This window comes from Carya illinoinensis, chromosome 7 (assembly GCF_018687715.1).
Source record: "Carya illinoinensis cultivar Pawnee chromosome 7, C.illinoinensisPawnee_v1, whole genome shotgun sequence".
Taxonomy (NCBI): domain Eukaryota; kingdom Viridiplantae; phylum Streptophyta; class Magnoliopsida; order Fagales; family Juglandaceae; genus Carya; species Carya illinoinensis.
In genome coordinates this window covers 3,238,528-3,299,475 of record NC_056758.1, presented here as the reverse complement: position 1 = coordinate 3,299,475, position 60,948 = coordinate 3,238,528, and the positions used below count along the sequence as shown (strand labels likewise).

The following is a 60,948-nucleotide window of genomic DNA, read 5'->3' as shown; positions in this document are numbered from 1 at the left end:
GATAGACCGAAACACAAGAAAATTTTAAGAAAGCTCTGATACCATGACAATTTCTTGGTCCGAATACTCTGGCCTTGAGATTTCTCTTTATTATATAAACTATGCCACTTAATACTATACATGGAAAGTCAATTATATACAACAAACGGTGCCTAACATTCCTCCATAATTCTCTTAATACGGTGCCTAATATTCTTCCTCGTTGATAGTATGGTCATAATGGCATTCGTAATAAGTGGGTATTCAATATCAAAGGCAAAGCTGCCAGTACTATTGAAAGATATTAAGCCCGTCTAGTTTCGAAGGGCTTTGAACAACAGTCTGGAGTTGATTGCATCGATACCTTCAGTCCTGTTATATAACTCTCTACTAAATGAATTATTCCTTTCCTGGCAGTTCAGTTTAATTGGAATATAAGGCAATTGGATGTCTACAATGCTTTCTTACATGGATTCTTGACCGAGGAGGTGTTCATGGAACAACATCAGGGATTTTGTGATACATGTTGCGCCTCCGGCCTGTCCAAAAATCATATAAGACGATATTTAAGTGGTTCAGTAAATTGCCTACATCCACTAGAGCCTTTTTTATAGAATTTATACGAGATTTATAAAAACTCTATAAATTCTCTTTCTCTCACTCATGTACTCACTTCCTCTGTAAATTCCCTCCACTGCCGCTTCCTGCACATTTAAGCTCTCCTATTTATAGGAGAGCATACCACTTACAGTGCAACAATCTGCTGCAGAAATTAAGGGGTTTGTGCCTAATAAAACAAAGCATCGAACAGTGCATGTGCAGCAGCTATACATCATTTGCATTCACACTTGGGTTGATTCAACAATCACCCCCTCCACCTAAGTGTGCCATATCAGACAGCTTGCAAACTGATTCATTCTTCAAATGAATGCACCTCTTCCTTTGACATGAGAGATTTCTGCTATCAAATGCATCTGCAGGTACGTCTTCAAATGGATGTCCAAATGCCTCTCCAAATGCATCTTCAAATGCATCAGCATCATCTACATCCATGGAGCTTGTAAGGGATTTTCTTCAGAGGAGATTTACAAGTGCCTTACTGCACAATCTCAACTCTCTAGGATTCTTCTTTCGCTCGAGTCCATGAGTTCGCACTCATGTATACCTTGAGCAAACTGAGTTTCGCTCGAGCCACACTGAGTGAACAATCTACCTGGTGCCTTTATAGCTTTCAAACCAAGCTCCATAATCTTACAATCACACCAATCTCCAACTTGGAGACTGGTTCTCAACATGTTAACCTCTATCTCCAGCATGATCCCTTATCATTTTTACAATTTTACAGTTCATGTCTTCAAGTTAGAAGACTAACTAAAGTGATGCATAACTTTAGTTAATCATGTACAGTGCCCTTAATCAACACATCTATATAGGGCAACACATCTCCCACTGCACTGGGAATCAATGGTCTCGTACGGACCTTGACACATATTAGAGAACCTGTTGCTGAGGTCTCCATCTCTGATCTGGGTGACTGACTCCTCATCCTGCTGCTAACATATCCTGTCTTCAGTCGATGTGCCCATCTTGTGTGTAGTTTCTGCTTACTTCAACTTGCATAATCTCCATTCTTGCAAGATTTTTCTTCTTATCGTAGTTCACTACCTTCATTCAGCAGGATATAGTTTAAAGTAGTAACCACCATGGAGGTCTGATCGTCTTGGCAGTCATGCAATCATCAACTTTAGGTGTAGATTTCCCTGGAACATCTGACGTTTTGTTCCCATCTCTCACACCTTTGCTTCATGTCATGGTCTAGAGAGATTTCTTCAGGTTTAGATGAGGAAAAGTAAAACTGAGTTCCTTTTACTTCCTCATCTAATTCACACGACCATTACCACGAGCCAAGACCAATTAATCATTCGTGACCTTCCACGCCTTTTTGAGAAAACACTACTGAATGACTGCTATCTTCAAGCTATCTTTAACAGCCTTGTGCACTGCAAGAAATGCAACGCTATGTATTTCTTCAGTCACCATATTCACAGCATCATTCTCAATTTTCTCCTGATTTTAGTAGTCTCTTGTGGCCTGTCTTGCCACAATTTTTAGTGAGTCATTTGTTGTCCAGATCTTGACTTGCCTCTATCCTTACTATCAACATTCAGGACCAACAACTCGAGATCTTGTCAGAGTCTCTTCTGCGCACATCCTCATCTAGGATAAGATCTCTTACATTAAGAAACTTCAATTTCGATTTCTTTTCAGAATTACTCATAATCATTCTCATGACCTGCCAACTTTTTGACCACAACGTCAAATAATATTGGGCAACAATAGTACCTTCTGCCTTTTCTAAAATTGAACTGTTTCTTCATCTGCATTTTGTTATTTGCAACTGGCTTTTTAAAGAAAGCCACAATGAGATCCGTTGCATTTCTCCTCTTAATAACATTATGCTCCATGAGTTGTATAACTGCAAAAAGTTTACTGATATAACAAGTTAATTAACATCGTCCAATGATTTGAAGTTTTCTCCTCAAATTTCACGATCCCAACTGGCTTAAATCAAGCCCAAACGAACTGAGTCCGGCAACATTAGACTCCAACTCGCTGACATCAAGCCCCAAAACTAATGAGTCTGGCACGACTCCAATTGGCTGAGATCAAGACCAAAACAAATGAGTCTGGCACGACTCCAACTAGTTGCGATCAAGCCCAAAAAAAATGATTCCGTCACGACTCCAACTGGCTGCGATCAAGCCCAAAACAAATGAGTCTGTCACGACTCCGACTGGCTGCGATCAAACCCACAACTGATCTGTAACTATGGACGGTTCAGATCGAAAGTACCAATGGCGAATCTCAACATTCCCACCATACCGATGAGTCTGGAATGATCCAAATAGTTTGTCAGCACTATTTGATCATCGCAATTGAACTCCAACTAGCGTAGATCTAGCCCAAAATGATCTGCAACTCGTGGACGGTTTAGATCGAATATACCGATGGCGAATCTCAACATTCCCACCGTACAGATAAGTCCAGAATGATCTAAATAGTTTGTTACCACTATTTGATCATAGCAATTGAACTCTAACTGGCGTAGATCTAGCCCAAAATGATCTGCAACACGTGGACGGTTCAGATCTAATGTACCGATGGCGAATCTCAACATTCCCATCGTACGGATGAGTCCGGAATGATCCAAATAGTTTGTCAGCACTATTTGATCATCGCAATTGAACTCCAACTAGCATAGATCTAGCCCAAAATGATCTACAACTCGTGGACGGTTCAGATCAAATGTACCGATGGCGAATCTCAACATTCCCACCGTACGGATGAGTCCAGAATGATCAAAATAGTTTGTCAACACTATTTGATCATCACAATGGAGCTCTAATTGGCGTAGATCTAGCCCAAAATGATCTGCAACACGTGGACGATTCAGATCGAATGTATCGATAGCGAATCTCAAAACATTCCCACTATACGGATGAGTCTGGAATGATCCAAATAGTTGGAAATTACTATTTGATCGTTGAAATCGGACTCTCAATGGCTTAGATCTAGCCCAACAAAGATCTAAAAAAATGGACGGTCCAGATCATCTGGCGCGTGAGACGCACGCGCGGCAGTGGCGTCTGTGGCGTGTGTGTTACATGCGCTGTTGTTGTTCGACGCGTGGGTGTGTGTCTGGCGCGTGAGGACACGCGCGGAACACCTCTAGGGCGCGTGAGGTGCGTGAGTGGCACGATTCTTCAACCTCTGGGGCGCGTGGAGGTGCGTGTTGGCTAGTGGGGGCACGTGGAGCGTGAGTGGCACTCGTCTTCAACCTCCAGATGCGCGTGGAGCGAGTGGATGTGCCAATCTTCTAGGGGCGCTTGTGGACTCCTCTGACCTCCGTTTTTTATTTCGTTTGCGGCAACGGATTCATCTCGATGTGAGGAACACCCTGGAGTTGTCAAAAATTGATTTTGACCAACTTGAATTTTCGGACAGCTTGAATCAGAGCTTTGATACCAATTGTTGCGCTTCCAACCTGTCCAAAAATTACACAAGATGATATTTAAGTGGTTCAGTAAATTGCCTACGTCCACTGGAACCCCTTTTATAGAATTTATACGAGATTTACAAAAACTCTATAAATTCTCTTTCTCTTACTCACGTACTCACTTCCTCTATAAGTTCCCCCCCACTGCCGCTTCCTGCACATTTAAGCTCTCCTATTTATAGGAGAGCAGGCCACTTATGGTGCATCAATCTGCTGCAGAAATTAAGGGGTGGATGCCTAATAAAACAAAGCACCGAACGGTGTATGTGCAGCAGCTATACATCATTTGCATTCACACTTGGGTTGATTCAACAATACAAACCATCCAGATTCCAGACATTGTGTGTAAGCGTTAAAAGGCTATCTATGGTTTTTAACAAGTGCCAAGGGCTTGGTTTCACTATCTCTCTGCAGCAGTGCTTGATCTCGGCTGTAAGAGCTCTCTTGTTGATAGTTCCTTCTTTACACCGGGTTCCTTACCTACAAATGAGATGACCCCTAGGCATTGAGCCCTATTCTTAAATCATAATGTACCTCCTACTTTACTCCGATCAATTTTGCATCCAGGAAACACATACAAATATTGCATCATGTCTCCTAGACGGAAATTATCCATTGGTTGGTTAGCAGGTGAGTTGAGTTGTCAAACTCGACACGTGTAGGGGGCCTAATAGAGGTAATCTTGTTTCCATGCTAAATAATTTAGATAATAGTTCTACAGTGGGAAAACTTACCTCAAGAAACAGTCTCCTTGCTACATTAACTCCATATAATTGAGACTTTCACAAAGAAAGCACCATATGGACTCCTCCATATCGTTTGGATTCCATGCAATATCTAACCTGAAGTGCTATGCCCCTTCTTCAAACCCTATGGAGGAGACACCCACTTCGATCTCCACACAACATTTTGAGCAATGTGTTTTATTTTACTTCTTGTCATGGGAAAAGAAGAAATGAGTGAATTAGAAAAAAAATTGAGTAGAGTTTTCTGCTTTGTTCTAAATATGAGGGCTTTTTATGTTCAAAATTCTGCTCGTCTTTCCTTTATCAAAATTTTCTCACCGAGCAAACAAAAGCACAAAGAAAATGGAACCAGCGAAGACTTAATTCCTATCAAGGGAGTATAATGACGCCCCCTTTGCCAAATTTCTGACATCAAACATGAACAATTTAATATTCCTTGGGTCATATCCAAATAACAACGACGTATTACCAAGAATCCAATGTAAGTTATAACCTACCTGTGTTTCGACGAGGATCTAACTCAATTGCCAAGTCAAATACCATTAAAGAACCCAAAGCATCACCCCTGACAACAACAAACAGCCCAAACTATAGAGAAACTACTCACGAAAATGTGTATAATAAGAAGGAAGTGAGAACTAATATACCTGCCGAAAGAGTGGCATTTCACATCGACAGCGACTATGGCTTCACGAGCATTGCTGCTAAGGAAGGAAATATGGCTTCAAAATCGTTGTTTCTGAAGGAAGAAACAATTTTCCGGACAGTGATGGCGGTGGGGTATGGTGGCAGTGAATTCTTGAAGGGATACATAGAGGTGGAGTTAGGTGGCTTTTGAATGGAAACGGAAGTGAGGTTAGAAAGGGAGAGAAGTGCGAAGCATGGAAATACTGAAATGACGGGTTTTAAGGATGTGGGTAACGGCCATGAATGGAAAAGAGGTAACCTTGACATGGGAAACCAGGGAGTATGGGTAATAACTGAGACCAGCTGCGAGAGTGAGAGAGAATTGACCAGAAGGCACCAAAGAGAAACTAATTTATTGTCAAGATTCTAGTTAAAGAATATTGAACAGTTTCTTTCATTTTTTCTTTAGTGAATGTGAATACATGTTAGAGACAATAGGAATATAATTTCTTTGAGAAAAACTTCACACAGGTTACTCCGTTTTTTTCCAAATAATAGAGTCCAAGTAAAACATGCCACGCAGACTACACACCCACACTGTTGTGTGATGCGATTAAGAGGAAAAAACAATTTCCAGCCTCTTCATCCCCCTCTCTGAAAACATTTCTTCTTCCCCTGATTAACTCCTGCGCCTTCCCCCCCCCCCCCCCCAGGGGAAACATTTTCTTCCCCACGATTCTCTACGTCTCTCTCTCTCTCTCTCTCTCTGAAACCAAAACGGGTCCATATGAAAGCTGACAAGGCCTCGACATGCATTGGGCATCTTGGATATTCACTATTTTTAGTGTATATGGCTCTAACTACCGCTATTGCGGGCGCATCGAACACAAACCTCTAAGTTGGTTAGACCGTTATGCGCTTTTAAATTAGGGAAGAAGAGAACCAAAGGCATAAAAAGTGGGGTGCTATTTGATCGAGAAAGAAGAGCTGGTAATGGTGGAGGTGGGGTGGAGTTGGAGAAGAGGGCTTGATGCTCTCCTTGGAGATAACTTGGATTAGTAAAGCTTTCATTTTCTCGAGTGTTGGCATTTGCATAGTAATCTTAAGAATAGGCTATTTGACTAAGCAGTATTTGGTAGAGTAGAATTGTCTTGCATTGCATCCTCCAAAAACCCATAACAAAAAACAGAGCATATAATCTCAACTCAGAGGATGTGAAGAACTGAAATGTGATTTGAGTTTTGAAAACAGAGCATATAATCTACCATTCTCTACCCAGAAAGAGGTTGATAAAGAAGAAGGAATGGGCAGTCAGATTGATAGCGTGGTAGGTCTGGAAGGCATCTACCGTGATGGTCTATGTGACTACGTTGGGGTACGCCAGAAGAGGTGCACTGGTCTAGTTTGGATCTCCTTCACTGGCGTGCGGCGTGGTGGGTGCATTTTCTTTCGAATGGATTTTTGATAAAAACAAGCAAAGGGTTTCTGTTCTAAGTGGGATTTCTGTAATCTGTCCCAAATGCCCTTGCTATGGTGCGACCAGATTTAGGCTTAGATGATGTGCATGCTGAGGTGTCATTTTATCATTGGTCACCGATAAACCCCTTCTATAGGATGGACTTGTCCAAAGAGGAACTCAAATTCTTTACTACCGTCTAACTCAAATGAAATTCGTATGGAGCATGATTCAATGGTGCTTCTTTAATATATATATATATATATATATATTTTATGTATATGTAGTTGGCATAGAGTGGAAGCACCAACTAAAATCATATTGATATAATCGAAATGAGTTTTATATAAACAAAATTGCGTGCTAATTTACGTATCAAAACTTATTTATTTATATTCAAAATTTAAATTAGTACTGTTTTCAATAAAATTTATTTTTTGACTAATCATATTATATTGATATATATATTAGTAAATAGTTATACTTATAATTAGAATTTTTAAATCTAAAGGATAATGATTTGTACATATTCTAAAGGTAAACCCTATCATAAAAAGTGTTAAAAAAAGCTATTCTTATTTACTTTTTTAACAAAAAAACTTGTATAAAATGTCAAGATTCTAATAATTTGATATGAGCTAGTTTTTAAGATCATTAACCAAGGTCAGATTGATCTCATTGGAGTTGGTGCAAAACGTGGTACGAAAAATTGTGATTTGAACAATATTTATATTTTATATTTTCTTCATAAGTGATGTCTTTTTTTAATAAAATTATAGATATTTATTTATTTGCTTATTTAATAAATCTAGTACAAGGATAGTTTGGATGTCTTTGCACCGAAAATGGTTTCAATGTTTTACAAAATCAATATATGTGGAAATGTCTTCTTTAATATTGATTGATGCAGCCCAAAGAACAAGTTCGTGGGCCCATATATTTGGGATTAGGTGATATTTTAATGGGCCTCCAATTAAAGTTTGCCAGCATATGCCGTGATGTATTGTGCTCTATTCAAATGGGTGGAGGCTCCCATCTCCTCATAAATGACTGACCAAAGCTAATTAATTTGACATTTCATGACGTTCTATAGTGCTAAAGAAAACGAATGGAATCAACTTCTCTTCAATTTTCCATCTGAATTACATGGTATGGAGAGAAGACCCTACAACATTTAATTCTAATTCTTATTTTTAAAATTTAACGACTTTCTTTCTCCTTAACCCAACAAAAGTAACGACAAAAGATAGCAATTTTTAATTACTTGTTTGCTTTCCTTCAACCAGCAATTTGATTGCTAACCTATCGGAGAGAGTTGAAAATACACCTCAAGTTGATATATCATCAACTACTCTTTCAAATCCAGGTGGTTTGATTGGATTCGGAAAGCGTTTAATCTCATTTCATTATTACAATTTTATAAAATTATTTTACAAAATATAATAAATAATTTAACTTTTTCAAATTTCAAAATAATAATAATAAAAAAAATATTATAATAATATTTTATTCAACTTTCATCTTTTATCTAAAACTTTCTCATCTCATCTCATCTTTAAATCTAAATCAATCTGCCATTCAAAATTTGAAGTATTCATTTATGTACAAGATTGGAATATGGGCGAGCGGGTTGCTCTTATTATTGGAAACTCTCGAAATATGAATAGAAAAAATCTACTTGCAAGTATAATTGTGTACTAATATATATATCAATCTAATTTGATTGGTCAAAAGTAGATTTGATTAAAAACAATGTTAATTTAAATTTTGAATATGAATGAATCAGTATTAATATACAGATTAATATGCAATTATGCTTGTACGTAGCAAAACTCATATGAATAATATGGTATTCTTACCCTAACATCCTGACATGGTATACCAATATCATCTTATTACATGTTTGTACTGGGTGAAGCCTAATATTGGATCATGCCAGAGGGCATAAATCAGTTAGATAAAATGATTTTTTCTTTGATAAATTAACAAAAATTGAAAAAAAAAAAAGAAAAAAAAAAAAAAGCTTTGCAATTTGCTCAAATGGTTTACATTGTCATGCAAACAAAACATTTTCCAATAATTATTCTTGGTTGGAACCTCCTCCACTTGCCAAATGGATGATAGAACAGCTGGATCCTTCGGGGAACAACTTGTGTATGTAGCTGAGCCTGGGCCCTGAGCTAAAGCTGTCCTGTTCAAGTCGAGACGCCGAATGACTTCATACCACCACGCACGGTCTAAGCCATTTTCTACGAAACTTGCTGCCACCATTTGGGAATAAATTAACTCATACTCCGTGTAGTCCAACTTCAACTATGGATAGTAATGGTCAAATCCAATACAAACACGATCACTTTTTCCCGAATTCGATGTCTGACATCTGGTTCATGCTAACACTTTTGCTAATTCTATTCAGCGCGTCTAAATCTTGACCAAGACTTACAATAGTTTAAAAGCTTTCGTGTATATATACAATCAATGTATACAAATATCACAAGCAGATCAGAATTAGGACCCAGAAACCCAAAACTCAAAGACCCTACTGGTTTTGGTTCTCAGTTCTCAGGATTTTTGTGTCAAATTCAATGGGCAGAGGGATGGACATAGAGATGTTGCCAATAGACTGTGTGTCCACAATTCTGTCGAACACCTCTCCATCAGACGCATGCAGATCTTCAATAGTGTCATCCACCTTTCGTTCTGCGGCAGAGTCCGATGTTGTGTGGAAGAGGTTTTTGCCGGCTGAGTATAGGGATGTTGTCTCGAGGTTGGTCACTCCTTTGACGTTTTCTGCAATGAAGGAGCTTTTTCTTCTTCTCTGCAATCCGGTTCTCATAGACGGTGGCAAAAAGGTACGATTTGGAATGATTTCCGTCTAAAAATCTTCTCCCTTCTCATGGATTAAAGATCTCCCTCTCTACCTGTTGTATATACATCTCTTATATACACATCTGACATCCCTGTTTGTTCTATGTTCCACATAATGCAGAGCTTTAAGCTAGACAAATCATCTGGCAAAATATCCTATATGCTGTCTGCAAGAGAAATTTCCATAACAGGGAGCGATGAACCCATGTGTTGGAGCTGGAGATCTGTCCCAGAATCAAGGTTTCTCTTCTCTTAAAATCACCTTTAGGATTTGATAATATTAGCATCATGAGGACAAAAACTAAGCATCCAGAAGTACTCATGTTTTTTTTTTTCATCAGGTTCTCGGAAGTGGCTGAGCTCAGAACAACAAGCTGGTTAGAAATTCATGGAAAAATCAGAACTCAAAGTCTGTCACCAAACACAACATATGGTGCTTATCTTGTATTGCAAACCTGTGATCGTGCATATGGGCTGGATTCAATACCATCTGAAATATCAGTCTCAGTTGGGAACAGGCTATTCAATGGCACAGCATATCTAACTCGTGGGGATCAGAAGAAACAGCAAATGGAGTGCCTATTTTATAAGAACCGCATCGAAATTTTGGGAAAGAGAGTAGGAGAAGGAGACGGACGAGTCCCATGTAAAAGAGAGGATGGATGGATGGAGATAGAGCTGGGCGAGTTCTTTAGTAGTGATGCTTCAGAGGAGGTGAATATGAGTTTGATGGAGCTTAAGGGACATCAATTGAAAGGAGGACTTGTCATTGAAGGAATTGAATTAAGGCCTAAAGAGTATTGAAAGATTGTTAATTTGCTTTGAAGTGAGGGAGATAAAATAGAAAAGTACAAAGGGTATAGGTACAAATTAGGTGTTTCAATTGATTTTTTTATTTATTTTTATTTTTTGTCCCCTTTATTGATAGAGAGTGGGAATTATGTAGAAAAAGGAAATTCTGTTCAGTGTGCACATTTTATACAAGAAGACAAAGGACTATTCCTTTTGGAATACAAGACAGGAGGAAGGAAACTCATGTGCTAATAATTTATTCTGCTTACACAAAGCCACTTGAATTGAGTTCAAGTAAGTTATCCTAAAGTTTTGAATAGAGTTCCAACTTATGTTTGTGGTCCTCAATCCTCATCTTTCCATCCTCTCTTTCTCAAATTATAGCTCTCATTTTTCATTGCTTTTTAAAAGAGAACGAAAACAATTAGTAACATTAAATTGAAGAAATTTATGAGCCTAACTCATTTCATAAAATCAATTTAATAAGAGAGTAAGAGAGGATTACTCATTTCTTATAAACATGTTAAAGACCTTGTCCACAAACAAAATGTAGAATTATTCATTAATATTGTTCCTCACGTACAGGTCAGTATTTTTCTTAGTCTTTGTTATAGGGTAATTAGTGTGAATTCCTATTCATCCTATGGCAGGTTCTGATACCATGAAGAAATTTATGAGTTTAACTCATCTCATAAAACCGATTCAACAAAAGAGAGTGGCTCATTCTTTATAAATATGTCTAAGATATTGTCCACAGACAATATTAAATTATTACTCAACACAAATGACATAAGTATATAGCGTGCTTGATTTTGACGACTCCTTGAAATTTAATTCCGGATAAATTCTCTCTAAATTGGATTGAAACTTCTTCCAACTCGTCTATAGATATGACGTTGACGAGTCGTCTTAGAAATAATCAATCGTCTTAGATTTCTGCGATGTCCTCATCATGTGTTCCCTTCATGTTGTCATTTTAAACAGTGCCAAGAAATTATGTCGTCATATTAACGATACTGTTGGACCATCTGGGACATACTGGATGTGTATATAAAGAAGGTCGAGTTTGTGACTTTGAACGCATCAGATACAAATACGCTTTGTATTAAAAAGAGAGAGTCAAGTAAAAATATGAGTGAAAGCACTTTGGATCTGTTGCCTGAAGATTGTTTTACACAGATTATGTCTTTGACATCTCCTCAAGATGTGTGCCGATCAGTACTGCTCTCTTCACTGATCCGTTTCGTGGCCGATTCAGACACTGTTTGGGAGAAATTTCTGCCACCAAACTATGAAGAAATTCTCTCCAGATTAGTCTCTCCTTTTGTTTATTCGTCCAAGAAAGAGTTATTCGCCAGGTTAAGTAATCCACAGCTAATTGATGGAGATAGAAAGGTAAATTCTATTATTATGGGGATGATTTATTTTAAAATATTTAACAAAAATAACAGTATAATATTAATTATCATTCCAAATTTTATGTCGAGACTCCTAATACATATATATTTACCAATCAATAATATTTTTTTTATTTTGATGTGGGGAAACCTTTTCAAGTTAAGATTCTATGGACCTACTTCTTCAAATTAAACTCCGGTCTCGATAGGTTAACTACTCACTAAACACTCATCTAGCAGTAAAACTCATTTCATATGTTTATTTACTTCTTACTCTAAGATATTTGAATACGTCTTTTCGATCTTTACACTGTTTATTAAGTAAATTTATATATCTTCAATGCATGATATATAGTTGGCAAAGTCCTATTGAGAGCAAGAAATTAGACCCGTTCTATTCTTCTTAATTACTTTATTCCGCTTATTGGTAATTAATTACAACATTTGACTAGGAAAAGCAAAATTGAGTAACTTGTGGGCCGGTTTAACCAACAGCCGACAGGGAGCTTAATTATAATGACCAGTCAAGGACGTTTATGTGTAGAAAAAGCAGCTTCTCGTTCTAAGAATGAATGAAAGCTGACACGTATGAACACTGAATTATCCACCCGAAAGTTCTACAATATTATGATTCTTTTAGAATGCGTGTGAATGGGATAATTGGAAATGTGAACGGAATGATCAATTTTCTCACCGTGTCTAGCCTTGTATGTAATTATATATGGAGTTTGGTGCTTGTAAAAAGAACAAAAAATAATAGTTTTTGAACATGCAAACATCAATTACATTTGATCCAAACAGAAGTATAGATCACGTTATACCAAAGACCAGTAGAATATTGAGTCAAGAGCTTGAAGCTGCTTGATGGTCTGATGTTATATGATCCGATTTTTCAAATGAAAAATTTGAGTTTGAAACCCACCACCACTTTTATCAAAATAAGAAAAAAGTAGAATATTAAAGTTTCTCATTCTAGTCATATATATTTATATATAAAGTTTTTGTTCAAACTCTAACCTCGTTTGTTTTCAGAGATGAGAGATGAGATGAGTTGAGATTAAAGTTAAAAATTGAATAAAATATTATTAGAATATATTATTTTAATATTATTTTTATATTGAAATTTATAAAAGTTGAATTGTTTATTTTATTTTGTATATAAATTTGAAAAAGTTGTAATGATTAGATGAGATAAGATAAGATGAGATGATATGAAAAGTTTTGAAAAAGTGAATAAATTTTAGAGTGAGAGAAATATATACATTTTAATTAAATATACTCTACAATATTTATAGCCGTCTTACTGAAATTTTCAAGCGGCTATAATTGCTATATAAAATTATAAATATTGCGGAGCTCACTTTATGTGTTACTCTCTTATATACTAGATCCTAGAGTTCAAACAATATCTTTAAGGGATATGATTCCGAAGAAAAATTGCATGCATGTCAAATTATATATATACATTTTAGGAGTTCATAACTGATGAATTTTGTGTCAAAGAATCCCTCATTAATGGCTTTTATAGACTAATTAGAGCTACAAGAAAAATAACAAGAAGATCGAAGTTAGAAAGGAAATTAATGTATAATTAGCTAGCATGCAGCTTGTTTTCAAGGCATGCATTATATGTATTCTGAGCATTGGATCAATTACTACGTGCGTGCGTACGGAGCAGATAATATGGTCCATTTGAAAACGAATGCACATGCAGCCTGAGAATAAGATCATCAAAACTAGGGAAACTCACACTATATATGGATATAGTTTCAATATCAAGGTTACTTTGTGCATTTACAGGTGGTGGAACAAATATGAACTTCGAGAATTAGGAAAAAACAGAAAACGAAGTTCATATTTCTTCCACCACCTGTTGATTCACATCTGGCCTTAACTTGGGGTACCACATGAACATGAAGAAGGAAATCGAAGCAAATATCCAAGAAGTGAAAAATAAATGTTACTGTTTTTTCTTTTAAATGATGCAGATCTTCTCAATAGAGAAATCAACAGGCAAAAAATGTTACATGTTGAGTGCAAGGGACCTTTCAATCAAGTGGGCCAGCCATCCTCTATATTGGTCCTGGAAACCGCTTCCACAATCAAGGTCTGTATTTCATTCTAATGATTTCAAAAGCCTATCTTTTCAATCTTTGATGACACTTTATTCAATAACCCAGATGTTTTAAATCAATCAGAAGGACATTAACTCCATTGTAAAGGAAAAATATTTAGAAGGAAGAAACTCCGATTCTCATTGATTGAATAGTAGAGCAATACATGCTGGTATATATATACACCATCTGACAGAGTCGTATAGACAATAAGACAAGCAGTTGTTATGCGCTGCTGTGAAGAGTAAATTGGCAGAGTTTGTTACAAACGGAATCTTGCCAAGCACTACATTTTTACAGAGGCAGTACATGCCAGAGCACTACATTAACAGAGGTAGTGTATTTACACAGAAAGGACAGCACACAGCCTAATCTAAGTAACGCCCGATTCTTCTGAATTATTTGCATTTGAGGTCGATGCCTTTTGCTGTGTAGCTTCTGATATGGAGGAAAGGGAATGATCTTCAATACGCCCCCTCGAGCCGATCGGTGTATCAGCAACTGTGAGGCTCGATCTGAGCAGATGAAAACGAGAGGATGCTATAGGTTTGGTGAGAACATCTGCCACTTGGTCTTTGGATGGAAGAAAAGCAACCTGAAGTGTCTTTGCAGCAACACGATCTCGAACAAAATGAAAGTCAATTTCCATATGTTTGGTGCGGGAATGAAGTATAGGATTGACAGAAAGGTAGGTTGCACCGAGATTATCACACCAAAGCAATGGAGTTTTTGGGAGAAAAACAAGAAGTTCTTTAAGGAGTGACTGTATCCATAGGAGTTCAGCAGTGGTATTTGCAAGGGATTTGTATTCAGCTTCAGTACTTGAGCGAGCAACGGTGCGTTGCTTGCGAGAGCTCCAAGAGACAAGATTTTGACCAAGAAAGATGCAAAATCCACCGGTGGAGCGGCGGTCATCAGGGCAACCTGCCCAATCCGCATCAGAGAAGGCTTGAAGTTGGAGACTAGAGGATTTTCTGATGAGAAGACCGAAATTGATTGTGTGCTTCAAATACCTTAACAAGCGTTTGACAGCTTGCCAATGAGAGTGTTTGGGGTTGTGCATAAATTGGCAAATTTTATTTACTGCAAAGGCAATGTCAGGACGGGTTAAGGAGAGGTATTGAAGGCTTCCAACAACACTCCTATAGAGAGTTTGGTCAGAAAAGGAGGGAGTGTCCGAAATGGAGAGTTTAGTGGAGGCAGCCATTGGAGAAGTTACTCCTTTGGCCGAAAGCATGTTAGTTTTAGATAGGAGATCATGAATGTATTTCCTTTGTGAAAGGTGGAGACCATCGGACAGATATGAAATTTCTAGACCAAGAAAAAAAGACAACCTGCCCAAATCTTTGACAGGAAAAACAGAACTAAGAAAAGCAACAAGATGATCAATATGCGACGGATGGGAACTGGTGACCACAATATCATCGACATATACTAAAATAAAAATTGTAATGGATTTTGAAGAATAAACAAATAATGATGGATCAGATTTTGAGGGAAGAAAGCCATATTCTCATAGACAGGAGCTGAGTTGTGCGAACCAAGCTCGTGGAGCTTGCTTTAGGCCATAGATGGCTTTCTTTAGACAACAAACATATTCAGGGTGGTCTGGATGGGTGAAGCCAACGGGTTGGGTCATGTAAACAGACTCAGTAAGATCGCCATGGAGAAAGGCGTTCTGAATATCTAATTGCCGAAGAGGCCAACCATTTGAGACAGCTAAAGATAACACAATCCGAATGGTAGTAGGTTTCACAACAGGGCTAAAAGTTTCAGTATAATCTATACCTTCCTGTTGATGAAATCCTTTGGCAACGAGACGTGCTTTACGACGTTCGATTGTCCCATCTGCGTTATGCTTCGTGCGAAAAACCCACTTGCAACCAACAATGTTAGAGGAGGGGGGAGGGGGAACTAGAGTCCAGGTGTGATTATGAAGGAGGGCCTGAAACTCAGATGTCATGGCGTCACGCCATTCTTGAAATCGGGAAGCAACAGAGTATGAGGATGGCTCCTCTGGAACGGCAAGCGAAGTGGTGAGACATTGCCGAGACGAGGGGTAAGGGATGGAGCCATCGGTGAAGGTTTTGGGACGGGAGGAGTCTGTTTTTGATCGGGTGATAATGGGAGACCGAGGAGGTGGGAGAGGTGGGGGAGGGTTTGGAGAGGAGGGTAAAGCTGCCGAAGAAGGAACTGGAGTCGTATTGGGTGAAGGGGATGAGGAAATGAGAGATGGGCTTGTAGAGAAGAATGGGCTTGGAGAAGAGGATGGGCCCGAAGTGGAAAGTGGGGTCTGAGAAAAGAGAGGAGGTCTGGGCCCGAGAATTGAAGGAGGATAAATGGGGAGAGTGGTATGCATATGCTGAGAAGAATTGGAGCCCGACGAGGAAAAAGTGTGATATGGAAAAGAATTTTCATTGAAGAACACATCTCGGGATATGTACATGCGACTGGTCGGTACATGAAAGCATTTGTATCCTTTGTGCAAGGGGCTATATCCAAGAAAAATGCAAGAGAGAGAGCGAAAATGCATTTTGTGATTGTTGTAAGGGCGCAAATTTGGCCAGCATTCGGAACCAAAGATTTTAAGAAAAGAGTAATCTGGTTCCTTTTTGAAAAGAAGAAGATGAGGTGATTTATTTTTAAGGGAGGGAGATGGAAGAAAATTAATGAGATGAGCAGCGGTATGAAAAGCATCTGACCAAAATTTGTAAGGTAGAGAAGCTGTTGCTAAAAGTGCCAATCCTGTTTCGACTATATGACGGTGTTTTCTCTCTACTACACCATTTTGTTGGTGAGTATGAGGACAAGAGAGACGGTGCACTATTCCTTGGGATTGAAGGACTCGGGTAAGGGGGCGAAATTCGCCACCCCAATCACTTTGAATAATTTTTATTTTAGCATTTAGGAGTCTCTCAACATATTTTTGAAAGAGAAGAAAGGTAGAGGTAGCATCGCCTTTAGAAGCGAGTGGGTAAAACCATGTATAACGGCTATAGTCGTCGACAAAAGAAATATAGTACCGAAAACCATCTCTTGATAAATGAGGGGATGGACCCCAAACATCAACATAAATCAAATATAAAGGTGCAAGAGAGCGATTAACAGAATTCTTGAAAGATAATTGCCGACATTTGGCAAGAGGACAACTAGTACAAAAAAAGTTGAGTTGAGAAGGAACAAAAGGTAGGCATTTGCTGTGTAAGATATGGGAAACAAGCCGAAGAGATGGATGGCCAAGGCGATGATGCCCTTGAGCAACAGTGGTCCGTTCTCCAACTAAAGCAACCCGGTCTGTCTTGGGAGTGTTGGAGGAGGGAAAAACATAGAGTCCATTATGTGTTGGACCTTTGAGCAAAGGGATTCCCGTCCGCTTGTCCTTCACAAGGAAACAAGAGTCATGAAATTCAAAAAAGACTGAATTATCACAACAAAACTGGTTGACTGAGACAAGATTCTTTGTAATTTGAGGAACATAAAGCAAGTTACGCAGCAAAAATTTAGAGTTGGAAGTAGAAAAAGAGGAATCACCAAAGTGAGTGACGGGAAGACCAGTACCATCACCAACTTTAATTTGCTCAGGTCCGGAATATGGCTCAACAGAGAGATTGAGGTTGTTCATATCTGAAGTGAGGTGGTTCGTAGCAGCTGAGTCAGGGTACCACTGTTTTTCAGACAGAGATTGAGTACTAGTGTAGTGGGTGGACAAAGCTCGAGGAGGATCATATTGGTAGGCTTGATCGAATCTATGGTAGCATTGCAAGGCCACACGACCAATTTTTTGACAAACCTGACAAGTTGGTTTGTTAGCAGTTTGTGAAGATGGCTGAGAAAAGGAGGGGAAGCGTCCACCTCGAGTGCGACCACCTCGATAGCCATTCCGATTGTTTCGAAAAACACCTCGACCACCACGAGGAGAAAATGAAGTGGTAACATTGACTGAAGGGTTAGGAAGAAGACCAGGTTGGGGGGAGATGAGGGAGAGACGACTTTCAAAAGTAAGAAGAAAATTAAAAAGTTCTGCAGAAGTGATAAGTGTGGAACGTGTGTTGATCGAAGTAACAAAGGTCTCAAATTCTGAGTTGAGGCCATTTAAAATGTAGGAAACCACCTCTGAGTCCCTCAATGGTTCACCCGCAGCAGTCATTGTATCAGAAAGAAAACGAACTTTGCAATAATACTCTGTTACGGAAAGGGAACCTTTTTTTAAGTTGGTGAGTTGATGACGGATATGAAAAATTTTGGCCTGAGATTGAGAGGTGAACAATGTGTCAAGTGAGACCCAAAGTTCACGTGATGTGCGGGAGGAAATGGCTTGAGCAAGGATAGGTTCAGTAAGTGAGGAGAGAAGAGTACTGAGAAGGAGTTGATCTGTACGACGCCATTGGAGATAAGCTGGATTGGGTGGGGGAGAGAGAGATGGAGAAGGAGATGAGACAGGCAGATGCGGAGGGGGAGGAGGAGAAGAACCATCAATAAAATGGTAGAGTTCCTGGCCATGGAGATATGGAATAATCTGCGCACGCCAAAGAAGATAGTTATCGGAACCTAGTTTGACTGAGACAATGTGAGAAAAATTACTGGGAAGCTGGAGGGTGGGGGAAGAATTATCTTTCTCTGAGGAGTGGTTACCAGCCATGGAGGACGTTAGTCGTATTCCAGCTCTGATACCATGTAAAGGAAAAATATTTAGAAGGAAGAAACTCCGATTCTCATTGATTGAATAGTAGAGCAATACATGCTGGTATATATATACACCATCTGACAGAGTCGTATAGACAATAAGACAAGCAGCTGTTATGCGCTGCTGTGAAGAGTAAATTGGCAGAGTTTGTTACAAACGGAATCTTGCCAAGCACTACATTTTTACAGAGGCAGTACATGCCAGAGCACTACATTAACAGAGGTAGTGTATTTACACAGAAAGGACAGCACACAGCCTAATCTAAGTAACGCCCGATTCTTCTGAATTATTTGCATTTGAGGTCGATGCCTTTTGCTGTGTAGCTTCTGATATGGAGGAAAGGGAATGATCTTCAATATTCATAAATTTCTTCATTTTTTCCAACATCTCAGATTTGCAGAAGTTGCTGAGCTCAGGACCATTTCCTGGCTGGAAATCCTGGGATTGTTGAACACCAATCTGCTATCACCAAGAACACTCTACGGCACCTATCTCATTGTCCACTTTGCCAATCGTGCTTACGGTTTAGACACTTTGCCATCGGAGGTCTCTCTCGAAGTTGGCAACGTCGTCAAATCACAAGGGACAGTGTATCTAAGTCGCTCATGTGACAGTAAGAAACAATTTTCGGAGCGTTTATGTTGTGTGAGGAGTTGGCAGAGATCAAAGTTCTGTTCTACAGAGAAACAAGTTCCTGTTGAGCGCAAAGATGGATGGATGGAGATTGAGTTGGGACAGTTCTATAACGATCATCAACAAGGTGACGAGGAGGTGAGGATGTGCTTAAAGGAAGTGAAGGGTGAGCATCTCAAAGGTGGTCTGATTGTCGAGGGAATTGAACTCAGACCTATACAACTTCATTGAAGATCTTTGTTCTAAAACTTAATGATCTTTTGGGACCCTTAGTGATGTAAAACAAATGAACTCTTAACATTTTATTCTTCGTCTCAAAATAAATATTATTTCATCTGCACCTGAAGGCTGGACTAATGATCTTGTACTTCGTTACATGGCAAAATTTGAGGTTAACAGAAGTCTAGAAGGACGACGTATAATGAATTTTATTTTACATAAATATTATCACCATCTTTTTAATTATTATTTTCACGTCATTTTGTTATGTGATATTAAATAATTGAGCAATGTTACATACAGTCGTGGAATTGTAAACACCGTGTAATCGCTTTGAAAAAGAGTGAGATCTACGATTAAAAAGTTAATTTTTTTTCATGTAAGTCCCATATTAATTCATTTTTTTTAAAGCGACTGCATGCCGTTTGCATAACCACGACTGCAAATATCATTTTTCTAAATAATTACAAAGTTATTTATCATTATTGATTTATTTTTCGATCATCAGATTTTATGTAAAAGATGATGGGAAGAAGGATAATAAAAGAGGACGGTATATAACAATTCTGACTTTTATATTTTTAACAAAAGTTTACATAGGATTCCAATTTTGAGAACATGCTCTTACAGCATTGCCGACTAATTTTTTTACAATTTTTCCTGAATTTTAATTAGAAATCACTTTATTTTATTTTATAATTTTCTTCTAAATTTTATTCATCTTTTTAAAAAACTTCATATATTTCATTTCCTATCATTTTTCTATTCTATCAAAATAATATTTGTTTATTATTTGTTTATTATTATTTCTATTAATTTATTTCTACATCTTTAACTACTCCCTATAAAATATATATAAAAAGTGATTTATAGGATAAACAGTAGCTTCCCAAATATAGGAGTCACCGTTCACTGTTCACATCCTTATAAACATTTTCTTTAAAATAGGGAGAACCGAACGGAGAGATAGTTTTGTTAAAAGGTTAAGTTAATCTCCTAAAATTGAGATGTTTTGGAAGTTTAGGAAATCGGATGGGAGTGCTTTTAAATTACACTATGATCATTCGATGCAGAGCTTTTCGTAGCGGTCAAAATAATAATAAAAAAATAATAAAAAGATATTAAATAATAAAAAATAATAATAAAAAAAATAATAAAATAATAAATAATAGTGAATAATACTTCATTACCTAAATGGAGCGTATCCATTAGCCGGCAATGAAGATATAAAGTATTGGGCTGGGCCATGTTGTGATGCCACTGAAGCCTATCTACATTAGAACTGGGCCATATTGATTTTGTAATTTCATCCAAAGTCGAGGGCGTTAATAAGAAACTGAAAAATAAGAGGTCATCGCCGCATTGAGACTGTAAACCCTAGCCGCCATCACACCCTCTATTCTCTTCTTTAAAACCCTAACCCTCCTTTCGTTTTCTCGCTCTACCTGTCTCTGAAATTCGAGATGTAAGTTCTTCTATCAATAGCTCTTAGTCTTATTTTCTTCTGTAAAAATCTTCTTTTGTTTTCCAGAATTCTGTGAAGATGTTGGTATTTGCCACGAAATTGTGGTGAATTCTGGAGATTCGTCTGTGCTCTCTCTCTCTCTCTCGCAATGATGATATATGGTTAATCCCAGCTCATTATGAGGCCCATTTAAGGGTCTGGGAATAGACTCAATCCATGCTTATCTGAGCCTATACATATTTCCCCCCTTGTTTTTTTCGAAATATAGGTTGGTTTGATTTTGGTCTTTTTTGAAAGTTATATTTGATGCGTTCATTCATATACCTTGTCTGCTTTAGTGTGTTTTGGACATTATATGTTCGTAAGGAGGAGTAATTATTCCCTATGATGCTTCAGATTAAACCATGCTAATTCTGATAACTACATGATCGGATCTTTCTAGATTTATTTGCTGAGGGAATTATTTAAACACTGCATTGTAGGTTAGAGTTTTAATTCCTTTGAATTTTCTTCGAATTTTCATGATCCTTTTCTCATCTGGAAAAAGAGTTGTTGGGGTTTTATTTGAAAAGAAAAGAAGAGAGAAGAAAAAAAAATCGGCGAGCAAAGTTGCAGTCTTTCTTTACTAATGCTGGAAATTGAAACATGTTCTCTGTTCAGCATCCGCCGTTGCTTAACACAGGATGGAATCTCAAGTGAAGCATGCCGTGGTGGTGAAAGTAATGGGTCGGACCGGATCGAGAGGACAGGTGACTCAGGTGAGAGTCAAGTTTCTGGATGATCAGAACCGGTTCATCATGAGGAATGTCAAGGGACCTGTGAGGGAAGGCGACATCCTTACCTTACTCGAGTCTGAAAGAGAAGCAAGAAGATTGCGTTAATTGGTTGCTCGTTGCTCCCCTCCTTATCAAGTTCTTGCTGGTTTCTTCTTGTGGTTAGTCAATGGCACTTTAACTACTGTTGTTTTGATGAAGTTTGATTTTGCAATTACTGAGTCGATTATTCTGAGGTGTACACAATACATGAGGATTGATGCCATTGGCCGGAGTCCACTGTGTCGCCTGTTTCAGTAGGTTGGATAGGCATACAAAGCCACACTTCAATGATAATTTATGAGATGACAAAATAAATAAACTCAAAACTTTTGACACTTGCAGCATAATTTGGCAGACGTTTTGGTATATCATGTAGGATCATCATTTGTTTTACTCGAAAGGAAGGTATTTCTTTTAAATGAATTATAAGAAGAAATTTAAACAATAAAGTAATTGTTCAATAATAATTGCAAACCTGAGGTGTTGATCTAGTCGGCACGAACATTCCACAACTATCTCATAACTCATGAGGCTCCATCAACGCAGATATTGTAGTTGTATTTACCTGTATTTAATTTTTGTTGGGTCTTCAAACAGACTAGCGTCTATTTATATCTGGCCATGCGACAGCCAACATCTTTACGAAACGCAAGATGATCCGTGGGCATAGGCCAAATCTCTTGAATGTTGTGGTTCGGGACAAATCTTGTGCTTACATAGTAATGTTGATCATTGCATGAACATTCATAAATAACAGCATGCCAACCCCTTATTGACAGACAGGCGCGTTTGAAATGCCGAAGAATAGAACTCTTGGCTTTTGCTAACTTGCTGGCCTACCTCAATTCCTGTGTTCAGAATCTACGACTATGGCTTTATATAGAGCCTTATGAGGTACTTTGGGTAATACACACACTTAATGCGATCCCTTAATCACACAACCACCACAAATCGATCATACGTCCACTTAAACACCCAACTACCACAAATTAGCAAATGAGAAGAATTTTGAAGGATTGCAATAATGAAGTCAATTAGACAAGTGGTTTGTTTGTGATTTGGCAGAATGAAAATCATTCATAATTCCCATTATCAGTGAATGTGATGTGCCTGAGATTCAGGCACGATTCCTTCAATTTGTCAGTGGTGATTTGGTGTGTGCATTAATAACATTAGGTGAATAGTAGTGGGTTTGGAGTTAATATCATGTTGATTATGGTTTTGGAGGTAGTTGGTGGATGGTGTGGGTTATAATGACCAAAAAATGCAGAGAATGTTGTCCAAAACCAATATTTGGGCTAATGCTAAGAGGTAACTGTCAGTTGGATTGAGAGTAAAAGCTACACAAAATTATCTCATTCGATGTAATTTCAATGCGCAGGGGTTTTGATTCTAAAGGCTTCATTGTTGGTTCGAGTTCTTTTCCATGGCCCCTTCCCTCTGCCCCAACGAATACCCAATTGCACAAACTCTTTTCTTTGTTTGAAAGTCACAAAAATGGGTACCCAATTATACTCGAATCACATAGAAGAAAAGATCTCTTGGAAAACTCCACGGATGCTCAATTGGGAAGATACCCCATTTTTTGCAATCTCTGTTGATACCAGTCGCATAAATGACTTCTTTGAAATGTTGCCAATTTCTGTTACATGAAAGTTGTCGAGGATCTGATTTTAGAACATTTATCGATTTAAGCCATCCAAAGACAAAAGAAAACTATAGAAGAGTTCTACTGCAGAACAAGGTGGTGTGGCAACAGTACTTTTTCACCACCATCTCTCTCTCCACTTCTTACACCCACAACAATGCCAACATCACCATCACTAACATCTTCACCACCGACCAGCAACATCCTCTAAAAACGTTTCTTACATATTGTTAAAAAGGTTTTTTAAGCCTCCAAACTCAAACCCAAACAGTCACTAAATGGCAACATATTGTTACATATACGACTGAACATTAATTTAATGGTGTGTGACTAAATGTTAGAAGAGACACTCCATATATTTGGCATGACAAAATTTGATATATAATATAATAGAATTTAATTTTAAATTTATTATACAAATTAAATATTGACATATAAATAATGTAAAGTTCTCTAAAAAGAAAAGTAATAATCTTAAACTTTGGCCAAGTTAAAAATCCTACTTCATTTTGCATTTTAATTTTAAGATTAATGGCAGAAACAGTTTTAAAGACAGTAAGACCTTACAGGCTCTTTGAAAAAAGTAAGGCAGTGGCACACCCGAAATATTTACTTTATGGATCCTACTTTCTTTTTTTCAAAAAAAAAAAAAAAAATCTCAAAAAAAGAAAGAAAGAAAGAATCACTAGAAATTTGAAAGCTATAAAAATGTATCTAGTCGTTCGTGTATATATTTAAATTCATTCATCATGTGTAAGAGTCCCCTGCTCTCGGATCCTCATATATATGCTCCAACTATTGATTTTGTTCCCTCCCACCTTTCTCAAAAACTAGAACCCACAAACCCTTACGCTCTCTTCTGTATTTGTTTGTAGTTGGCGTAATCGTAATCACCCTTTTCTTTTCCCTTTTATTACTCTGTAATAAAGAAACCAATTTTGATGATGGAGGACAAACACCCTGATGGATTGTTGACACCCTGATGGATTGTTGCAAGAGATTCTGCTACGGCTGCTAGTCATTTCTCTCATGCGATTCAAGTGGGTCTTCAAATCCTGGAATGCTCTAATTTCTGATCAAAACTTCGTCTACAAAGACCTACTCCATGCCCGGTCCCCTTCCATCAAGGTCAGAATGGGATAGGTTCTCAAACGCCGCAGCCGGATGCTGTACATGAAAATAATTACGGTATTACTAGACTTTTTCCTTTGAATGAATTGATTGCTATGGCTGTAAGTTTTCGACTTGGTTTGCTCTTGGATATATGGTTGTTGCATGAATATGGTGTTCAGAAATCTTGGACAAAGCTACTCACTGTTGGTCCTCGCAGAGGATATTTGAGACCATTAGAATCTTGGAAGAATGACGCCCTTTTTCTACAAACATATTTTGGACGACTAGTCTTGTATGAACCCTCAACGGAACAAATGACTGATCTTCACATTGACAGAGAAATACGCACGATGCAAGCAATTACTTACATAGAAAACCTAGTTTCCCTGAAACAACGAAGAACAGGACCATTCTTGAAAGTGATCGAGGTGTCATCATCTATTCCGATTAGGTTTCATACAGAATTCAGGTGCTTAGATCATATATTCTGTTTGTTATTTTCAACTGATATTAGAAGCTCTTACTCCACTCTAGTGGTGAGTTTGTAAACAGAGTAAGCTCAAGTTTGTGTATTTGTAAACAAAAGTGCTGATCTCCATCTTAGAGCAAGCAGCACAATTTTTCTCCATTTTTACCATTCCATTTCTTCTCTCTTGGCTGTTAGAGCATTTCTCCGATTTTCACAGACTTGGAAGTTCATATTCCTTCTTTGCCGATTTTCCTCTGTTTCTCTTTTTGTTTTTTGTTCTATTTATTTTTTATTTTTATTTTTGCAATCACGTCCATGGGTGGTTTCTCTATGGGATTTTTATATGGTATCTTTTCTGTAATTCCTTTGCCGCTAAACCCACATAGAGATTTTTATATGGAATATTCTAAGGGATCAAGCATTTCAGGAATTAAGGCATCATTTGATTACAATAAACATGACTTTTCATCTGATCACGTCCATATATATAAGACTGGGCCAAGTCCTCTCCATGGTTTGAAAGAGCTTAGAATTTTTTTTTTTTTTTTTTAACTGCACAAAATGATAAGTGATGTAAACAATGGACCAAACATACAAGTTATAAACAAGAAATTAAGATTATTTTTGAGATATACATGAAAACTAGATCATGAATAATTCCGATTGATATTTGAATAAAGCGAGAGGTGGACATCGAACAGGAGCATTATTGAGGTTTTCATGCTAAAGGTCGTGAATCTTAAAAGTTGTTTGGATGCTGGAACAAATGACGTTGGCCCTCGGGTTGTGTGTTGCAGAAGGAATGAGGCCACTGCATGGGGAAATACATGCAAACATATGCGATCACCTGAGAGTCATGACCGGATCCAACAACAATTAACACACACGCAAGAGCACATCCATCATTGCTCGGTTACGAAAATTTTAATATCTTTTATACTCTACCATATTGGTCAGCAGGCATGGCTATATGTAGAGAATGGAGAGAGTCGATGATATGGTCAATCTGGTTACCATTCCTAATCACTTTTCCATTAGATCAAATTCGATGTACTCTTTTAAGAAAACCAAAAATTAGTCGTGGGAAGAGTTAAAATGAATGCAACTAGTTGTATGCAGCTTGCTCGCTTCAAACCCTTTTTGACATTCTAGCCTCATCAATCGTGATCGTAGTGGGCATACTCCTAACGGTACAATTTTCCTTCTGTTTTTGTTTTTTTCTTTGTTTGGGTTTGATTGGACTTTTTAACGTACGTAATGTACGGTTGATCAGGTTAATGAAACACTTAATATATTGTTTTTTTATTTAACTGAAAATATAGTATTAATTCAAGTTCATTATATTAATTAAACTTGGCTCGAGATACGATGCCTCCAGGAGAAGAGACAAGATAAAAAAAAATAATTTTGGGGTTCATTTTAATTGTATTACTTGCTATGAAAGAGCTTTCACCTTGTAAACTTTAGATCAAATCTCTACCCAGTTTGAAGCTGCTTGTACAAGTGTCATTAAATGTCTTTATAAAACGAGAATTTCCGAGGCAAACCAATGTGCATATATGGCTAAATATTGCTTGTTTCGAGCACTTCAATTTATGTTATGTGCGGTGTGTGATAGATGGAGACTCAACATGGTTCCTTTGCGAAGAATTTTCTAATTTCATGAAAGCTAGATTGTTTCACGCACCCATTGCCATCAATTTTTAAATCAATAGGTTCACGAGAGTTTGATTGATTTTGCACACCCATAAATGATTTATTCACTTATAAACTACTACAAACTTGATAATGCAAAATATCTATAATATTTCAGCTACGTGATTCGGGAAAAGACAGAAGATAGATGACCATGAGGAAAAAAATGATCTATCCCAACTTCCAATGAAACACCCACTATTTGCCAATTAATATATTAAAAACCAAACAGATCCTAGCAAGCATTTTATTATAGCTCATGGTATTGGAAATGCGATATTGCCAAAAAAATCTCCTAGAGATGAACGAGGTACAATTTTGGAAGCTCAATCCAGTCTAGTTTAGGCAAATTAAATCAATTTTGAGCGAGCTGCAGAGTCCATTGTTATATGCCTTGCAGCCAAAGTTAGGGATTTGATGTAACTACGTTTCAATCGCACTCTTATAATGAATTATTCATAATAAAGTCTTGAAAAGAATCCCTAAATTATAAATAGAAAAATAAATAAATTGAATAAGTGATACTACAACATGGGTAGTAGTTGTAGTAGTATTATTAATCATAATAATAATAATAACAATAATAAACAAATAATAATGAAAGTAATATCATTAATAAAATATAAACTGGTGAGTTGCTTTAAGGGATACAATTTGTTTTTCAAAAAAGATGGCCCTAATAAAAGCCACGCGAAAATAATCGTTTTGAGTATAGGAAGTGTAGGTGTCATTTTTAGTTCATTCAGTCCCCCCGAAACCTTTGGTTTGATATGCTGTTGAGGCTAGACCAGATTGAGTTCTTGGTTTGTAAGAGTTTAGAATTAATTCTCTAACTGCACAAAATGATAAGAGAAGTAAACACTAAACACTCAAAAACTAATTAATTCCTATAAAGGGGCCGGGCCAACCTTGGTTTGCCAATACTCCACTTAAAAACTCCTACAAATTAATGATCATGCGTCATATGTGGCCTGGCCTGATCAAGAACGTACCGTACGTCTCCAAACAAATGATTTTGGGGTCATGAATGGTGGGCTCGTTACCTAGCTACATGTACGTACAACTTACTAAACTATTAATTTCAAACAGCTTGCTGTACAAAGCATAAACAGGCCAGAAAGTAATTATTTTTGGATATGCATGAAATGATGAATAATGCCGTAGCAGTATTATTGACACTTCGGCTCATGGATTTTGGAGACGTTTGCGACAAGTCTGGCCGCCACAGGCCCAGATCAACAAATTAAAGGTACTTGAGTTGTGTGTTGCAAAAAGTAGAGGTACGTACGTAGGTCATCCATCGCATGGACCGATACATACTTACGTACATGATCATGGCTGGTATCCAACCCAAAGACAATTTTTATCCAAATTAAATTAAGTTAAAAATTAAATAAAATATTATTAAAATATAATTTATTAATATTATTATTATTTTAAAATTTGAAAAAGTTGAATTATTTATTATATTTTATATAAAAATTTATAAAAATTATAATGATGAAATAAAATAAGATAAAATGAATTGAGAGTAATCCAAATGAAACTTTCTTATCCCATTTGGTCCGATCACTTAACCATTCGAGAAGATTTGCATTTTATTAAAAAGATAAAAAAGATATTTGAGTAATACTTGAAAGAAGGGTGGGTCTATGCCCACCACTCCCAACTTTCGATGGAAGCCACCGTTAGTTTCTAATTAGGTTATTTTTTGCTTTTTTTTTTTTTTTTTTTTTTTTTTTTTTTTTTTATGTATTTTTTAATACTTTTAAATATTTTTTTAAAAGATAAAAAAATTATAATATTATTAAAAAATACTTCTTTAATCACTAAATAAAAAGAAAATATCTTGGCATGTTCGTACGTGATCGATGGTGGATATATATATAAAATATTGTGAATATATACTACTTTTCGTTAGTTTAAAATTTGAAATAAATGATAATATTTTTATATTGTATTAGAGTTAGAGGTCTTGTATTTGAATACTGACTTTAACTATAATTTTATATAAATTTTAAAATTACAATATTTATAAAAACTATAAACTTAACTATAAGTCTAAAATTTCAATGCAAACAATAAAAATATCAAAATTGAAATTCTAACAATTTTACTTTTAGGTATAAGAGTATAATTATAATTTTAACTTTCTTAACGTGTCAAAACGGGTTGACCCGTTATCAACCCGTTAAGCAATTGTGTTTTAATGGGTTAACCCATTTTGACCCAAATTCTTTAACACTAAGCCCTAACCCGTTATTATCGTGTTTGTATTCGTATTCGTATTGGGTTAACGGGTCGTGTAACATATTGCCATCTCTAAGAAGGAGTACTGATCTGGTGGCTAGCCACATGCGAGACAATAAATAACAAAATCTACTTCTTTCATCAACTTAATTTTTTAAAATGAATGATAATTTCATAATTACTACTCCTGAATCTCGACACAAAATGGCAAACATTTCAGAACTGTACAAGGTGGGATCGGAAGAGATTTAAGATTAATGTACATAGATGACTCCAGCTGTATATATGTTTTCCAATCAAGGATTCTACTATCTTTGTTTTAATTTATACAAAAGAAGAGTACTGCTTCTGCATGGAATTAATTTTTTTTTTTTTTTTAGAGATTTGGGGAGGGAGATCGAACCCAAGACCTCTCTTATGGAGGCTGGGTCTCATGTCATCTAAGCCACATGTTCTTGTCTTTATGCATGGAATTAATTAATTATCACAATTTTCTAGCTATTTGATCTTTTTCGTTTTTTGTTTTGTTTTTGTTTTTCTTATTCTTGGGGTTTGATTGACCGTTCCACATATATAATAACTGAGATTCAAAGACTTAAAAAATAGATTAAAATACAACTTTAAAGATTGCAATATTAGGTAAATGAGACTATCCACCCGGCCACTTTATTCAAATGGGCTAAAGACTTCATCTTTTTTATCTTTTCCAATAGAAAACAAAATGAAAGAAATTTATTATCATGCGGCCTGTAATTTGTTTTCCGTTTATATCAAGGATTCTATCGTTGTTTTCTATTAAAGAAAAAAAAGAAAAAAGAAAAAAAAACTGACTGTAGATAACTTTAATTTGTGGTAGGTGATATAGTCGATAGACATCTCCGGCCACATGAATACATGAGTTTTCTTTTGTTTTGGTTTTATCTTTGTTGGGGTACTTTGATTCGACCTTTTGATTTACATAATTACAGAGATTCAAAGGCTTAAAAAATTTCCAATTTCGTGCACAACTGAAAAAGATCATGACAAAAATTTTATGTGCATGAGAATTTGCATTGCACTTTTTAATCAAACGGGCTGAGGTTCTATCCTCATTGTTTTCCCAATAAAAGAAATTACCAAAGGATCAATAATTAGACACAAGGATGCTGTTATCTTTGTTTTCTATAAAAGAATACTGCATGGAATGCATTAGTTAATATTAATGTGGTATGTGATATTGATCGATAGGCATTGCCATGTGATGAGTACAGTTTTCTTTTTGACCTTTTTTTTTTTTTTTTTTTTTTTTTTTTTTTCTTATTCTTGTAAGGGTTTGGTTGGACCTTTCCGCATAATAACTAAGATTCAAAGGCTTAAAAATTGATTTAATTGCAAACATATCTTTTAATTAGTGTTCATTATAAACAAGTCACACATACATTAAACAACACAAGTATTATATCATTTCTAAACATCACTTAAATATAAAACCACTAAAACATAATTGGTATTTTGTGACAAAGAAAACCGTTATAAAAAATAACTAAAACGTCACTAAAGACATTTGGTGACGGTTTGAAACCATTACGACTACTGTTACCTAATATGCATCATAGAAAACAATTGATGATAATTTACTGTTCAACCGTCACAAAAAATATTTTTAGTAATGGTTAGAGGTCTTCTGTTTGATGTCACGTTCAAACATGAGATTTTTTGTGACGGTTGAAATTTGTCACAGAATGTAACGTTCGAATGTCTAACAGAACGTTCGAACGTTAACCCAACCAATTGACATTTAAACGAGAATAGTTGACGTTTGTTGGTTATGGTTCGAACGTATTATATTTACGTTCGAACGCAAGTGATATGTGTGGAGTTAGTTTGAATGTTAATCGTTTAAACATTCAAACGTTGTGTTCGTTTTGAGGGTGAGTACGTTCAAACATTGGGACGTACATTCGAATGTTATTTAATAATTTTGTGTAATTACGCAAACATTTGTTAAATACATTCGAATGTACAAATAAAAAATTCTAATTTCATAAAATTAAAAAACATACAAATTGTATCATCATATTACACTATTAAATTAACAACTAACAATGTTTTATATAGTTATAAAATTAGATATTAAGAGTTTTACATAATGAGAAAATTGAATTCATGCTTTCATTTCTTCTTTTTTCCTCGCCCATCGCGATTCTGGTGTAGTGACATAACATGCTCTATTTGGACTATCATCTCTCTCTACACTTATTCTTAGACTTCACTTGCATTCTTTTCTCCTGGTTTCTCTGTTGCTCCTGCAAATGCGTCTTTAAATCAGACTATCGCTTCAAGAGAGACTCCAATTCTTACTGTCTCGACCTCATATACTCATTTGATAAAGAAAATGCAAAATAAGTAACGTTTTAAAAGAAATACAAATAAAAAATAAATTATTGACATGTTGCATAATTTAATAAATTATTCCCAACATATTCAATAAAAGTTCACAAATTTATTCACAATGATATCACATATTTTCACAATATATACACATATTTAGAAACAAATTCATAATATTTCACATATTTTCAACAATTTTAATAAATACTGTAATACACAAATTTACAATATATAAACATATTCCCTATAGACTAAACTAATTCACAAATCACATATACATATGCACAATAATAACTAATTCACAAATACCAAAACATAGTAAACAAAAATAACCACAACATATGCTTCAAATTCACATACATAATTGTAAAACATATTCATTTTAATCCATAAATATATACCAATATTTATATTTTCATTTTAAGAATAAGCATACACACAACACAATTTTTCATTTTAATTCATTAGGTTACATAATCCATATCACAAAAATTTCCTTATAATTCATCAATATAAATAATTTAATTCATTCTAATTCATCAATAATATCCAATTCACAACATATTCATAATATATACAATCAAAATTCACTACTCAACTCAGACTATTATACCCATATCTAATCCTTCAAAATCCACAATCAACTCACATTATACACATCAAAATATTCATTATTGTCCACAACAAAATCACAACAAAATATAGAAACATATTAATAAAGTTTAGAAATATACCTATCACTCACAATATCCTCTTACAAATCACAAACTTTGAACAAGCCACAACATCCAATCCTTTAAAAAAATCACAATAATAGCTAGTTCAAATTTTACGTATAATGTTCGAATATGTATGTCTAAACGTTCAAATGTTATCAGTAACAGTTTGAATTTTATTACAAAATAACATTCAAACGTCACTCAATAACATTCAAATGTTGGCGTAAAAAATTATTACATTCGCATGTAAAAATATTAAATGTTCGAACATCGATATAACGTTCGAACATAAATTTGCCTACATTCGAACGTCAGACGAATTCTCATTTAGATTTAGTGACAGTTTGTATAAACTGTCATAAAAATTGGAGACTGTCACCAATTTTAAAACATCACTAAATCTCAATTTTGTTGCAGTGATAACACTTCTTTTTAACTTTATCATCTAATCATTATAATTTTTAAAACTCTCAAATAAAATACAAAAAACAATACAATTTTTTCTATTTTCAAAACGAAAATACAATTAAAAAATTATATTCATACAAATTTTTAATTTTAAAATATTCTTATTCAACTATTTAATTCTCTCTCTTTTCTCAAAAATCAACAAAATCTTTTAACCCAAACTATTTCATTACTATTCACAAATATATTGACGATTTATGTACATAAAAAAATTCATCCAGTACTTTATTCAAATGGGTTAAGACCTAGTCTTCTTTCTTTCTTTTTAAATAATTTAAATAAAAAATAAAACGAAACAAAATTTTGATTCCATGCATCTGTATAATATGTTTTCTAATTATCAAGGATCCTATCGTTGTTTTCTATCTATAAAAGAAAGACTGTGCATTAATATTGTGGTAGATGATATTACAGAAATACATTTCCATGAGTACAGTTTTGATCTTTTGCTTTTCTTATGTTTTTGTTTTTAATTGTTAATTTGTTAGGGTTTGATTGGACCTAGCTTTCCACATAATTACTGAGATTCAAAAGCTTAGAAAACTGATTTAAATGCAAGCATATCTTTCATTAATGTTAATAAACAAGGCCTGTTACTGATTAATATATAATTAATGAATCTTTCTATCATTGTAAATCTATGAAACTTGATCAACTTTTTTATTCAGCATTCAGAATATATAACAGATATCCAAATGTCGCAATATTTGGTCTCCTTTCATGTTTTAAATAGATAATAAAATTAATTAATTAACTACTCCTTTAACTTGTTTTATTCTTGTGAAGCATGCCACTACTTCATTAAAATAATTTTTTATTTTACAAAATTACCATCTATATATAAAATTGTAAGAAGAAGGTAATTAAGTAAATCATTTTCAATATCCAAAAAAAAAAAAAAGTTATTATATTATTATAATAAAAAAGAGAAAAATTTAAAATGACGTCGTTGCTGTGCATGGTTATATTAATTAAGTGGCTAGTCATTGCATACATGCATGCCCTCTTTAATTAAAAGGAAGACCACTAGTACTCAACCTAAGATTGCTCTTTATACACATGTAGGTTCTCATCAAATGCACATTCATGCAGCCAAATTATCTCATACAAAAACCACTTGATCTTCGTACGTAATTGCATGTAGTCAAAGGAATATTTTATCGATTTGCTAAGACATTGTATATATATATATACTAGTTAAAAGTAACGTGCAATGCACGTTTGTTTAGTTTAAATTTAATTCTTTTTGTTAAGAATTAATTTTTTATTAATAAAAATATAATGTTTTTGGTTAATTAAATAACTAACGATATAATATTTATATAATTAATAAATAATTACACATTGTGGTATATTATAAAAGAATAGCATTAATAGAATATATAGTATGATTTTATAAATAAACATCGCTCATAGTTTTATAAAAACTATTTGAGATAATTTTAATTTTAAGATGACAATCCAGTATTTTCCTCATCTTGCATTACTTCAATAGAGAGGACATTAAAATACATATATTTTTTCTCATTCAGTTTCTCTGGATCTATATAAACTTGAATCTTTCAAATTTTTTTTGATAATTTCTCCACAACGCTTTTAACATATAGTCGATGCTCCTATAAAATAAATTTTGAATAACAGATTAATCAATGATAATTTCTACTTATCATTTCTATACACCATACTTATTTTATTTTTTTTATAATAAATATGTAGTATATAAATGATAAGTAGAACAACTTAATAGTTTAATAAAAATATAATAAAATAATAAATAATAGATAATATTAAAATATATAAAATATATGATATGAAATGATAAGTAACATTTTTTGTGAATTAAACAAATAATAACATTATTACTGAGATTATATATATCATTTATAAAATAAAAATAGTAATTAGCGCAAAGTACAAAAAAACAAAATATCTTTAGGCTTAAAGAAAAGTATTAAAAAGAAAACTTTTAAATCGGAATTGTTACCCTCATTAAAGGATTCATAATTATTTTCTTTAATGGACGTAATAATTAATGTGTTTTTTACCAGCTTTTTTTTTATGTGCATTTTTAACACCCTTTGTAAGTGTTCCTTTTTCTTGGAGAATGAAATTCTTTTATTAGCATTCGAAATTTGTTTTAACATTCTTTTACGTGGCTTTTTTTCCTTGGACATCGAAGTTCTTTTTTTTTAGGAAAAAGCCACTTTGCCGCTTAGGATTGACCAACCAATTTAACTGATGGGTAAATTTTTTTTTTTTTATTTAGTAATTTTAAGTGTATTGGTATATATTTTTTTACTTAATGATTAAGAAAGTGATTTTAAATATATTGGTATATATATTTTTTTACTTAATAATTAAGAAAGTGATTAAAAAAATGTGAAATGAAAAATGAAAAAAAAAAAGGAAAAGGAAAAAGCTGTATGAATGGGGTGGCATAGTAGCCATTCAAAATTTTTATATTTGAAATTATATTTATAGTTGTTGAGTATTATTTTAAAAAAATTAATAATAAATATAATATTTAAATAAAAAAATTGAATTTTCAAATAATAAATTTTACTTTTTAAAAAAAAAAAAATGCAGATACTTATTTCTATTGTTGCAAGTGATTTGTCACACCCATTATGACGCACCATATAAGAGAAGAAGCCACGGTGGCTACTATCAACTCCTTGTGTATTCCCTCAAGGCAGGCCTCGTAAACAGGGACAAACTTGCAGGGTATATATATAAATAATGTATTTAGTAGTCATATATATAATATAATATATAAAATAATATAATATATAAAATAAGAGATTCCAACGAAGGAGAGGATACGAAGCGTTAACTTTTTTATTGTATGGGTGACGTTAACTTTAACGGAAAACAATAAAATCTGTTAAAACAAGAAAAATCTGTTTAATAACTACTTTTTATATATAGAAGAGATATATATATATATATAGAGAGAGAGAGAGAGAGCATTTGAATTAGTCGTATATTTCACACGTACATATGTAACATTCAAAATCATCGGCCTTTGTTAGCAGTGGCTATATTATTTCAAAATAAATCACAACTGTTTTGTCATCATGACCCATTATATTTCAATGGCTGACACCCAAAAATTCCCCAAATCCCATATAGGCCATTGATCTTATCTCAATGAATTAGGAGTGTACGTGTATATATAATATGGTAAGCAAGAAATTAGAGTACTAGCTAGCTAGCTAGTTGGGTAATTTTGCATATTTAAAATGTCAAGTACTTCTCAACCAAATACAGATGATCATTAAAGGAATAGGTTTCCTTATTAACTACGCGCTTCCACAACTATTTATTTATTTTTTATGTGAGACAATGAAATGCATTTTCGCTTTCTTAAATATATTAGGTTGCGATCGAGGAGATGAAAAATAATATAATCTACATGATGCACTGAATACAAACCAGTACTTTGGAGGGTAAGCGGCCTTTGTAAGGGGCAAATTCTCATTTCCGGCCGTCCATGGGTACAGGTTTCTCAATGGGATTTTTATATGCAGCTTCTAACGCATGGCTACATAGTTCATTACATATTAATCAAAAAGAAGCTGATACCACATATATTAATTTCCATTAGTTTTAATATTACAATTCACAGATGAGTGCATGCTGTCTGACTCTCTCTGGTGGATTGATACTAAAGTGACAATATTGTATTGAAAGTTATTAGACTTCCTAATTATACAGTAGTAGTACTGCATGCATTCCACATTTTGTACTAAAGTCGAGACAATGACATCATACAAACTTTGGGTTTTAATTGATTTCTATGGGTGCGTTGCATGCATGCATGCATTTATCGTGTCATTAATTGTACATAGTACTACCTGATCTACATGATGAACATGTAGTATCATGTCTATATATATAGAGGGTGCGCCTCATGAGATGCGAGCTTCATTTCTTGCCGTACCGATTTTGTGGCCAAATTAAGCCCATGGATCGTGAAGAATCTGCAGGGATAATTACATGGAATCGATGATATTGACGATAATCACGAGAGCCAGACGTAGCTTTCTTTCACTATCCTAATTATACAGTAATATTCCTGCATGCATTCCACATTTTGTAATAAAGTCGAGACATTGACATCATACACACTTTGGGTTTTAATTGCATTCTTTGGGTGTGTGCACGGCATGCATTTATCATCCTGTCATTAATTATGTACCTAGTACTACCGGAACTACATGATGAACATGTAGTGTTGTCTATATAGAAGGGACGCCTCATGTTATATACGGCCGAACACATCTGTGAGATTAATTTGTAGTGTGGCTGCAGCAAGCTGGATAATGCATGCATGCATGCATGAGATCATGAGAGCTTCATTTCTTGCCGTTCCCATTTTGTGGCCAAATTAAGCCCATGGATTGTGAAGAATCTGCAGGGATAATTACATGGAATCGATGATGACGATGATCACGAGAGCTAGACGTAGCTTTCTTTCACTATCCATGGATATATCTGGCTACATAACCGTGGGGTAAATTATATTCTATCCATCGTTGGGACTGCCACGCATCCATTTGGATAACTCATGAAGTATTATTCTATATATATTTATGATCTGTTTGAGTTTTCCATGTCTAGGTATCATGATCCTTACTAGCTAGAATTTGATATCATGTCTGTTTTTGTCCAACCTCAACATCATTCAAAATAAGTCGGTGCTAAATGGGGAATGGAGTCGGAGTTCAAAGGTTTTGCAAACCCCCTAATTTTCACAGTTCAATTGATGCTGTAATTATTTTAGCAAGTCATGCATATGCCTTGATCATGATCATGTTAATCCTCTTGTTGATCGATATGCCGGCTTGATATAGACATCATGAATTAGCTAGCAGGATTGAAATAATCATAAATTGTTGGGTGTTAATTTGTTTATTGATCTTGGTCATGCATCTTGGTTAATTGCTATATTTTAACTTAATTATATAGACCTACATACGTACATACTCACCCAAAATAAATTTGAAAACTACTTATCATCCCATTCTCGATCATTTAACCATTTGAGCTGATTTGAGATATTGCTGATTTTTTTCAAAAATGATCGTGCACGGGAAGAATAATTTATATTTGCAATGAATGCATAAAGCTAGCTAGCTGCAATAAGACAAAAATGATCGTGCCCAACTGCAAAGATCTTGACAATAATTTTATGCAAGTATATATGATGACTAGAATATGCATTGCACTAAACGGCTTGATGCAGCTTTATCTCTTTTTGTTTTTCCAATAAAAAAAAAGTTACTAAAGGATAATTAATAGACAAGGATTATATTATCTTTGTTTTCTATAAAAGAAGACTGCACCGCGTTAGTTAATATATCAATGTGGTATGTGATATTGATAGGCGTTGGCGAGTTGCATATATAAAGCGAGCCATGCCTGCCGGCTATGCATCGACTCTCCTAGCCCAGTACAGTAGAAGTAAAAAAGAAATTAAGAATTTTGTAATCTCGGAAGGATGGAAGTAGTGCTCCTGCTCTGCGTGTTTCTCGTTGTTGGGCTCGGTCATTATTCTCACGTGATTGCGTACGATTACATGTATTTAGCCATGCAGTGGCCTCGTTCCTTCTGCAACACACAATCTAACGTTTTTGGTTCAAGCGTTCCAAACATCTTTACAATTCATGGCCTTTGGCCCCAGAATTTCAATAATGCTCCAGTCCAGTGTCCACCTGTCCCTTATTATTTATTCGATTATCCTACGGTATTATTCATGAATTCATTATCCTAGTTGCATGCATATCTTAAAAATAATTTTAATTTCTTGATTATATTTTATATATATATGTATTCTAGTGTTTACTTGTCTTATCATCATTTTGTGCAGCTGGATAATGATTCTGTACTCTTACAAACCATGAATCAAATTTGGCCTAATCTGAACAATAGAATGCCAAACGAAAAGTTTTGGGAGGCCCAATGGAATAAACATGGCATCTGCACTACCTACGCTCAAAACGATTATTTTTGAGTGGCTTGTATTAGGGCCACCTTTCTTGGAAACATAACTGCATCCCTAGAAGCAGAAGGCCAGTTTACATCTTATTATTCACATTACTTTTGTTATTATTGGTTTATTGTTATTAATATTACTACTACTATAGCAGCTACTCATGCAGTAGTACTTATTCAATTTATTTATTTTTCTATCAATTTAATTTTTTTTCTATTTCTATTTCAGGAATTCTTGTCGGGACTTCATCCCTAATAATTGATTATAGGAGGGCGATTGAGGCGCAATTACATCTAATCCCCAACTTTTCTTGCAACAAGGATAGCAATGGGACTCCACAACTCTTTGAAATTCGATTTTGCCTAGACAAGGCTGCATTGAGGTTCCAAAATTGTAGCTGGTTCATCCCTTCGAAATGTTTAGGCAATATCGTGTTTCCAATACCATGAACTATAATAACATGATGCATCTCAAGGTCATCATTCTTCTATCTTTTCCTGAATCATGTAGCTAAATAGTTATATATATTTTGCCTAATCAAGTGTGTACTTAGCAGTTTATATTTGAATAGATCATTTATGGGTGTGCAAAGTGTTCAATCAAATTCTTGCAAACTATTGCTCTAAAAATTGAAGGCACTGAGTGCATGAAACAAATTGAAGGCACTGCCTCCATCTATCGCATGTAACAAAATGCAAAGTGCATCGAGCAAGCAAGTTTTAGCCATATTTGTATTTTTGAAATATAATCTTAAGCAAAGGCAAAAATCTTATTTTATTTTGGATTAAAGTATTTTACTTTTTAGAATTTATTAATATCAAGAGAGGCCGGCCGGATCATTTTAAGTGTTTACGGCCATGTCATTAATTAATTCCAATAAAAAATGATTTAAAATCTCTCACATCAACCAATACAATTATTATTATTATTTTTTTGATGGAAAATGCTTCACTGCATATATTCATAAACGAAGTTACAACTGTGATTTAACAAACTGAAGAACCAGACTGTAAGCCAACTAACGCAACTGCTCAGGGGCTTCCCCGTCAACAAATTTCTTTGTGACGGACATTGTCTAAACTTCTATACCTCTTCTCTTGACAGCAGTCAAGAGAAAAAGCTCTCTGTTAAAACAGAGATAAAACGACCTCTCTTCTAACGAAGAGAGATACAACCACACTCTCTCCTCTCAAGGAGAAAGAGTATTAACACCTACCTCCTCCAAAGGAGGAATAGGACAAACACCCACCTTCCTTTAAAAAGGAGTGGGACTCTAGATAAAATCTTATTATAAAAGCTAAAACAGAACAAAAAACAAGGAAAACAAATAAACCACAAAAGGCCAGGAAAGGGCTGTGCAAATAGAAAGCCCAGCCCAAGCCAATGACCCAAGCCCAGACCAATGACCCAAGCCCAGAACCAATACAATTAATTAAGAATAAAAAAAAATAATTAATTTTTTTTTATACAATTAATTAAGAATAAAAAAAAAATTCTAAAATGCATATATAATATCAGTTTCTCATAGAGTATAATTAATTTATTTACAAGAGTTCACAAGTCAGGATTAATAGTTCTTACGCACTTTAAGTCGGAGTATTAGTCTCGTTTCATGAGGTTATTACTTAAATATAAAGCCTAATTTTCATTAAAGGAGGAAGAAATGCGTATGAAGAATAGGACCATTTTTATATATAAATATATTTATTTATCTTTATTCCAGTATTCACTGTTATTCATGCTGAAATTTGGAAGCGTACGTATAAGATAATTTTTTTGGGTAATGCTAGCTAGGGAACCATCCGTTAAAGCATTCCGCTGAATTTTTTTTTTTTCAAAATTGTTTTTTATATTGTGATTAAGAAAATGTTGTTTAATAATATTGTGAATTTTATTCCTTTTTAAAAAATATTTAAAAGTGTTAAAAAATGATATTTAAAAAAAAAAACCAAACAAAAACACTGTTAAATATTTTTTTCAAATCATTTTTTAACGATTTTAAATATTTTTAAAAAATAAAAAAATTCATAATATTATTAAAAAATACTTTCTTAATCACTACAATAAAAAAAAAAAAAGAAAAAAGAAAAGAAAAGAAGAAGAAGTGGGAATGGGATCATAAATGAAGGGGATCCCCCAGCGGCATCCTTATGATCATTTTCCAATTTTGTTTTTTCCAGACGGCAGTGGTAGACTGTAGTACCGGCCCTACCAACACTTTCATGACTTCATGCATGGCATTGTCTTGAGCTTGCAAGAGTTACAAGAGACTGTATTCGTTTCGATGCAAAACAAGCTGGCGTTGATTGTGATCATGGTTTAATTCGTCGGGTTTGGTGATTCTGTAAATTATTTTACTGTATAGGTTTTAGAGAATATTTTCCCATACTGAGCGCATATATATAAGTTGAAGAAGAATATTTTCTTCTTCTTTACTTCTCTCAAATCTCTTATCTCCCTCGCACTGCTTTTCCCTTTTCTTCTCTACCATCTCATCTCCCCTCGCTTTTTCTCTCCCGTGCCATTTTCCTTGTTTTTCTCTCCTCTGTCTTACTCTCTGCACCGTCCCTCTCCCTCTCATTCTTCCCTCTGTCTCTATCTCTCTCTCAATAAATAATAATAATAATAATATCTAAAAAATATTTACATTTTTTAGAATGATCGAAACGAAAAGATTTATGATACCTCATTAATAAATTGAGATATTTTGTATAGTGACTTTTGTTGACTCGTGGAATATATATATATTTTAATAAAATTTTGCTATAAAGTCGCGTACTAATCTGCATATTAATACTGATTCCTTCACATTCAAAATTTAAATTAACACTGTTTTCAATAAAATCTAATTTTTAACCAATCACATTAGATTAATGTATTTATTAGTGCGTAGTTATGCTTACGACTAGATTTTTCCTTATCAATAAATGTGAAAACTGTGGAGTTGGTTGGTGGGCATGGGCCCATACTTATTAACTATTCTTCAAGACAAACAATTGCATGTAATTTACTAGGGGTGGGCTCCGACTCCGACAGAGTCAGAATCGACAATTCCGAACTCCGACTCCGATAGGAGTCAGAGGAAAATTTTTTTCCGACTCTGACTTCGACTCCAAACGGAGGTCGGAATTCCGATCGGAATTCAGAATTCCGATCGGAGGTCGGCATTCCGATCGGAGCCGGAGTCCGAACTCCGAGTATATTTGGGCTTTGGCCCAATTCCGACTCCGAAAGCCCAATTCCGACTCTGAAGGCCCAACTACGAAGGTCCATACTTAATACTAGGCCCAACTACCTAAATAACATAAATACAAATGACATTGATTAAACAGTCATACGTTACACAACCAAATAGTAGTAAATTAGTAATTAAACAATAACAAAGTCTTGATTCTTGAACATCGAGAAAGGAAAAAAGTCTTGATTCTTGAAGTTTAAACCAGTAGCCACTACCATTCGGTATTCATTCTCATAATGTTTTATCTGCAAAATAATACATATGAAAATATTTTAAAAAAATATAGTATGAAATTATGAATTATGAAATTGTCAATAATTTTTTAAATGATTTAAAAATACTAATCTAGTACCTGAATAGCATCACCCATCCATGTACTTGTAACTCATCCACAATTATCACTCATCTGCAACTATGATAGGGTTCACGAGTAGGTCTACAAAATCATAAAAATTAGAAGTTGAATAATTAAAACATAATAAATATTTAAATTATCATTTAAAAGCATATAAACTATAAATTTACCTGATTCAAGCCTATAGCTTTCGGGATCAATAATATCTACTCCAATGGGCATTTCACATAGCCAATTCTGTGTACAAATGAGGGCCTCCACAGTTGAAGCTGATAATGAACTCCAATAAGCATCTAACACACGACCTCCAGTGCTAAATGCCGACTCAGAGGCAACCGTAGTGATAGGAATAACCAACAAATCTCGAGCTATTCGGGAAAGAATAGGAAACTTGGTGGAATGAACCTTCCACCAAGTTAATAACTGAAATGCATCACTAGGTGCCTCGACATCTTCCATCAAATAGCGTTCAACCTCAGATCTACACTGCATAATATTCCTCGATGCACGCCTTTGATGATATCGCTGCACCAATGGTGATGAAAGAGATGCAGCAGAAGCAGTGTAATCACCGAAAGATGTCGAACTGGTCGGGTGTGAGGAGCTACGGCTACCACTGGCTAGAGTAGGATGACTATTATTGTTGTAGTGACCATATAAGTCATCAATATCCTTTCTCAACTCTCTAATAAACTCTTCAGCCTTCTCTTCCCCAAGGATGTCAATAAAGAAAAATTGTATAATTTCCAACTTATATCGGGGGTCAAGGATTGCAGCCACAAGTAATAATCTATTTATCTTCACAATATCCCCCCAATATTTTTCATATTTTGATTTCATCCTCATAGCCGTAGCAAATAACAATCCCTCGCTATTACCATAATTATGTTGCAAGTGATCATGAATCCTCGAAAGCTCGTCGAAGTACAAGTTTGCAGTACAATATTTGGATCCAGATATCCGCATAGTTGTATCATAAAATAACTTCAAAAAATCAACGAAAGACTTCACACGATCCCAATCAACTGCATCCGGCGCACCGAGTCCCCTTCTCCCCCCAGTAGATTCCATCAAAGCATACCTCAGACCCTCATCCTCGACCTCCATTCGCTGGAATGCCCTTTCGTACTTCTGCGCCACCGCCAACATCATATATATGAAGTTCCATCGAGTCGGAACGTCCAAGCACAACATAGCGGAACATGGAATCTGAAGTTGTTCTGCTATCGCCTTAAACTTGCCAAGCCTTTTGGGGGAAGTCCTCACATATCTCACAATGTTGCGCACTTTGGTAATTGAATCATCAACCTCCTTCAACCCCTCTGAAACAATGAGGTTGATGATATGAGCACAACATCGGACATGTATAAACTCGTGTCCACGAATGATATCTTCTTTTACCGTTGTATTTCTCTTGAACCACTCAATTGCAGTATCATTGGCACTAGCATTGTCAACTGTGATACAAAGGACTTTTTTAATTCCCCAGTCTTGAATACAATCATCCATCATTACACCAATGGATGCACCCTTTTGATCAACAATCTCTTTAAATCCAATTATCCGTTTGTGCAGTGTCCACTCACTGTCAATAAAGTGGGCTGTGATACACATGTAGCCCACATTTTGTATGGACGTCCATGTATCAGTGGTGAATGACACTCTCTGGCCAGTTCGAGAAAACATCTCTTTCATTTCCGTCTTCTCCTTCAAATGCCTCTTTAAACAATCACGCATAACTGTATACCGTGAAGGCATTGGAAAATGTGGCTCAAGACAGCGCACAAATTTGTTGAAGCCTTTCTTGTCAACTGTGGTAAAAGGCATCTCATCAGTAATGATCATCTCTGCAAGTAAATTCCGCAACATCTTCTCACTATATTGAGGGATTATAAGCTTCTTAACATGTGATCCGCCAGCATCAGTTGCCATTTGAGTTTCGTAACTCAGCTTGGTTTGATCAGTGTCAGTGGCTGCCAATCCCTTCGCAATCTTATACCGCTGGCAACCGGTAAGATGTGCTATCAGTACACTGGTGCCTTGTTTCTTCAAATGGCAACTACAAAGTTGCCCACAGTGGTTACATCTTGCTTGAGGGTTCACATTATCACCAGGAATTTTAGTGAAATGTTCCCATGTCCACGACCGTTTTTTAGAAGGCCGTGGTGGTTGATCTTGCTCAATGGGCACATCTGCCATCTCCTCCTCTTCATTGAACATATCTTCATCTTCTCCTTCTATATCTACTGGGAGTCGACTGGATGCACAGGAAGTAGCTGCTCTAGATGCTGGTCTAGATGCAGCCCTAGATGGGGCTCTAGGGGTGGAAGTACATGCCGTCGTCGGGGTGGAAGCCTCCGCCGGTGCAGGATCACTGGCCTTGTCTCCACAATCTCTACTTCTACTAGTAGTAGAATCCATACTATTTGAAATCAAAGAACCTGAAAAATTAAATTAAAAGCAGGAAGTTAGTTGCTAAAATAAAAAATGTAAATACTGTAAATAATACAAAATTAGAGCAAGTAAGTATATATGATAATGATATTAGAGCAAGTAAGTATATAGATTGCATATGTACAATATATAAAGTTTGGCCTATTAATTAGCACACATACATATATATATAGAATTATATATGATATATAAATATATAAAGTTTATTTATATGATATATAAATATATAAATATATGATAATAACCATGCACCAACTATCTAAGAGAAGTCCTAGCCCGAGAGAGAACATTAATATATATTTTAATATATATATAATCTATAACATCGTGGCATCATTTGCCCTTTTGTTTAAGTGGGCCAACAATTTCTATTTTTATTTTTTCCAATTGTACTTTGTATAGAATATACATAGAGTGGACTTTACTATGCTGGAAAACTTGGTATGGATAGTGGAAAACTGAATTATGGACTAATGATGTGTTTGTCCAGAAAGTGAAAGTAGAGAAAGTTCTGCGAATCCTCCTAACAATCGATCACTGACTCTTCCTTTATGCATGCGCCGGTCTGGTCCCTTCACCCCATCACTGCCACTGGTCATATTATATTTCTGAGGTCTATTAAAAAAACTTTCTAAAATCAGTTTGCAGACGGTAATATTATTGCAATAAAATGAGAGCTGAAATGGATGACTTTCGGCTTTCACAACGTAAAGAAGCTGCAAACACAAGTTACGGGTCAACTGCAAATCAAATGTTTGAAAGATAGCATTGAAGCATTTTCCATGAACTTTCGTCCTAAAATGCCTTTCTGTTGGGTTGTCACTAGGAATTTTATTAGGGAGGTTCCTTGTTCGAAGTGATTCCGAACAGAAAATCATTGGTCCAAACCCAGTTTCCCTCTTAATTTCTAGATTTTATGGTCCAACTTTCAAGCATGATGGTGTTGTTTGTTCCTCTTCCAGAAATGAATCTCCAATATTTTCTGCACATTTTGTTTAGGTTGTTATCCGAGGGGGATTATGTAGTTTTCATCAATGAGTAGCAACTCATATATCCTTAGCTGTTGAGAGTAAAACACTGAGGAAGTAGGCCTTGCTTACAAATTAGAAGCATAGGAGTATGTATCCAAATATACACCTATCTTGGAACTATCTTTTTTCTCTTTTATAGTTGTTCTTGAGCTGTTTCTGGCCAACAACTATAACTGAGCTCGTATTATTTACTTGGTTCATGACATAATATGCCACATATTGTCCATCGATTGTCTTGAAAAGCCTTCTTGGATTTTTTATGTTCTTGAATAATTTGAGTTCATTAAAAAGGCTCCTTTCAGGAGATCATTTGCATATTATATGAGGATTGACCCCAAAGGTACAACTGCCATTACAAGCAGGCTTTAAAATGATGTAAAATAACATGATTGTTTAACATCTTAATTAGGGATTTTCTGTTATGTTATTCCAGTCTAAAATGTCTAGTTCCTGATGTTTCCTAGATCTTGGGTTATGTATCCCATAAAATTATTCTATTCTGATGATATATAGCTTCAGTATAATTTTTTTTCTTCCTGTCCAAATACATTAATTTGCTTTTCAGGATTTTGTATATCCTGCGCTTACGTACTTTTTTTCTTCGTATGACTTTTTGGGGAAATTAACTCATCAAATTAAAACATGATAAATGCTTACATATACGATCCTTACATTCATAGGCATCAAATGCCTACATCAAATCATTGGTTTTTTTTCTTAGGGACATTTTCACAAACACATTCCGTTCACTGCTCTAGATACAAAACACCATGATAAAATTTAACACATATTCACACCATGATACAAACATATTTCTAATTTCCTATATTCTACACAATCCAAAATCAATAGCCATTACAGATTCACAGATTATAAATCCACAATCACAAATTGTTTACTAAAAGGCATGAATTTAAATTCCAAAACTTACCCGTTGATGACGGCGAGAATTGGGCAGCGTGAGTCCATGACGATAGAAACCTGGTGGAGCTTTTGGGCCGTTAGGCGTGCGAGCCTACGACGGTGCGCCGTGAGCCGTGCGAGTGCCGAGAGTGTGGACTGTGAGTCTGTGAGTAGTGTGTACTGCGTAGCCTACTGCATGAGACTTGGTCACTTGAGTGGTCCGAGAATCACGAGACGGATGCATGAAGAAATGGCTCAAGAGGTATGGCCCTCACAGAGCAAAACGATGTCGTTCCTATTTAATTGGAACGGCTTCGTTTAAGATAGAAACATTAAACACAGATGCAAAACGACGTCGTTTTGCATCTGTGTAATTATTTTAAAAAAACTTCAGAGTTCGGAATTTGGAGCCACGTGTGGATCTGACTCCGACTCCGAATTCCGCTCAACTAAAGGAACCCCCTCCGATTTCCGACTCCGATTTCCGAAACTCCGACCCCGATGTAGTCGGAATCGGAGCGGAGGTCGGCCGGAGTCGGAAATTTCGGAAATCTGCCCACCCCTATAATTCACAAATGAAAAATTTTAAGCATAAGTCTACACACCATGCAACATATTTTTTTTTTCTTTTATCAAATGTTTGATATATAGATAATGAATAAAAAAAAATTAATTAGTTTAAGAAGAATAAACTCAAAAAAAATTTAGAAATAAAATATGTAGTGTATGGTGTGTAGACTTATATGTATCAAAACTCTTCACAAATTTTCTCTAGTGAGCTAGACGGCAGGTAGTAATTTTTTAATTCTCATGTGTTAAGAATAATGATATATAAAATTTTTTTCACAAATATTTTTATCATTGTGTATAAAATTGAATTTGTGAAACTTGAGATTTAAATCAAATAGTAAATTTAAAATTTTAAAAAAATATTATTCTTTTTTTAATACAACCAAACTAGTTAGAAAATAAATTGTAAAACTCACAGGCTTGAACCATACAAGAAAGAAATCCTTCTGTGGGCCATAAATATTTCCATTACTCGATTCGAGCACAATAAAAATCCTACCAAGGCTTTCCTTTCATTTGCTCCTCTTTTTTCATTTTCTTCTCTTCGCCCTAACCTTCCTTTCCCACCCATTAAGAACACTGCCAATAGAGCTATTGTAAAATATATTATTCTTTAAAATATAAAGAAATCCTTTCAAAATAGCCCTTTATTGGATCTTGTATTTTAAAGACACTTTACATTCTGCTACAGGGGTCCCGCTATACGTGGAGGATCCGGTTCATCATTGTAAACATTTTTAATTAATTTCTCTTTTCTCGCGCATATTGAATTTTTCCATTTATTCAAATTACCTTTATTCTCATCTAAGATCCTTTCTCTCTTGTTCTCATGCTTTCTTCTTTGCTTGGTACCAAAGATAGAACTAGAGCCTTCCATCTTCCTCGACTTCACTCGTCGACTCCATCACTGAATATTAACTGGTCCTCTCATCAATTAATTGCTCTTTCTCAACCATGTGCTTTGAGCTATATGATTAAGAGGATTGAAGTAAGGCCTTTTTATAATGTATTGTATGCTCATGATGGGCCCTTTTCTCTTGGAAACTTATCTAGAGTAACAAGCCACCCTAGGGTGAATTTATTCATTTCGATAGTGGCTTGGGGAAGATTCTTACCATGGACTCTGCAGCTCTTTGAAATTCTATTTTGCCTAAACAAGAATAGATTGAGATTCCAAAACTATAACTGATTCATTCCTTTAAAATGTTTAAGCAATATCGTGTTTCTAATACCATAAACTATAATAACATGATGCACCTCAAAGTGATCGTTCTTCTATTTTTTCCCAAATCATGTAGCTAAATAGTTGTATATATTTTGCCTAATCAAGATGTAGCTGTTTATATTTGAATAGATCATATGTATGGGTGTGCAAAGTGATCAATCAAACTCTTGTAAGCCTATTGCTCTAAAAATTGATGACACTGAGTGTGTGAAAATGAAAAAAAAAAAAAAACAAAAAAGTTAAGCCTCCTTGCAGAGCGTCTCCATCTATCACCGACAACACGTAACAAATGCAAAGTGCATCAAACAAGCAAGTTTTAGCCATATTTACACATTGGTATATATGCCTCAGAACCCTTTTAAGTCAACAATTAATAACACTTAATTATATACAAGCTCCTTCAAATTGAACAGAGATTTCATATATAGTCAACAATGAGAGATCTCTTCCATTACAATTAGTGTAATTAAAGAAATTGCCATGCATGCAATATATGGCTTACCTATTTATGGATATATATTATTTGTATTTTTGGAGTATAATCTAAAAAAAAGGCAAAAATATTATTTTATTTTAGATTAAAGTATTTTTCATTTTATAATTTATTAATATCAAGAGAGGGCCGGATTTTAAGTGGTTTACCATGTCATTAATTTAAATAAAAATTTATTTAAAATATCTCACACCAACCAATATAATTAATTAAGAATAAAATATTTTAAAATGGATATATATATACTATCAGTTTCTCAAAGAGGATAATTAATTTATTTATGAGGATATAAAAATTCTAGTGCAAAAGTCATTAATAGTTTCTACGGACTTTTAAGTCAAACTGGAGTATCAGTCTCGTTTCATGAGGTTGTTACTTAAATTCAAAGCCTAATTTCTATTAAAAGAGGAAGAAATGCATATGATCAAGAACAAGACAATTTTTATTATATAGAAATATATATTTATTTTTATTCCAATATTCACTGTTATTCATGTTGAAATTTAGAACCGTAAGTATAAGAGAATTTTATTTATTTATTATTTTTCAGACCGCAGTAGTAGACTGTAGTACCGGCCCTACCAACACTTTCATGACTCCATGCATGCCGTGACGTGAGCTTGCAAGAGTTATATACCCATTTTAACACGAGCAACGTTAAGAGACTATTCGTTTCGATGCAAAACAAGCTGGGGTGGATTGTGATCATGGTTTCTTTGGGTTTGGTGATTCTGTAAATTATTTTACTGTATGGGTTTTAGAGAATATTTTCCCAAATATTTATCGGGATGCATGGAATCAAGTGCATATATTGTTGCAGTACAGTAATGGAGAGGTCGAATCCAGTTTGGATCTTCATCCCACAACTTCAACTCATTTTATCTGATTATTATATTTTTTAAAGATTTCAACACAAAATATAATAAAAAATTCAACTTTTTTAAATTTTAAAATAATAATAATATTATAATAATATTTTATTTAATTTTTAACTTTTATCTCAACTCAATTCAATTTAACTCAACATCTAGATGTAGCCTAATTAAATATTAGGGGGCATGCAATAGTTGGCCAGTTTTAATTTTTATATATATATATATATATGAGGGTAGCTTTATCCTCGATTAATTTATATAAGGTGATATATACGTACTTTCTGAAGTACAGTCAATTATATGGGGATATAATATTCATTGAAAAATACTAAAAATTGGAAAAATTTAATTTTAGATAAAATATTTTTTAGATAAAATATTTTTCTTTAGCATTTCTTAATAGCAAAAAAGGATTTGAATAGCATCAAATATATTAATTGTAAGAACTTGGCTAGCTGGATAGGGGTGATAATATGTGATACTACCCGTAAATTTAACACGAACACGATACAAAATTATCGGAGTTGAGTTTGATATAAATAAGTTCGAGCCAAAATAGATTGACCCGTTAAAAGAAAATTAATAAATGGGTCAATCCGCAATAACCATGTAAATATTTTAAAAATTTTATTATTGTTGAATTATAATATTAATATTTCTCAATATGTTTATGTTTCTATTTTTGTGGTTGTAATTTTAGGCCCATACTTATATTTATTGTTGTTGAGTTTGTAATATTGGTTTTATTATAAGTTAGAATTTGAAAAATAAAGATATTTTTTGAATTAATAGGTAGTCTTAGCTATGCTCGTTTGGACACATGGCATATCTCAAAATTCAATGAATAGTAGTAAAATGATTTGATTTAAAGTGTTTTATTAAGTTTTGAAAAATAAAAGAGAAAAAGTTGAATAAAAATATTATAAAATTAAAAAATTGTTTAAAAATAATTTATTAATATCATTTTTATTTCAAATTTTAAAAGATTGTATTGATTTTTGTGTTTTGTTTTAAAATGTTTAAAAATTGTAATGTATAGGTAATGATTAAATAAAAACAATTGAAGATTTTAAATAGAAATGTGTCTTGTGTTTGAGTGATGTTTGGAAAGAAAATTGTGAGAAATTTTCTCATCTCATCTTGTTAAGCAAACGTGCCCTCATTGCTTTTTTTAGATATTATGGTTACTAATAAATATATATTTTAACTTTTATGTGAAATTATGTTAATTAGATTAAATGGACTATATGAATTAAGCCAACTTATTTACATAAAATAAATTGAAATGAGTTGTATCGTATTGACTCATTTATAATTAATTATTAAATAGGTCAAAACGAGTCGTATCATATTATCTCTTATTTAAATGAGCCTTATTAGGGTTTAACAAGTCTGACCGGTTTAACTGAACAAGTGATATTTAGGTTAATCCATATAGTTGAATTTGTCCATAACTTGACACTATATGAACACGACTTGCTAATTTGAATTGCCACACCAACAAAAAGGAAGTAGTCTATTAGAAAAAATATTTAATTGAGAAATGCTTTAGTCACAAAAATTTTTATAAAACTAAACTCATAAACTAATATGTCTTTAATCATATTATAAAGTTACTTTTCCTATAAAATAGATCTGACGTATCAAATGTAGTCACATCAATTTGTAATTTAACTTTCATGACATTTTTTTTATGGCTATAGCACTTTTATGTTTAGCCTAAGCAAAATATGTGGCCAGATCTATGGATGGAGAAATTAAACTTCCTCATCGGACATGAATGCAAGGTAAGAGTTGTAACCTTATTTAAAGGAACCTAAATTTTGATAATTTTGTTAGCTCTCCCAATCAATAATAACTAACTTTTCTTAACAGCTCAAGCTGTAACCGTATATAAGGGGACAATAGATCTTTGGTTAGTCAATAAGACAACTCCTGTCCTCCTTAGATGATTATGCAGTACACCTTGTCTCGCTTTGCTTTTTCTGTTGTACCCAATCCGGCATACTCTCAATGGTCCTTACAAGACCATATCATGATTATGAGTGTTCTCATTTCTTCTATTTTGGAGAATGTCCTTATCCATATTGAAATTCTGATTCCAAACTCAAAGTCAATAATTTCATTTAGTTTGCATGGGCATATTGAGACACATTCTTTTCTGTCAATATATAGCAACTGTTAATACTCCATCTCAAGTTGGTGCATGGAGATCTGTAATGCCCAAGTTGCGTGTAAAATGATGAAAAAGTTCCCATCCTAAGGCTTTGGGGAAGATATCGTCAACTTGTTCAGTGAAAGAAGTATGAATGACTGTAAGGAGGCCAGAGTGAATTTTATCACGAACAATGTGACAATCAATCTCAATGTGTTTAGTAGACTCATTGAATACTGGGTTGTGCACAATGTAGAGAGCAGATTGATTGTCACAATATAAGGTGAAGGACTCGGGATGAGAAATTCCAAGATCAGTGAGAAGTTGCTTCAACTAGGTGAGTTCACAGGTGTTGACGGCCGTAGCTCGATATTCAGCTTCAGTGGAAGACCTTGCTACTGTAGTCTGTTTCTTTGTACCCCATGAGATTGGACTGGTCCCTAATTGAATGAAATATGGGGTGGTGGAACAGGAGGTGGTGAACAGCTGGCCCAATTAGAATCAGTGTATGTTGTGACATGCATACTGCTAGAGGAAGAGAAGAAAATGCCTTGTCCTGGACTACCTTTGATGTAACGAAAAATACGAGTAGCGGTAGTCATGTGAGGAACCTGAGGAGCATGCATGAACTGATTGAGAATATTGACTGCATAGACAATGTCAGGTCGGGTGATGGTTAAATAGATGAGTCATCTAACTACGCGTTTGTAAGTGCAAGGAACATTGAGGAGATCTCTTTCTTTAGTGCTAAGTTTCAAGTGTTGTTCCATAGGAAAAGGGGCAGTTTGGTCACTGAGTTATCCACTATTGGAAAGAATATCAAGAGCATATTTGCGCTGATTGAGAAAGATACATTTGTGAGAGTGAGTAACTTCAAGTCTGAGAAAATATTTCAAATAACCAAGATCTTTAGTTTAGAAATGGGTGGAGAGGAGTCTTTTGAAAACCTCGATTTGTGAGATATCATTACCAACAACCAAGATATCATCAACATAAACAAGAACAAGAGTAATGGAGGTGGAGGTGACAAGAGTAAATAAAGAATGATCGGCCTGAGACTGATGGAAACCTGCATCAAGAAGCACAAAGGTTAGTTTAAAAAATTAGTTGCGGGAGGCTTGTTTGAGGCCATTGAGAGATTTTCGGAGCCGAAAGACACAGGTCTCCCCCTTATGCAATATCCAGGAGGTGGTGTCATGAAGACTTCTTCATCAAGGTTGCCGTGTAAGAAGGCATTGTTGACGTCGAGTTGATAAATGACCTAATATTTGGCAGCAGCAACCACCAATAAGCAATGAACAGTGGTCATTTTGGAAATCGGTGCAAATGTCTCATGATAGTCAATGCCTTTAACTTGAGTGTAACCCTTGGCAACCAGTCGAACTTTGTACCTTTCAATGGAGCCATTAGCCTTGAGCTTAGTTTTGAAAATCCATTTACAATCAATGGATTTTTTTGTTAGCGGGAAGTGTCTCAAGAGTCCAAGTGGAGTTATTTTCCAAAGCACGAATTTCAGCAGACATTACTTCATGCCAATGAGAGTGGCGAATAACATTAGAATAACAGGAGAGATCAACACAAGTGGTTAGGGTAGTTAAAAAAATGAGATGAGATGGCCAAAAACGAGAATATGAAAGAAAATGAAATATAGGGTGAGCAGTACCTGAGGCCTATGTAGCAGGTTAAGATGTCATGAGCTCCATGTGGAGTGTAGAACAAATGTAGTCATGAAGATAAGCAGGCCTAGTGATGGTGCGGTGGGGACGAGAGATAAGAGGAGACAGAGGTGACGAGAGAGGAGGCTCAGGTGAGTCGGGAGAAGGAGTCGTTGGAGATGGAGGAGGTGGTATAGGTGGTTCAGGGACAGGCAGTGGAAGGACAATATGAGAAGGAGAGTAAGTAGGAATATGTTGGAAAGGGAAGTGGTGTCCATGGAAGGTGACATCACAAGAGTAAAAGATGGATTTAGTGTTGAGATTGTAGAGTTTGAATGCTTTATGAGTGCTGGATAGCCAAGAAAAACACATTTAGTGGCACTTGGTTGTTGTGCATAGCAAAGACACCCGAATACTCGAAGGTGATCATAGTTAGGTGTTTTATTGAAAAGAACTTCAAAAGGGAGATATGCAGTGGTGAGGACACAATCTCCCTAAAATTTTAGAGGTAGATGTGTTTGGAAACAGAGACTATGGACAACATTTTGAAGGTGCCTATGTTTAGTTTCTCAAGCCATTTTGTTGTAGAGTTTCAACACAAGTACGTTCATGAATGATGCCATGAGTTTGAAGATATGTTTGAAATTGATGAGAAAGAAATTCTTGTCCATTATCAGTGCGAATAATTTTAACAGTAGTATTAAACTGATTTTGGACAAGAGCAAAAAAATACGTTAAATGTGTAAAAGCTTCAAATTTAAAATGTATAAGATATATCCAAGTAGTGCGAGAAAAATCATCGATTTGTGAGGAAATAATGAGCCCCACACAGAGAAGAAGTATGACCCCAAATATCACAAAAAATGTGATTAAAAGGAGAAACACTTTTATTTGCTAGAATAGAAAAATGTAATCTTGTGTGTTTAAATCGAGCATAAACATCACAATCAGAGAAAATACAATGAGAATTAGAAAGATTGTGAATAATAAAAGTGGAAGGATGACCTAGACGTTTATGCCATAAGGTTTTATTGGCAGTAGATTGAATAGCTAAAGCGAGAGAAGATTCAGGCCGGTACATGTAGAGCCCATTGCAAAGATCACCTGCTCCAATCCGCCTCTTCGATTATGGGTCCTAAAATAAACAAGTATTAGATGAGAATAAAATGACACAAAAATTATGAAGCTTAATTTGAGAAACTGACAAAAGGTTAAAAGAGAAATTAGGGACAAAATAGACATTATGTAATATGAGAGAGGCTGAGCGAACATCGGTTCCCATCCCTTCAACGGGAACAACTTGGCCTTTAGGGAGTTGCATGTTGTGCTTGGAGACAATACTCCTCAGGTTGGCAAAGGCATCACGCCGGTAGCACATATGGTGGCTTGCGCCATTTTCCACCACCTAGTGGTGGTGCTGATCGAAAAAAAAAAAAATTAGAGGAGGAAAGGGAAAGTGCGTTACAGACAACATAGGCTAAAGAATTCGGGGAGGTGGTAGAGAACGATGACGCGAGTAAGGTAAGCAAGGAGTTGGCCATATTGGTAGGGGGTAGGGATCGGTTAGGCTGATACCATGTTAAAAACTGAGAGGGAGAGTGATTTTCATTCAGAACTGTATATTCATTTGTGTATCACTTTACAAATATATAGATGTACAGGAGACTAATTATGGAAACATGTATAAAAGGTAAGTAGACTAATTATACAAATTAGACAAATTCCTAGAATTAGGGTGATTGATTTTCTAGAGATTGAGAATCTAGATAATATGGCAACTATCAATAATAATAGAGGAAATACAGTCAAGAAGAAGTTGAAGATAAGATCCATGTAAAAATTTGGAGAGAGTCCCAATTAGTGAATGTAGATATGTCCCATGTGAGTGTGTAGAGAAGTTCTTTTAGAGCATTAGCATTCGTTTATCTATATGCATATGCAAAATCACATATTTTGGAGATTTATTTTGCCATTCAAGAATAACTCCCACATTGGATTATGCATCTTTAAGCCATAATAATAATAAATTATTATTATTTCCTAAAATTAATTATTATTATTATTTTTATTATTATATCTTGCAATTAGCACCCACTACAAATTCCATCCTTTAACCTATGCTCAAAAACACCAATTTCATGTATCGAAATATTACCAACTTCATATATCAAAATCATCAATTTTATATATACACCAAAATATTAACAAGTGCTCAAAAACACTTTGTATCATCAACTTAATACAAATTCAATGTATCAAAATCAACTTAATACAAATTCCACAAAATTGATTTTGATATAAATTCATACACTTAATACAAATTCTTCCAATTTGTTTAGAATACAAATGGCTAGCACCAAAATCATAGCCATTTCGTTACATTACATGTTACTATAACTGATATAAGTAAGATCCATAAATTTCCAAAGAGCAAATTGAAACCAAGAATGAAAATGTAACCAGCAACTAGCAACAAAATATCAGCAACTCCACCACCAGCAAGTAGCAACTCCACCAGCAATTCACCCAATCGAAACCACTAACAACCAACCACCAACAAAATTGATAGCAACTGGCAGTACAATAAAAATACCCAAAACATGTCAGCACACAGTAAAAAACAATTACAAAAGCACCCAAAACCAAGCATACATCTATGTACGAGATATGACCTTATTCTTTTGTATCTTATTGATTTCCATTTGAAAATTATGGAAATACTCTTGCTGCATAGAATTTATGGAATCAATATCCAATTTCATAGTTTCTATATCAGTTTTCCTCTTCTTTATAGCTATTAATTCATATCTATCTTTCTCGGCCTTAATTTCCATCTTAAGTTTTCTCTTCTTAAGAAGTAGTAACTCAGATCTATCATTGTTAAACTTCATTATTGTTTCTTTTCTCTCCATTATACAAGTCTTTCTATCATCTTTCATGTGCCTTAAGGTCTCATTAAAACCATTAACTTGTCTTTTCTTACATTTTCTTTGTTTCTCTCTTTCTTTTTCATCCTTCTTGCCTGGAGGCCTCCCACAATCCATGAGCATATTTTCCATGTCTTCCCCTAATCGTATTGAATTTGGAGTAATACCTTAAAGTGGTACATTGTCTTTTTCTTTTTTATGAGTTCCATGTGAACATGCCATTTGATTGGTGCTTCAAAATATTGAAACAATGTTCAATGTTAAAGTTGTTTTTTGGGTCTCTCGATATAAAAGTTTTGCCTTATCAATCTATAAAATAGTAGAACAATTAGTACGGTCTATCATTGCAAATACTTAATAATTACAACAATAAAACATTGAAAAAACCATTACACGTTGTCTAGCATAGTGACACCGCTTGGATGCATTTCTTCAACTTCGATTATAAAACCAGAAAATTTATTGACACTTTTTTTAATGCTTGACCACCGATTGGTCAAAGAGGATACAAACTATTCTTGATTGTTAGGCTTTTTATAGGTGTTGTAGTAATAAAAAATTATACTCCACAATTGTGTGAAGGTATGGTGAGTCCCCTACATGGAGTCTATACAAATATTAAGTCAAGCTAAAATGAGAAGAGTATCTTCCTCTATAGTAAATGACATACCCCACTGAAACTTTTGTTTAGGTACCCCTTGTTTTCCATTGAGGTTGTGTCACTTGAACATCAACATTTGCCCTATCCATAGGGATTTGTTAATACCACTTTCACCACTTTCCAACAGTGTGGTAAAAAAGGGACCCTTATCAATTAAAGTGTTCGTCCTTCAACAAAATATTGAAGGACAAATTGTTACTAAAACAACACATTAATTAGTACCATTGTATTGCTCATAGTCACATTGCCAATTAAAGCAATACATAAAATAGTACCTCTGTATTGTAGGACAAACTGCTCATCCTTCAATAGTACCATTATATTACTCAAAGTCACATTGGCAATTAAAACAACACATTATAATAGAGGAATAGCAAAACCAAAAGCAAATTACTATCAAACATTTTCAAAACAGCAATTAAAAAACCTCAATTCAAAATAGAGGACCAATTAAAACACAAGATTAAAAAAGGTTTCCTAATAGCAAGTCCCAGCCAATTAAAGCATGCCAAATAGTTTCCAAATACTAGATGACCCAAAATCAATGGTACACAACAAGAAAAAATCAATCAAAATAGGCCACATAGAAAATTGAAAGCATAAAATTTAGATGCATACACCCATTTCATGCTTTAGATGCATCAAGTTCGAAAGGGATGTTTTAAAGAACAAAAACATTAATTATAAACAATTCAAAACCATTTGGGAACCATAAGAAGAGAATGAAAAATTATTCTAGTTTAATTATCCTATATCCCAGTATAGAACCAATTCAGAAACATTAGAGTACAACAATATTCATATCCCAAGTTGTTAAGAAAAGATTGGAAGCTTAATTATATATATATATATATATATATTAAGAGAGCCAATGATGTCCAAATGGAAATAAAGCTGATTTATCATATGGTAAATGACCCTTTGCTTTACAAAGGCCTTGTGATGACAGAATGAAAGGAGGCCCTTTAAGCAAAAGAACAACTAGGTAACTTTAAGAGCAATGTTGTAGGAAATAACAAGTTACAAGATTTGTCATAGTAGTTTGCTTTTTTCTTGTTTTTGTTATTGTTTTTGTTTTTTTCACCTACCACTGGAACTTCCCTAGCAGCTGAATCAGTGGAGGAGAGATGTTATATGGCAGAAGGTGCCAATGAGAATTTGAGTTGAGAAAGGTGATGAGCTAAGATTATAGTATCTATTTTGATTATTTCAACCGTTAGTCTATTTGATTTTATAACACTATAACAAAAATACTCCATATTTTACATAAAAAATATGTTTCAAATGTAATTTATCATATCCTTATAAAAAAGAAATTCTATTGAGTAATATTTAATTTTGGAGTACATGCAAATATAGAGGAAAGGTGACCTTCAAAATTTGGTATGCATTTTGTTTTCCAAAAGGTCAAGAGACTCAAAACCAATATAGAGCACACACACACCCTTATACATATCCTAACAGCAGCATAATACTAATGGCATAAGGTGAAAATCCACAACATAAGAGCATAAGACCATAAGAGTAGCATAAGTGCACATGTCTGAATGGAATAGTACAAATACATAAGAGCAACATAACCAAAAACCTAATCTAAAACCAAGAACAGAAAATTGAAACCTAATCTAGATGAAGCAAAACCAGAGGACAAAGTAATAAAATACTTTGTTAAGATCCTACATGTTTACAAAAATTAGATGACCGATTTACAAAAATTAGAAAATTGAAATCTTGAATTCATCCTTAAAATCAGTTCAAAAATTAAAACCCTAATCTAGATTAAGCAAAGCATCCAAAAAACAATTAGAACAAGCTGAAATCTATGTAATAAAAATCCCTACGCAAAACAGAGAGATCAATGTTTCATTTACCCTAGCTACTGGATATAGAAAACACAATCTCAGTGCTGTAGCAGTGGTGATTTTTAAGTCCAAGTGATGGAGGAAATGCACTGTCCTTGTGGGAGACTGAGTCCTTAGAAACTTTCATATGATCAAGAATTTTGGAAGGGAGAAATAAGAAATGTTCACTCAACCAAAGAAAGAGAATGAAGAAATAGAGAGTAGAAGGAGAAAATCATACCTGACCATTGTGAGGTCCATTGTGAGAGAGAGCTATGCAGGTATTTTATTCCAGAAAGGCTTATGTTTGAGTAAAGGGAGGGAAAAGAGCAAAAATGTGTGGGGAGATCTCGAGAAATCAAAATAATCTTGTTGGTGTTGAGAGAGAGAGTAGGAGGAGAGAGAATTTTTTTTATAAAATAACATGTGTAGAGTGAATAGTGCATTTGCAAATATGTTGAAGCACTATTCATAGCTATGGAAATATTTAGATATGCATTGTTAATGCCTAAAAAAGGTACAAAAATCCAAAAAGGGAGAATGATCCATCCCGGCACCGCTGGAGTTGTTTCAGGTTTGGATCGGTGCTGCGTGAGCCTCCCAATAGTGATCCGATGCGGCTGTATAATGTTCATGTGTACATCTATGACAGTAAATGCAGGAAAATAAGTGGAGGGAGACATGTATATTTACGTGGTTCAGCACTGAGCCTACATCCATGGGGGTTCGGGGAGGGGAGAGTCCACTATAATAAGCTTATTTTACAATCTATTATGGTCTCTCATCCTTACTGTACAATAGATCCCAAAGATCTGTCTTCTGGTAGAGATCTCATTAGTGAAACCCTAGTCGTGAGGTTGAAGGAGCCTTGCTAGAGCAGTCTTGCCAAAAGCCCTGAAGTCGTATATGTTGTGCCTTTTATCTCCTGCCCCTCTGCTTTAGGTCATCTTACCATTCCTTTATGTCCCCTCCTTTTTTTTTTTCTCTTGATACCCTGACACCTTGCATTCCCTTGTCCCTTCTCTATCTCCTTTTATTTTCTCTTCTTTTATCTTCTAATGATGACCCTTTGATGGACTGGCCTTTAAAATCCATTTTAGGCATGGTGTATTTTACCCCTTTATAGTTGCCCACTATTCTTAAGGGCAATTTGCTCCAAAAAGAAGACTTCGAGAATCTTCAAATGTAAAATATGAAATTGAACTGATCCACCCCAATCTGCAGTGAAATAAATTTTGGGAGCTAGTTCCTGTTCATTAACTCCTCTCATGTTAAGCAATAAAGATTTTTGAAAGCAAGATTAGGTGAGAGATGAGCTTGACCACGTAGAGTGCGAATGTATAGCTAGGCTATGGCAAGGTAAGTTGGAGATGGACTCGACCGCATAGAGTGCGAGCGCAGGGCTCGTCTTGGCGAGGTGAGCAGGAGATAGGCTCGATCGCATAAAGTGTGAGTGCATAGCTCGATTATGGCGAGGTAAGCAAGAGATAGGCTCGATCGCATAAAGTGTGAACGCATAGTTCAGCTATGGTGAGATAAGCGGGAGATGGACTCGACTACATAGAGTGTGAACGTGAGGCTCGTCTTCATGAGGTGAGAGGGAGACAGGCTCGACCATGTAAAATGCGAGCGTGAAGCTCGGCTATGGCAAGGTAAGCGAGAGATAGGCCCGGTTGTGTAGAGTGCAAATGCGTATCATAGCTTACTAAGATAAGCGGGAGATAAGCTTGACCGCGTAGAGTGCAAGCGCATAGCTCGACTTAGCAAGATAAGAGGGAGATAGGCTTGACCACATAAAGTGGAAGGGTGTAGCTTAGCTATGGCAAGGTGAGCTGGAGATGGACTCGTCCGCATAGAGTTCGAGCGCGGGGTTTGTCTTGGCAAGATGAGAGGGAGATAGGGTTGATCACGTAAAGTGGGAGTGTGTAGCTCAGCTATGGCGTGGTAAGCAGGAGATAGACTCAACTGTGTAAAGTGTGAACA

The 60,948-nt window shown here is 35.0% G+C and overlaps 4 protein-coding genes and 2 non-coding genes across 7 annotated transcripts; 5 read left to right on the top strand and 1 right to left on the bottom strand.

Annotated features, from left to right (window-relative positions):
* The first annotated feature begins 9,188 nt into the window (after positions 1–9,188).
* Positions 9,189–10,873, top strand: LOC122314885 (F-box protein PP2-B13-like). The gene is made up of 3 exons (XM_043130519.1): positions 9,189–9,717; positions 9,855–9,973; positions 10,075–10,873. The coding sequence occupies exons 1-3, from the start codon at positions 9,451–9,453 to the stop codon at positions 10,535–10,537; spliced, it is 849 nt and encodes a 282-aa protein (XP_042986453.1). The 5' UTR covers positions 9,189–9,450; the 3' UTR covers positions 10,538–10,873.
* Positions 10,874–11,007: 134 nt separating this feature from the next.
* LOC122314886 (F-box protein PP2-B15-like) lies at positions 11,008–19,622 on the top strand. Its single transcript, XM_043130520.1, has 3 exons — positions 11,008–11,920; positions 13,911–14,029; positions 19,113–19,622. Exons 1-3 carry the CDS (start codon positions 11,657–11,659, stop codon positions 19,582–19,584), a joined length of 855 nt encoding a protein of 284 aa, XP_042986454.1. The 5' UTR covers positions 11,008–11,656; the 3' UTR covers positions 19,585–19,622.
* A 1,262-nt stretch (positions 19,623–20,884) lies between these two features.
* On the top strand, positions 20,885–22,187 carry LOC122317001 (40S ribosomal protein S28). 2 transcript variants are annotated; one of them, XM_043133882.1, is made up of 3 exons: positions 20,925–21,037; positions 21,104–21,305; positions 21,698–22,187. In XM_043133882.1, exon 3 carries the CDS (start codon positions 21,721–21,723, stop codon positions 21,916–21,918), a length of 198 nt encoding a protein of 65 aa, XP_042989816.1. In that variant the 5' UTR covers positions 20,925–21,037; positions 21,104–21,305; positions 21,698–21,720; the 3' UTR covers positions 21,919–22,187. The 2 variants fall into 2 exon arrangements, with proteins under 2 accessions (XP_042989815.1, XP_042989816.1); XM_043133881.1 differs by lacking the exon at positions 21,104–21,305 and having other exon boundaries at positions 20,885–21,037.
* Positions 21,176–21,273, top strand: LOC122317659. The gene has a single exon (XR_006244582.1). It is a non-coding gene; the product is annotated as a small nucleolar RNA snoR69Y (small nucleolar RNA).
* LOC122317665 lies at positions 21,415–21,499 on the top strand. The gene has a single exon (XR_006244586.1). It is a non-coding gene; the product is annotated as a small nucleolar RNA snoR53Y (small nucleolar RNA).
* A 20,031-nt stretch (positions 22,188–42,218) lies between the features above and the next one.
* On the bottom strand, positions 42,219–56,595 carry LOC122315507 (zinc finger BED domain-containing protein RICESLEEPER 1-like). The gene is made up of 6 exons (XM_043131445.1): positions 56,209–56,595; positions 55,997–56,075; positions 52,852–52,950; positions 43,054–44,616; positions 42,346–42,882; positions 42,219–42,256 (listed from the first exon to the last, which is right to left on the bottom strand). The coding sequence occupies exons 1-6, from the start codon at positions 56,593–56,595 to the stop codon at positions 42,219–42,221; spliced, it is 2,703 nt and encodes a 900-aa protein (XP_042987379.1).
* Positions 56,596–60,948: the final 4,353 nt, after the last annotated feature.

What these genes read in the sequence shown, in the direction of transcription:
- LOC122314885 (XM_043130519.1), top strand. Translation starts at nt 9,451, where the DNA reads ATGGGCAGAGGGATGGACATAGAGATGTTGCCAATAGACTGTGTGTCC. An exon ending in TCATAGACGGTGGCAAAAAG is followed by an intron (nt 9,718 to 9,854) that starts GTACGATTTGGA and finishes CACATAATGCAG; the next exon opens with AGCTTTAAGCTAGACAAATC. An exon ending in AGATCTGTCCCAGAATCAAG is followed by an intron (nt 9,974 to 10,074) that starts GTTTCTCTTCTC and finishes TTTTTTCATCAG; the next exon opens with GTTCTCGGAAGTGGCTGAGC.
- LOC122314886 (XM_043130520.1), top strand. Translation starts at nt 11,657, where the DNA reads ATGAGTGAAAGCACTTTGGATCTGTTGCCTGAAGATTGTTTTACACAG. An exon ending in TAATTGATGGAGATAGAAAG is followed by an intron (nt 11,921 to 13,910) that starts GTAAATTCTATT and finishes TAAATGATGCAG; the next exon opens with ATCTTCTCAATAGAGAAATC. An exon ending in AAACCGCTTCCACAATCAAG is followed by an intron (nt 14,030 to 19,112) that starts GTCTGTATTTCA and finishes CCAACATCTCAG; the next exon opens with ATTTGCAGAAGTTGCTGAGC.
- LOC122317001 (XM_043133881.1), top strand. Translation starts at nt 21,721, where the DNA reads ATGGAATCTCAAGTGAAGCATGCCGTGGTGGTGAAAGTAATGGGTCGG.
- LOC122315507 (XM_043131445.1), bottom strand. Translation starts at nt 56,595, where the DNA reads ATGGAAAATATGCTCATGGATTGTGGGAGGCCTCCAGGCAAGAAGGAT. An exon ending in TATTTTGTTGCTAGTTGCTG is followed by an intron (nt 52,951 to 55,996) that starts GTTACATTTTCA and finishes TTCTTGATGCAG; the next exon opens with GTTTCCATCAGTCTCAGGCC. An exon ending in TGATGATATCTTGGTTGTTG is followed by an intron (nt 44,617 to 52,851) that starts GTAATGATATCT and finishes TTAATTTTTCAG; the next exon opens with GTTCTTTGATTTCAAATAGT.